The 72,089-nt window shown below is 26.0% G+C and overlaps 2 protein-coding genes across 2 annotated transcripts; both read left to right on the forward strand.

The window, feature by feature from the left end:
• Window positions 1–19,988: 19,988 nt before the first annotated feature.
• LOC135929186 (gastric triacylglycerol lipase-like) lies at window positions 19,989–39,900 on the forward strand. Its single transcript, XM_065465735.1, has 8 exons — window positions 19,989–20,019; window positions 21,852–21,988; window positions 23,392–23,578; window positions 24,998–25,112; window positions 27,336–27,486; window positions 32,525–32,776; window positions 39,268–39,408; window positions 39,664–39,900. Exons 1-8 carry the CDS (start codon window positions 19,989–19,991, stop codon window positions 39,898–39,900), a joined length of 1,251 nt encoding a protein of 416 aa, XP_065321807.1.
• Window positions 39,901–54,085: 14,185 nt separating this feature from the next.
• LOC135922035 (uncharacterized) lies at window positions 54,086–55,166 on the forward strand. Its single transcript, XM_065456442.1, has 3 exons — window positions 54,086–54,486; window positions 54,535–54,889; window positions 54,932–55,166. Exons 1-3 carry the CDS (start codon window positions 54,349–54,351, stop codon window positions 55,051–55,053), a joined length of 615 nt encoding a protein of 204 aa, XP_065312514.1. The 5' UTR covers window positions 54,086–54,348; the 3' UTR covers window positions 55,054–55,166.
• The last annotated feature ends 16,923 nt before the right edge of the window (window positions 55,167–72,089 follow it).

The raw sequence follows: 72,089 nt of genomic DNA on the forward strand, positions 1-72,089 counted from the left end.
GGTTTTTGGGGATAAATCATGTTTATAGAATTCTAAATCTTAAAATAATTATAGAATGTCTAGTAATTTTTACTGATATTTTAATTTAACATATTTACAGTATATATTTTTACCTATTTGCGTCAAAAAATTTCAAACAACTTTAGAAATAACGTTTATGATAATCGTCACTTATCTAAGGTACATCTTCACTGAAATATCCATTTAACATATTTACACTATATATTTTTATTTATTTCCGTCAAAATATTCAAAAAACTTTAAAAATGAAGATTATAATCTATGGTACATCTTCACTGAGTTTTTAATTAAACGTATTTACATCTATATTTTTACCTATGTGCGTCAAAAAATTTCAAAAAACTTTAGAAATAACGATTATGACAATTGTCACTTATCTAGTGTACCTTCACTGAAATTTTAATTTTATTTACATTCTATATTTTTACCTATTTACGTCCAAAAATTCAAAAAAAAACGATTATGATATGACAATTGTCACTTTTCTATGATACATCTTTACTTAAATTTTAATTTAACATATTTGCAATATATAATTTTACCTATTTACTTTAAAATTCAAAAAAGTTTATAAATAACGATTATGACAATTGTCACTTTCTATGGTACATCTTCACTGATATATTAATTTAACATGTTTACAATATATATTTTTACCGATTTACTTTAAAAAAATTCAAAAAAGTTCAAAAATAACGATTATGAGAATTGTCAGTTTTCTATGATATATATATCTTCGCTGAAATTTTAATTTAACATATTTACAATATATATTTTTACCTATTTGCGTCAAAAAAATTCAAAAAACTTTAGAAATAACGATTATGACAATTGTCACTTTTCTATGGTACATCTTCGCTGAAATTTTAATTTAACATGTTTACAATATATTATTTTACCCATTTGCTTTAAAAATATTCAAAAAAGTTCAAAAATAACGATTATGACAATTGTCACTTTTCTATGGTACATCTTTACTAAAAATTTTAATTTAACATATTTACAATATCAAAAATAACGATTATGACAATTGCCACTTTTCCATGGTATATCTTCACTGAAATTTTAATTTAACATGTTTACAATATATATTTTTACCCATTTGCTTTAAAAAAATTCAAAAAACCTTAAGAATAACGATTATGACAATTGTCACATATCTATGGTACATTTTCACTGAATTTTAAATTAAACGTATTAACAGCCTATATTTTTACTTATTTGCGTTAAAAAATTTCAAAAAACTTTAAATATAACGATTATGACAATTGTCACTTATCTAGGGGAAATTTTCACTGAAATTTTAATTTAACATATTTACAATCTATATTTTTACCCATTAGCGTCAAAAATAAACTAATACGTTTTAAAATACAGATTATGATATTTGTCATTTTTACAATGGAACATCATCATTGAATTTATAATTTAACATATTTATAATATAAATTATATTTTTTCCCTTTTGTGCCAAAAATTTCAAAAATGTTAAAAAATAACATGACAATTGTCACATTGAAATATTATAAGACGATCATGTAAAATAACATATAAAAATTTAATATAAATATTTAAAAATAAATTATTTAAACTATAGTACTTTTAATATACTAAAAAAATAAATAATTTTACAAAAATGATAAAAATAAACATATAAAAGATTTCAACTAAAAGATTAATAATTCACAAAAAAATTAATTAAAAAAGAAGAATTTAAATTCTTATCTATTCAAATTTTGCTTAAAATTTTTGCATGAAAACCCCAAATTAATTGTAACAAAAATAATATTATACAAAACCTATTCGAAATATTCGTCCTCTAGTCGACTTAAGTTCGCGACTCAAGTGGAAAACTCATTTTCTCGACTCAAGTCGACTTGAGTTTATGACTTTAGTTGACTGGAGTTCACGATTCGAGTCGACTTGAGTTCACGACTTGAGTCGACTTAAGTTCACGACTTGTGTTCACGACTTGAGTTCTCGACTCGAGTTCACGACTCGAGTTCACGACTTCAGTGAGTCGACTAATTCGACTAACGACTCGAATTAAAATATTTATTAAAAAGTTTTGACGGCCCGGCCCGAACCCAAAATTTTTAAAAAAATTTACCGGCCCCAATTTATTTAAATATAAAAATTACTTTTTATAATTACTCAAAATAAATGATATATGTTATTTGGCGTCTAGTTTCTATAAATAAAATCAAAAATTTTTATTTTACTTTAAAAATTCAACATAAAATTGATAAATTTAGATATATTAAAAATAATCAAATTTTTTTTTAAAAATTTTAATCCCGGCCCAGCCCGAACCCGATTTTTTTTAAAAAAAATAGGCCCGAATCCGCCCCGAACGGGCCAGGTACGGGTCGGGCCTATTTTTATAGATCTCTAATCATAACGAGAGTTGGACAGGTTACTTAAAAGTAAACGGTTACCGTTAGGAAGTATAACGGATAAGTTACCATCGTCACTTTAATAAAAGCTAACGGTTATGATACTTTTATTTAGAACATGTAATAGTTACAAATAAGCTATTCGTTACATGATTAAAAATAACAATAAATGAAAATTTGTAAAATCTAAAATGAAAAGCAGTATAATAAGAAATCCAAGCAAATTTATTAATGTTTTATTGTATGATTTAATAAAAATTAAAGATTACCATTCAATAAAGGAATAATTTTTTAAATAAAACATTATTTTCGTCTTATGTTTAGTCTTTTAATAAAATTCTCAAATCAAAATAAGGGGAATAAGGGATGGTAAATTTGATAAATAAACATTTATATTATTAAATAATTATTCTGTATATCATAGGCGTAGCCAGGAAGGGGAAATTTCTCCCCCCTTCAGAAATTTATCACTTTTTGTGAATATCATTTTAATTTTAAGCTAATAAAAAATATTCCTCTTAGTCTTCCCCCCCCCCACTCCCTGACTCCCAAAAATGTATGCATAATCTCAAACAATAATTTGAAAGAAAGAATGTAAAAGTTGATATTTTTTTATAAAACTATTCATCATAATTTATACATTTTTGGATACAAGCATTTATATATAAAAAAAGTGAACCAAAAATGGTTTTTAAGAAATGGAATATAAGTCAAAGATAAGTCTTAAGACAAAAGTGAAATGTATTATAATGATTAATAAAAGATATATAAAATTACTAAATATAATATATCAAATATAGTTTTTTATAAAGTGAGTAATTGTAATTTATTTATTTTAATAAAAGTAAAATATAATTATAAAACTATTGATAAAATTAAATCAAATAAAAAAATTAAATCACAATAACAGTGGAATATTATATGTCGTAGATTTACATATCTAATTTTATCAATTATCATATCACAATCAAATAATTTTTACCAATATAGGGAATTATATATTTTTTTCAGGAAACTATAAAATATTGATAAGGACATCAGAAAATATCTTTCAAAGACATTGTGGGATGAATAATATGAAGATTCTTTTTAATATTATTATTTAAAATAAATAGATGGCGTTAAATATTAGAATGCAAATTATTACTATATTTATTATCGAGAGCACTGATTAGTAAATTTGTTAAAATACTAACTGTAGTATATTCTCTAACTGTCAAATATGTCTGTAAAAGTGGAATTTTACCTAGTATTTTCTAACCAATTCTATATAATAGAAACTATATTTCTACTTACTTTTTATAAAGAAATTTCTTATACTTGTTTGGAATAAATTATTACCATGCTTTTATATTAATGTATATATAAGTAATTTATTAATTTTATATCTAATAAAAATATATTTCATATTTGTTCCAGGCTTATTTTTTTTATTTAAAAAACCTCCTATAATGTAAAAATATTTTATAACTATATATAGACTAAGGTAACCCGGCCGAAGGCCGGGCAAAAGGGGGCCGAAGGCCCGCCCCAAATGAGATCTGGGGGCGAAGCCCCCTGAAACTTTTTAATTCCCCCTCCCCTTAGGAAAATTCTGGCAACGCCTATGCTGTATATTGATTTCAAATGATGGATCGAGAAATAGGATTCTTTCAATTTCTCTAATAGACTACTATGCAAATTTTTTTAAAAAATCATTTTTATAGGTTTAATTTTGTATAAATTAATTTAATGTATGAAGTTATAATAAAAAAAAGTGATAATCTTTTTAAATAAAACTTTAAATAAGTGTTTTACACAATTATCATACAAAACACGTTTTACCAAGATACTATCATTATATTCCTATACTTTAATTTTTTCAATGAGTGTCATTGTTTAAGAAAATAAAAAAACGTTATATAGCTAAATTCCGCAATGGAAAGATTTAAAAATAAAGAAATCCTCTTTCAGTTCTATTTACCTTTTCTGTTAATCAATACACTCAGACATTCCATTTTAACATTTAATATATCTTTATATTAATAAATAATTTTTGTTTAAAATAATTGAAATATAATGTTTTAAAACTGGCCAGAAATAAACATTATTTTAAGTTCACAAACAAATATAACGGTTACAGAAGCTCTTCGTTATATTTTAAAAATTGGAGATAGAATATGTGTAATAAATTGTATTTATTATTTAAATGTAATATATATATATATTGAATAGAACATTCTAATTAAAAAAATAAAAAAATTGATATGATAATTTTAAAAATAATAAAATGATATATTTTAATCCATAGTAATTTTCTAAATAGCTAATAATTAGTCGTTATTAAAATGGCGACAGGTGAGGGATTTCTTAAATGAGAAAGGAATTCCTTAAATGTAGATTCAGAAAATTTAGCGGATAAAAGAAAATCGGGGATTTATCTACGATTAAATTTGATAATTTCGATGGCGAAAGTTCGATGTATATTTTTCTCAATGGGACACCAGTTTTCGGTTAAAAAACGTAAGCTCTACTGAATATCAATATAAAAATATTTCAACATTTTTTTGGCAATAAGAATATTGAGTTGGTGAACCGTTCTTGTTATCCTGATTCGATTGAAACTTTATTTTTTAAGGACATTAAGTCAATATAAAATTATTTAAACCGACGTCAACAACTTTTTCTTTTAGATTTGATTTCGTTAGACTACGGAGAACACTGAAACCATATTTGCAGATAAAATTAGAACAATTGGCAAGCGTTGTCACTATCTTAATGATATTGACGAGCGTTTACGTGATCAGTTTATGGTTGGCATAGAAATACGATTGGAAAGAGATCGTAGGGCTCTAAATCGTGATGGCCTTGATATAGATAATATTGTATTGACTTTCCTATTCTTGATCTGGCAATCGCTTCTGAGCGAGCAGACAATGGCAAGAAAAATATGCCGGTTTTTAATAAAATAAATGATAATAGCAAAGGAAATGATAATAATAATATACGAATACTTTTGATAAAGGCTATAATAAAGCCAAGTATAATTATACAATTGATAAAGGGAATAATACCCACGATAAAGATAATATTAAACTTAAATATCATAAATGTGGGTTTTGTCCAGCTACAAATGCGGCATGTAACAAATGTAAAAGAATTGGTTATTTTGCAGTTTGTTATAAATCAAAGAATTTAAATTATATAAGAGTATCATCAAGTGATTCTATTCATAATATATGGAAGATTCAACAAAATTGAGAAAATCGAGCAAGAACTAACGAGAGATAAATGGATTAATGTTAAATTTGATTTTAACACGGTGCACAGGCGTCATTAATCGATGTTGATATAAGGAAAAGTATTGGACGACCAAATATTAGGCTAACCAGTCCATTGTCTGCATAAGGTGACCATCCGTTAGACGTTAAGGGCATGGCTTAAGTTAATTTTAAGATTGGATCACGAACAAGACCCTATTCGTGGTAAAAATGAATACAACTGGGGTTCCTCTCTTCGGATTACCATGGATTTTAGCATTAATGCCTAACCAGGTTATTGTTAAAGTTATGAAAAAAAAGAGTTTTTTTTATTGTATTATTTGAATATTAAAATGAGAGATGAATATAAAAGTTATCCTTAACGAACTTGAATGTACGGAGAATATGATTGTTTATTTTAAATTTTGCATATAAAATGTTTTTTTGAATATTAATTTTTGTTATTAACATATAAAAACCCATTATTCTTTAACGAACTTGAATGTACGGAGAATACTATTGTTTATTTTAATTTTGCATATAAAATTTTTTTTTGAATATTAATTTTTTTTATTAACATATATAAACCCGTATTTTGTGAATTATATTGATTCATTTTATTTTGAATTCTTTTTTTTACATAATTTGTATTTGGTAATAATAAAGTTATATCTTTAAAAGTTATATCCTTAAAAGATATTATTATATTTATATTGAATATATTTATCTTACCAATTATACCAAAAACTTCGAAATTCAACACTGACTGTCAAGAAAGCGAGATTTGACATTGGAAATCAAAACCTAAATATAAAAAGAAATATATACTACAATTATAGTTGAATCCTTTATTAAATAATAATAAATATAATTAAATACAAAGTGAAAAAACATAATCAAAATAAAGAAAAATTAAAATTAATATAAAAACAGAAAATTAAAAGTAAATTTAAGTTAAAAATAATAATTTAATCATCCTTCCGCGCATTATAATTTCTCCATTATATATCCTTTTTCTTTAATCAACATTTGTATAGTCTCAATTTGTACCGAGATTTAATTCTTTTTTCTTGAGTAGATTTGAATATCTTTCGGCTTCGTAATTTTGTTTAAAATAATTTGCCTGTCGGGCGTTTTTCTTAATCTAGTAAATTTGCATGTTACCACAATTACAACACCTTTCCACTTAGATTAGTCCCACCATTCTGCGAATGATCTCCTTTCTTCCGATTTTGACTTTACTGATCTTGTTTCTCCACCGAATCTATTTGTCTTAATCTTTAATGTGTTTCTAACGACGGCGGTCTATTGTCTAATATTCTTCACTTCTAAGGACTGTTTGTATCCGATTACAATCTGAAATTCTTGATTCCTTCTGTTTCTTGTCAACCCCTTGTAAACGATTATCTTTTGATCTCTATAGGCCGTCGACGAACTCGATACTTCTGTTATCATGATTCCCGATACATTCTTCTAGCTCTTTTAATTATATTTCGTTTTAATCCCAAATTATCCTAGTCTTTGCTTGTTTCTAACGGTTTCTGGTAACTAATGACGGTAAACGACTGACGATAATTTGTCTGCGAGTAACGATTGTTTCCACGAATTTCTGTCTCTATGATCATCAACTTTCGTATCTTAGACTAAAGTTTCCGTCGACACTTGGCTATATTGGTCAGCGATTAACGATTGCAGCTCGAACGTCTTGACCCTTTGTTCTATCTAGTCGCTCGTCTTTGAAGTTCTAGGCATCTAATTCTTGTAACCGTATAGATCTTACGACAGTTCCTAGATATCGACTTTGTCTTTATTCTCACTTGATCTTGGTCTCACCGTTTCAGATCGCATCTAATCTACTTCGACCTAAAATAATCTATTTAACCCTTTATAACTTCTGAAATAATTTATCCCTTTTTCTTACACATTTATTCTTAAATTTGAACTACCTAGAATATATCTCACTCCTTCTTAAGGTTATCACCTCTAATCTAATTCTTCCTTACATAATCAATTTCTTAACTTCGAAATATTTGCTCACTTTTTGCTCTAAATTAGATCTTAAAATCATAATATAGTCAAAATATGCCAAATAATTATATATTTATATTAAATTCTACAACCCCTTTACCATCAATGAAGTTCAGACCCATATCTTTATTGAGTCATTTGCGGTAGTAGTCCTTTAAATCTAAATTTCTCTTGATAGTCTTGAGTCTAAAAAAAAATTCTAAATATTTTTCCAAAATATAAATATATCTTCTTTTTTTTAAAAACAAAAATTGCAACTTAATTTCCTCCTACTTTATTTGGCGCTCAAGTCTTTTATTTATTTTCTTCTCTATATTGTTTATATCCTTTGATAAAAAACTGCTGAAATATATAATCTCTTTTCGCGCACACGTTGTTGAAAAACTAATGAAGTCTAATCATTATATTTTTCATATATATGTTTCTTGAACAACCACTGAACTCTAACATCATGGTTTTCACACCTACTTTGTTGAACAACCACTGTACTCTATCATTATGGTTTTCACACCCACGTTTTTGAACAATAAATGAAATCTAATCATTAAAGTTTTCAACACATGTTGTTGAAAAACAAGGATATATATTTCTAAAGCATGTTTTTCTTTCTGCTATTATTAGAATAATGTTGCATAATTGATCTCAAATCTTATTTATGATTCAAAAAAATAAAAATCCGATCTCTAATTGAGCTCGATTGCGGCATAAATTTTCTAATGACGAAAGCCGTTTCTCTTTATGAAAATTTTTGGTTAATCTACAACCTAATATACTACATTCACATTAATCCTTGAGGCTGTTTTATCTCTCGCAGCCCTTAAAATAAAAGTTAAACGTAAATCTTCAATAAGAATTTAATTACAACATCAACTATTTCCTAACAATAAATTTATATTCTAATCTTATTCGCCGAATTTTTAAATTATTATATCTTAGCAAACTATTAGTTTAATATTAACTTTCGCAATTTATGTTTCTTTTTCTTTGTCATAGTTATTTCTAGTGATCAATTAATAATAATTCTAAAATCTAAAATATCAGTCTAAGTTTCAAAATTCAAATGGTTTTTAGTTTACCAGTAACTTCTAAATATAAATTCCTAATTATCACCTTTAAATAACTAAACACAACTTCTTTATATCTTATCTACTATGAATGCTACCTTTATAATTCTTTGTTTTTAATTTTAGATTTAATATTCTACATAAACATAATCTTATCAAAATAATTTTTCTTTTTCACTTTTATTTATATATTTTTCTTACGTTCTTCTGGATTTTTTTTTTGTATTAGAATACAGTTTGACACTTGTCCCACCGTATATATTGATTTGCATTAGACTGAAAAGTTCTAATTGCCCTGTCGCCTCCTCTCTCCAACACCACTGTCAAGAAAGCGAGATTTGACATTGGAAATCAAAACCTAAATATAAAAAGAAATATTTACTAAAATTATAGTTGAATCCTTTATTAAATAATAATAAATATAATTAAATACAAAGTGAAAAAACTTAATCAAAATAAAAGAAAAATTAAAATTAATATAAAAAAAGAAAATTAAAAGTAAATTTAAGTTAAAAATAATAATTTAATCATCATTTTTCGCCTCATAATTTCTCCATTATATATCCTTTTTCTTTAATCAACATTTGCATAGTCTCAATTTGTACCGTGATTTAATTCTTTTTTCTTGAGTAGATTTGAATATCTTTCGGCTTCGTAATTTTGTTTAAAAGTAATTTGCCTGTCGGGTGTTTTTCTTAATCTAGTAAATTTGCATGTTACCACAATTACAACAATAATTAAACAAGTGCACAATTCGGTCAACACTATTGACAAAGATGTATAACATTAGATTCTAGATTTCTAGATTTGGTTATTAAATAGCAAGAAATTTTTAATGATAAAATGGGACATATACGTGATTTTGCGGTGCGAATACATTTAAAGGATACCTCTATACCAAGATCATTTTCAGCTCGTAGTATACCATTTCCACTTCGCAAAGTAATTTTAAATGAAATTAGAAGTGGCTGCTGAAATTATCGAAAAGATTGATTCGACTATAACTAGGGTACAGTGGTCAACGTCAACCGTAAATGTACGCAAGAGTAATGGCTATATTCAAATTAGCTCTGATTTCAAAGTTACGCTTAATATGTGTTTATTGTAAGACCCGCATGTTATTCCTACCTTAGACGATTTGTTAGAAAAAATCCAAGGTGGTGATAAATTTACCGTTATTGATATTAAATATAAAATAAGGTATATATATATATGTATTATAAAAAAACAATTTTAAACGAAAAACAAGGTTACAGGCTAACATATTTAATAGGTTATGTTCAAATAATAGCAATTTAAGTTAAACGAATTTAAGATTCATATAAAAAAAATTAATCTCAATTAACATTCCCCTTCTTCTGAAAAGCCTTCCCATAATCCATATGAGCTGTCATAGAAAATTTGTCGTTCAAATGGTTGTTCATTTTAATTGTTCAAGTCATTCATAAGTCATTATAATCGTTGGCTTGATTCTATCACGTTGGTTTGTTAATATCGATTCGAGTACGTAGGCTTGTCGTCAATCTCCGTCGTTATCATTATCAATTTTACAAGATTGTTATTATCACCAGTTGTAAAATTATTATTATTAAATAGGATGTTGGAATGTATGAGTAATTAGAGAATTGATATGTTAAAATAATAAAAGGATGATAAATCAACTAGATTATTATATAATATTTTTAGCGTTTTCATCTTTTTTTTTATTTTTACGTTTTAGTTATTTAATTTATTTTTATTTTTATATTTTGTATTTATTTTTATATTTTAGTTTGTCGTTTGAATATATTTTTTAGTAGAATGTAGTATTTATTAAGTACTTTTCCAAGTGTTTTATGTACTGAGAACTTATACATGTCTCATCTATGGACATGATAAAATCTTTAAACCTCTCGGGTTTTTTGATGCTCGAACCGGTCTTGGCGATATTCGAATAAGACTCGGTGTTGAAGTACTGACAACATCCTTTCCCTTGAAGAAATCCTCCTGAATGTGATCATTAATGGTCGTGTCATATGATATTTTTTTATTTGATTCAGATGCCGTCTTATGATGCGGTTACCTGTGTCCACTTCATATAAAAGTTCGCTATACTTTCGTTTGATAGTACCTTTATCCCATTTGTTTTCGCCAAATACTTTGAACCACACTTTATCCCCTGAGTTAATGATCCTATTCGGAGAAATAATGGTCTTAGTTTTAATATCGTCATTAATAATAGACGTAGGCTTCAATAGATCCCACTTGGTTCTAGTCTCTTAATTGAACATTAATTTGGTGGGTGGAATGTAGTCGTATTAGGTGTGTTTCTGTAATTAAACAAAAACTTTTCTGGCGATATATCAGCATCTGTGTTCTTGTCCTTCGCATTGCGTTTCATATTCAATTTGAATGTCCTAACCATCCTTTCCATCTGTCCATTTGATTATTGGTGGTAAGCTGATGTTAGTACATGCTTAATACCATGATCATAACAAAATTTTTTAAATAATTTGCTAGTAAAATTAGTGCCGTTGTCCGTTGATGGTTTTTTTGGTATCCCAAACAACCTTATAGTTTTCATGAGCTCTTTTAATGTTCTCTCGGTGGTTATAGATTTCATCGAGGTAACGATGGGATATTTACTGTACGCATCCACTATTACTAGCCAATATCTTTGAAAAAATGTACCTGCGTAGTCTATATGTAATCTTTCGAGTGGTTTAAGTGTTGGAGCCCATAAATGTTTTATGGTTTTCGGGTTATCTAACCACATGTTGCATAATTCACAGTTTTTTACCTTTAAATCTATTCAGCATTTATGCCAGGCCACCATAAATAATTATTTGCTAGTGCTTTAGTTTTTCCTGCTCCCAAGGGTCCGGCATGTAGATCATGCAGAATAATTTTTCTCATATTATAAGGAATCACTATTTTTTCCGCCTTGTAGAGACAGTTTTTTAATACTTAGTTCATTTTCTATTTTTATAAGTCATGTTCTTTATTAAATTTAATGAAGCATCAATAATATCAGACATTGTTTTTGTCAATTTATAGAGCATATTTTAAAATAATATCACATAAAGAAAACAAATCTTTGATAGAAAAATGTTTGCCATGTCTACCAAAAAATAAGAAAATTTTAGTTAGTATTACCTCAACTTACAACATTGTAAAACATTTAAGTTTATAGATACTAAATAAATGTTTACAATTGTAATTTTAAATTTTAAGAAAAAACATCAGACACTGTCGATAGTTCTTTGTCATGCATAGTTCTGCATCCAATTGTTTTTATTCAATTCTTCTAGCTCGTGTATTGTTTCCTCAATGTCTTTTAAGGGTAGTCGTGATAGGCAATCAGGTACTATATTGTGTTTATCCACCCTATGTTTTATATCAAAATTGTCCTATCGCTATATTCCATTTCTGCAGTTTATAGACATGGAAGTATCTTCCTTAAGGCCTCTTGAAAAGATGTATATTAGCGGTTTATGATCTGTTATAATTGTAAATCTCGTTCCGATCAAGTATTCTTGAAATTTTTTTATGGCAAAGATAATAGCTAATGCCTCACGTTCGATATTAGTGTAATTAAACTCTGCTTTTAACAATGCTCTGGATGCAAATGCGATGGGTTTCTCTTTTCCATCGGTATCAAAGGGAAATAGAACTGCTCCTAATCCCTTCTTAGAGGCATCGGCAGCTATGCCAATAGGCAATTTAGGATTAAAAAAAGATAATGCCGGAGGTTGAGATATCAATAGTTTTAATTCATCGAAGCTTTTCTTGTGTTCGTCATTCCACGACCACTCCTTTATATTTGTCATCTTCGAAATTGTTTAAGAATTTTCTGTAGTAACTGGCCATGCCTAGAAATGTTACGAGTTCGTCATGTGATTTCGGCTCTGGCATGTTGATTATAGCTTTAATTTTGTCACGCTTAGGGTGTATACCCTCTGCATCGATATTGTGTCCAAGAAACCTAACGTTGGTTTGCATAAATATGCTTTTTGCAAAATTTGGCGTGAGAAAATATTTTGATATTCTTTCAAAAATTTCTATATTTTTTATGTGTACTTTATCGTTCTCACCTGTTATTAAAAGATCATCAATGTAAAATATCACGTCCTTCATATCTCCGAATATATTATCCATCTGCTGAAATATTGCAGATGCGGTTTTGAGACCGAAGGGCAGTCTGGTAAATCTGAAATACCCTTTATGTGTAGATTTGGTTAGTATGTCCCTTGACTTCTTGTCTATCGGCAATTGCAGAAATGCTTGCTTGAAATCATTTATGCTAAACTTCTTCCCTTTTGACAATTTCGCATCAAATCATTTATCCTTTGTATGAGATACTTGAAATCTTCGAGCGCCGGATTGACAGTGTCTTTGAAGTCGACACACAGCCTGAGACTTCCGTCATCCTTAAAGGCTGTGGTTAACGGACTGGCCCAGCGTACATCTACTGCGGGCTCAATTATTTTATTTTGTATCCACCTGTTTAGTTCTTTACCCACTATTTCTATTCTAGAATATGATATTCTCCTTGGCGGTATTATCTTTGGTATGGCATCTTCCTTTAAGCGAAGTCAAATAGTGGTTTTGCAGATGGGTTTAGCCGTTTTAATTTTGCAATCACATGAGTTTGGTAAGTTTATCCTTATAAAAATCGTCGTCTATGTTTTCTACAAATTTTTTTAAAATGCCTTTAAACGCGTTGAGCCAAACCCTGCCAAGCAATGGGCCTTTCGAGCTCTCCTCAACAAAGGCTTCCAAACTTTTTAAATCGCCTTCATAATTAACATCAATGGGTGCGATACCCAGGACTTTTATGCAAGGTTTAACAAAAATATTCAAATTAAAATTTGAAGATTTTTTGCTCCCAAAATTTTAAGAAAAAAATCTTTGAAGATTAATTTTTTACTAAAATTTTTTCGCTAAAATAAATTTGAGCTTGCTCAAAGAAGATTTTTGAGCAAAATAAAAAAAATTTTTTGTAAAAAAATCTTCTATGATTTTGAGAAAAATTTTTTGTAATTTTATAATATACTAAAATCTTTAGTAAGAAAATCTTTATTATAATAAAACATTTTTGATCCTAAAATTTTTTGTACAAATATTTTGTTATTTTTTAAAAATAAAATTTTTGAGATATATGCTTTTATTTTATTTTCTGATCTTAGAAAAATATTATTTCATAAGTTGTAAATGTGAGAATTTAACGATTACATATTTTTTAATATTTGGTGTTTTGTCATAATTAATGTTTTATATTAAATGTAAAGTATAAAAGTGATATACTCTCTCAGAACCTCTAAATATAATTTTAATTAAAATAAACTAGTTGAGCATGTTTCAAGATGGTTTCAGTGATATAAAGGATATAAAGGTGACAATTGTCATAATCGTAATTTTTGAACTTTTTTGAGTTTTTTTTAAGTAAATAAGTAAAAATATGTTTTGTAAATATGTTAAATTAAAATTTCAGTGAAGATGTACCATAGAAAAGTGACAATTGTCATAATCTTTAATTATCAACATTTTAAAATTTTTTTAAAGCAAAAAAATAAAAATATGTTTTGTAAACATGTTAAATTAAAATTTCAGTGAAGATGTACCATAGAAAAGTGACAATTGTCATAATCGATAATTATCAACATTTTAAAATTTTTTTAAAGCAAATAAGTAAAAATATGTTTTGTAAACATGTTAAATTAAAATTTCAGTAAAGATGTACCATAGAAAAGTGACAATTGTCATAATCGTTAATTATTAACATTTTTAAATTTTTTAAAGCAAATAAGTAAAAATATGTTTTGTAAACATGTTAAATTAAAATTTCAGTGAAGATAAACCATAGAATAGTGACAATTGTCATAATCGTTAATTATGAATATTTTTAAATTTTTTAAAAGTAAATAAGTAAAAATATTTTTTATAAACATGTTAAATTAAAATTTCATCAAATATGTATCTTAAAATAGTGACAATTGTCATAACCGTTATTTTTTAATTTTTTTAAAGCTTATAGGTAAAATATATATTTTGAACATTTTTAATTTCAGTGAAGATGTACCATAGAAAAGTGACATTGTTATTATTAAGCTTTTTCTAATTTTTTGTAGCAATGAGCTTAATACCTATAAAGGTGACAATTGTCTTATTACCCATTTTATATATTTATAAATTAAACATACGTAAAAATGTTTTGATATAATTTTAAACTAGACAATTATCTAATTCTCAACTCCCTTTTGAAATTATTTTAGTATATATATTTTTGAAATTATCGTGTTACTCATTTCCATTAATTTAAATTAAATATAATATGTTGTTGGAAAACAAATTTCTGTGCATATAATAATAGTATTATATATGTTAAATTTTTAGATGCTAGAATGGAGTTCAACTAAAGATGCACTAAATAAACATGATATCTTTACGACAAAACATTTGAAAATATTAAATAAATTTTTGATCTTAGAAATTACCATTTGGATAAATATAGTAAATAATGCCCCCTCTGATTATACTATTCATACAAAAAATCTATTTATTTTGTTATCATCTAAATCAGTCCTTTTATATGAATTTTTATTTATTAAAATTTCAATGTAAATTATAACTATGTAATGAAATAGGTTATATAAATAATAATTTAAAATATCACATTATTTAACAATGTACGATTTAGTTTTATTATTAAAATATCATCAAGTGTATCTTTATCTAATCTTGTCCTTAGAGAGCTTACAGTGAGTGCTAATGCACTAAACGCTCTCTCAGCTGAGACCTGAGCGCAAGGAGCAGCGAGAATTACTTAAGACAATTTAAATAAATCTGTATCTTGGTGTTTTCGTGAAAGCCAATATTGTAAAATATCTTGGTTGAATGGCAGTCTTTTGTTGTATAAGAGAGACTTTATTTTAAGTATAATATCACTATTCCCCTCTTCATAATAAACAGGCACTTTTTTGCAATCACGCTCGATATAGAGATCAAGTTTGGTTTTTTTATAATCTTTTGTAGGGGGCAAAATCAAGGTTGGATGTTCTTTATATGGGTCAATAATTTGTAATTGTTTCCAGGTTGCAAATATATGTTCCTAAAATAAAAAAGATATCTAGAGTGGGTTTGGTAACTTTATCCATTATAAATAAATTTTTATATTTTTGAGATTTTATTAATTTTATGATGTCCCGAATTTTGACAAATCCAATTTTAAATATATTTTTATAAAACTATTCACAGCTAATTGTATAGTATGAGCTGAACATCTTATACAGCTTAGACCAAAGCTTTTGCTCATATCGTCTAATATATTGTCTGTATTGTCATAATAATTGTCAATACCCTCTGGTATTTCTTCATCAGAGAAAACTGAAATGTTTTCATCAATACATATATTATCTTGACCGCTCACACTAGTATCAAAAATTTCGCTGTTTGTTTTCATCAACATTTGATAAATCATTTTGATCTTTTGCAATAATATTAACCATTTTAATCATATTCGCGCCGTTATACACTATAATGCTATAAATTTGTTTTAAATCAAGTTGGTATTTTTTTAAAATTGTATGTATCTCTTCTTTTAGGTTAGCACCTGTATGATTTAAGAAGTTCTATCATTCCAAGTGTTCGCACTTCTATATGGCCAACTTTTATATACTGAACATTTATGCCTAATATTGATTTATTATATCTGGTAGCTGTATCAATTTTGAAAGAAATCAGCTTGTTTTTTAATTCGTGTATAATTTGTAATCTAATTTCGGATGCGGTATATTTTATTTTGTCGATCACTGAACGAGTATTTATTTTTATTTGAAGAGAATGACATATGGGGTCTATTAATATACGGAAGCCCTCATAATTGACCATATTAATGGGTAAATTATTAACTGTAGTCAGCAGTACTATAGATTCAAAAACCTAAAAAATAAATATTGATTTTTATTGTGTCATTTAAATATTTTGAAATACTTTTGATTTATCTATTTTAATTTTTTGGAATTTTTCTTTTGCTGTATTTCTAGCATTGAATGACGAATCACTATTAGATTCATCTGCTTTCATTATGGTCGGGTGCTGAGACGTTATGTGCCTTTTAAGATTTGCTAGAAAAATATATTTAAAAATATATTAAATAATTTATCATACATGGTATCGACTTCATTTTTTTGTCACACATGCTGCAAGTCGCTAAATTTTCAGAGGAATCTATTAAAAAATGCTCCTTTAGAATATCTTTAAGAATATTTTTTTTATTTTGGCTTGAAAGCATTATATAAAAATAAAATAAAATTAAAATAAAAATTTTGCTATCTTTAACTTTTATGTTTTCCTTTTAAATTTTCATTTATATTTTCACTTGTTTATTATATTTTGAAAAAAAATCAGGAATTAATGTTATAGAAGAAAAATGAATAAAAAATATTATATTATTGAAGTCAAGTCAGCCTTAGCCAAATATAAAACCCCCCTTTTTATAAATTTGGGATACATTTATTTATTATTTAATGTTTTTTTATTTATATTTTTAAAAAAAATCAAATGTTAAGGTATAAAAAATGTATTTCCCAGATAAGATTCAAAAAATAAAAAGAAGTAAAATTCTTGGTCAGACAACATATTCTTTTCTTTACGCACTAAAAAATGTATTTCCCAGATGGGTGGGATTCAAAAAATAAAATAAAAGTAGAACTCTGGGTCAGACATCAAATTCTTTTCTTTTCGTTTTTTCCATTGCCTCTCCCTTTTATTATTTTTATTTTATTTTTTTTATTGAATTAATTTAAATGTGTTTTTCTTTAAACTTTTTTTTTATATAAATAGTTTTATTTTAATTATTCAATAAGGAGAAAGAAAGAATGTAAAATATAAATAATTTTTACAGGCTTTTCCTCTTGCCCCAGCCAATATAAATAAATTTAAACCATGCTCACCCCTAGTGTTAAAGCTCGTTTTGAGACGATTTTTAAAATGGCTAGCTCAATATTTTAGCCAGATAAATAATACCTAAGCCTCGAGATTTTGCTAATAGATGTCCAAACCTTTTTTCCTTCTACAAATAAATTCTACAGGCTGCATAATAGTATTTTGATTTTTTAATGGGTAAGCGGAAAATAATTCCCCTATAATATTTCTTAGAAAATAACTCACTAAAATTGATTTAATATTTTTAAATTTTTGTCGTAAAAAGATCATTTTTATTTAGTGCATCTTTCTAGTTGAACTCCATTCTTGCATCTAAACATTTAACATATATAATACTATTATCATCAGCACAGAGTGTTTTCCAACAAAATATTATATTAATATAATTTAAAAATAATGGAAATGAGTAATATGATAATTTCAAAAAATATATATGTCGTATGGGGTTTCGGAATCTGTGGGGATTCGGCATTTCTCAATTTTAAATCATTTATTATGGACGATTTTTTGGATTCTAAAAATCTGATTTTACAGGAATTGAATTCCAGCATGTGTAGAGTATTTACCCCATAAATTTCAGCCCATTTCAGAGATAGACATTTTAGTATTTTTTTAATTTATATGAAAAATCCATATAAAAATTAATATAAATTAGAAGTAGTTCTAAAGTTCATGGCAAAATTGTTTGAAATTTACAGTTTGTGTATTCTACTCATGCTAGAATACATTACCGATTAAAATCGAACTTTAAAATTTTTTAAATCGCTCTCGATAAAGGATTTAAAATCAAGAGGTTAGAATCCCATACGACATATATACTAAAATAATTTCAAAAGGGAGTTTAGAATTAGATAATTGTCTAGTTTTAAATTATATCACAACATTTTTACTTATGTTTAATTTAAAAATATATAAAATGAGTAATAAGACAATTTCAAAAATATATATACTAAAATAATTTCAAAAGGGAGTTGAGAATTAGATAATTGTCTAGTTTAAAATTATATCAAAACATTTTTACGTATGTTTAATTTAAAAATATATAAAATGAGTAATATGATAAGACAATTGTCACCTTTATAGGTAGTAAGCTCATTACTACAAAAAATTAGAAAAAGCTTAATAATAGCAATGTCACTTTTCTATGGTACATCTTCATTGAAATTAAAAATGTTCAAAATATATAATTTTACCTATAAGCTTTAAAAAAATTAAAAATAACGGTTATGACAATTGTCACTATTCTAAGATACATATTTGATGAAATTTTATTTTAACATGTTTATAAAAAATATTTTTACCTATTTACTTTTAAAAATTTTAAAAATATTCATAATTAACGATTATGACAATTGTCACTGCTCTATGGTACATCTTCACTGAAATTTTAATTTAACATGTTTACAAAACATATTTTTACTTATTTGCTTTAAAAAAATTTAAAAATGTTGATAATTATCGATTATGACAATTGTCACTTTTCTATGGTATACATCTTCATTGAAATTTTAATTTAACATGTTTACAAAACATATTTTTATTTATTTGCTTTAAAAAAATTTAAAAATGTTGATAATTAAAGATTATGACAATTGTCACTTTTCTATGGTACATCTTCACTGAAATTTTAATTTAACATATTTACAAAACATATATTTACTTATTTACTTAAAAAAAACTCAAAAAAGTTCAAAAATTACGGTTATGACAATTGTCACCTTTATATCCTTTACAATCACTGAAACCATCTTGAAACCATCTCAACTAGCTTATTTTAATTAAAATTATTTTTAAAGGTTCTGAGATGAGTATCTCACTTTTATACTTTACATTAAATATAAAACATTAATTATGATTATGACAAAAAAACATCAAATATTAAAAAACATTTACACAACTTATGAAATAATATTTTTCCAAGATCAAAAAATAAAATAAAAGCATATATCAAAAATTTTATTTTTAAAAAATCACAAAATATTTGTACAAAAAATTTTAGGATCAAAAATGTTTTATTATAATAAAGATTTTCTTACTAAAGATTTTAGTATATTATAAAATTACAAAAATTTTTTCTCAAAATCATAGAAGATTTTTTTACAAAAATTTTTTTTTAATCTTCTTTGAGCAAGCTCAAAATTTTTTTTAGCGAAAAAATCTTCGCATTTTTTGATCTTCAAAAGAGCTACGATCTGTTTGAATTTTGAATAAATGTTAAACCCTGCTTTTATGGTATTCCCGTCATAGCCCGATAATTTGATGTGAGATTTTTTTATGTTTTAATGCCTATTTTGTTACCTATATAATGCGGTATAATGGAGTATCTTGTACCCGAATTGCATCGCCGTAATAAGATATATCTACCTTTTCTTTAATGTACTTAAAAAAGTAACATAAAATAAATTTAAGAAATCATGATTATATTAATTAAATTATTTTCTTCTCAAATCCCACTATTAGTTGGTTCGTTTTTAAAAATTGAGTTATGCTCTTTTAGTTACTATGAGTAGTAGAAAATAATATTATACATTTAAATAAAAATTGCTTGTTTTCAATTCCAAATTATTAAATATAATTGAATGCTGCAACCATATTTTTTTAACCACGACAAAGTTAAGAGATGAATGTATTTTCAATGATCAGTCTATTTATCATCCCTTTTATCTAACTAAGTTCTACAATAAAAATGTAATAAATAAAATAAAAATGAAGAACTTTAGTGGTTGATCTGAATTAAAAACTCGGCTTAAATTATCTATAAATTTTTTAAAATGAAATATATTTCACAAGAAAAATGTATTGGGTTATCATTGCTCAAAAAAAACGGGCTCTTGTTACTTTTCGAAACAAGTAACGATTGGCGTTCCTTTTCCTCAAAAAAGTTATGTTTCATCGACGTTACTTTACAGCACTATAAATAGTCATAAAATAAAATAATATTGAAATTCAATTAATCAATAATCACACTTTTTTTGCTTTATCCCCACCCACTTCCCCTATAGGAATAACATTAACTGCGATGGTGGGAAGATGATTAATGAATATATAGTGTATAGAGGATAGACTAACTTTTTTTAAATATATAATTTAGAACAAAAGTATTTCAAAAATAAAAGAATAATAACATATTTTTTCTAATCTGTGATAATTAGAATTATGAATGAATCTTAGGTTGAATAAACCTAGTTTATAATAGAATTTAGGTTTTTATTTTAAAAATTTAAAAGACCAAGAGAAAACAAAAGAAAAAAAAAATTAATATCGAAAGAATGAAAGGAAAAAAAGACAAAGAGAAAACAGTGAATATGTAGTAAAAAAAGAAAAATAATTAGAATAATTTTATAGAGGCAAGATTATTTTATAAGAACATGGGGGAAAAAAGCAAAATTACATTGTTTTTTTTTCAAAACTATAAAATGAAATAAGTTCTTCCTCTATGCCCACACACATTGTTTATTATACAGTTAAATCTCAAGTCTTTATTTTATATTAGAAAAATTAATATTTTTTCAAATAATATTTTAATCTATAGAATTTTTTTTATAAAATGCTAAAAATGTTCAGAATAAAAGATTTATATCTTGTATTGATTATATTTATTATTCCTTTTATAGTAGATTCCTTAGAAAGGAGCCAAAAGTCTTTGTTTGAATTTGATGATAATTCTGAAATATCGCCAAGCTTTATTCAATTTCAAAATAACAATATTTCAGGTTCAATTTTAATATTAGTAATATTATTTAAGACTTATTTTCAATCAGAACGTTAGCAAATATGCGTATCTAAGAAACATTACTTAAATAATTATAACTAATTTGCATTAATTAACATTGATTCACAAAGTAGGTAAGAAAGTCAGTAATTAATTTTATTGACCTAGAATCAGTGTTACCATCTGATTATAACATATGCATTTAATAATTAAACCCTGTAATCGATGCTCTAAAGCCCCTATCTGATTATTTTAAAACATAGACCTATTTTTGTTGTCATCATAAGGAATTATTTTTAATAATATTAAGAGTCTAACGCTCTTCTTAGTTTCGTTCTTCCTTACACTATTATTTTTCTTACTTAATTTTTTCGCAAAAAAAAGAAGTTCCAACCTTCGAATTCTCACTTTACAAAAGTTTTATATAATAAAAGCATATTTTATTTTTATCCATCATTATAATCAGAAGCAGATGAGTTTTTGAATATCGGACCAACAAGAAATTTCAACGATCATAATCCGGCCCCTGATATATTCCCAAATTATGAGCATGTTCCTACTATGACGAATGTTTCTATAGATCCTCTCATAACTATGAATGTGGTAAATTATAATTTACAACTCAATTTGTATAATGATTTATATATTGTATAACATTATTACTTTGTAAAATATATTAACTTGAACGAAAGGTATCATATCTAACAAGTTTTAAATATTTTCCTGTGAAATGATTCTCTCTTTAATTTATCATAAGTAGGGAAGACGGGATCATGCGAGCCCTAGAAGGCTAATGCAGTTAAACTATATATACTTAATAAATCATATAAAACTTATTTAATCAAAAGATATTTTACTTTTGTCACATTATTTTTTCTGATTTTTTTTAGAGGAAGCAGGAGTTCTACCCGGGAAAATCTAAGCCTAAGCATGAGCGCTGCGGCAAATTTAATTAAACCCTAACCTTTACTATTATTTTAATTAGTCAGTTTTAGCTAGATATTAAAATTTCAACTAGAACAACCCTATTTTAAAATTTGTAAGAACCCAAAATCCATTTAAAATTTTCCAAAATAAAAAAATGTGCTAGTAATTTATATAATGACCATAGATTTATAAGTCTATGATAATACAATAAAACTGGCTAATTTTGACACCGTTAGGACCATAATTTTTGACAAACTTAGACAGTTGCCCGATTTAATATGAGTAATACTAGTTAATAGGAATTTGATTGGGACTCAAAATTTTAATCAAATTATGGAGTTACCCAAATTATCATAAGTCAAAATTAGGCAAGTTTTACTGCATATTGTATTGTTAATTTTATGCTCCAGTGTTTTTGAGTTTGAATAAATTAATATTTCAAGCAAAATGGGGTTTAGATGCTTTTAAGGTAATAAAAATATTTTTAGGCGGTATCCTAGTTTATCATATTTTTTTGATACTTGCTGTTTAGCCTAGGTTACACATTCTTTTCAACTAAGGACACCCTATTTTAATTTGTTTTAAGTGTTTGGTAGCATTGTTTTATATTATTTTTTCCATTTTTAAAAATTTTTCTTTTCTTTTTGTTTTATTATTTTGCTTCTTGGTTTTTTCCCCCGTAACATATGTAGTTGGTTTACTAAATTGATATGTACAATCTTTATTTATAAAATTAAATGAATGACATAATTAAATCTAAATAGCCTTATCGATTATATATTTGAATAATTTCTTGCAAAATAAAATTGAAGTAAGAGTGGAAGGGATTAAATAACAGAAAATTTTACTATTTTATTTTATCACAAGATTAAGAATATTATAAAAATAAACTATCTCCCATTGGTCGGAATATTCTGAAAATAAATTTGAACATTTGATATTTATTCACAATTTAATTATCATAAATAATCTATATTTTCTTATCATCATATTTGAGTAGGCTTGATAAAATTATAATAGGATTAATAAAGTTGATGGGTATTTGACTATAAACAAGTTTTGTTTTATTTAATAAAAAGGAACAACTGATAAAATCACGAGGTTACCCATATGAAGAGCACCAAGTGGCAACTGAAGACGGTTTCCTTTTGATTATGCATAGGATCCCCAATCCGGTATCTGATATAACTAATGTTGTTTATTTACAACATGGTCTACTCTGCTCATCAGCTGATTGGGTTATGACGAACAAGACGCAAAGTTTCGGTATATTTTGGATAAAAAAAATTAATCACTTATGCAAAATTTGATAAGCGGACGAGTGAGACTATTACTTTAAAATGGTCAACGTTGCTTGAAATAGCTATCTTAACAGTTCTCATTGAATACATATTACACTCATTCATCCATCCTATAAAGGATTGGGTTTCGTAAATTTTATAAAAGGTAACTATAAAGGTAATTTATAAAAGATTATACTTTCTAAAATTTATGGTATCAAAAAAAACAAATAAAGTATAATGCAGGAAATCAAATTTGTCCAAAAATGAAATACTTTTCGTATAGGAGTAAAATCATTAGACAGACTTTTGGGATTTAACATATGAATTTTTCCTAATATCGTTATTTCATTATTAGGTGTACAGTGTAATGAGTGTTTTATTTTTACTAATATCTAACTTTACAGTTGGAACCTCATTTATTAGGCTCGATGATGGTTAGAGCAGTTACTAGGGAACTTAAGTGAGAAAAAAATGGTTATAAGTAAATTTACAATGTTTATAATAATTAATAATACTTTATTTTTTTGAAATAACCCGCTTATCATAAGGTTCCCACTTTTAGCATTTTGTTTAAGTTCGAGCCCCAGAAGTCCTATAAATTAAGCTTCAAAACCCTATATTAACTCAATTAATATTAAATTGGAAATATATAGTAAGAGGCATTAGGGGTTCTGAAGAGTCAAATTTCTTCCTCCTTAATTTTTTTAATTTAGCTGGGAATTAATTTGTGATAAATTCATGTCTATTATTATTAATTTATTTTCTATCCATATACAATAACAATATATAAAACACATTTCTGCATTTATATTAAACGCGTTATCTTCGAGCGTTGCGTTATTTAACGCACGGTGTTACAGCTGATATTTAGTAAAGCTAAAATAGAGATAACTATTATATATAATATTTGAGAAAAATCATATATACTTCTTTTGAATTGGCTTTTATTTTTATAATCATATCGTATATTTTTTATAAACGCATAGCAACATATTTTTCCCATATTTTATCATAGTGTTATCATCCTAACAATCCATATTAAATTTATACCTATTTATTAGCTTTTTTTGTAATAACGCTGCAAATATCCCAACGTTTGAACAAAAGGCGTTTAATATAAATGCGGCCTTACCAATAATTTGATATATTCTAATTTCAAAATAAAATATGCTGATATAAGTCATCAAATAAATAAATTGTTGATTCCTTTACTAGCTTTTCTTAGCACGCAGATTCTGACAGAACAGAAGACTATAGTGATCAAGGCGCGTGTGCCTCTATTGTATTAGCATTCCTCGTTGCCTTCTTTCAAAAGCAATCAGAGCAAACACTTTGTTTATTTTATATCGATGAAATAGTAAATCAAAACTTTATAATATTTTATTTGCTATTATATAATAAGCGTTCATATTGCACGATGCGGGTTTCGATGTTTGGCTAGGCAACGTAAGAGGGAACCTTTATTCCAGAGAACACAAAGTCTATACTCCTGATGAATTCGAATTTTGGGATTGGAGGTTTTTTTTTAAAAAAAGAATGTATGTTATCTTATCAGAGAAGAAATATTACTTTTATAAGGACCTTCTGGTCAAATCAATATCCAAGGTTGCCATATTCTAATCTCTTGTTATCGAATAACAAATAACATTCGTCCGTAGACTATCCCTCCTAATCCCTAATTCATCCTACAATACATCTGGACCAGATCGCATTATATAGGCGTAGCCAGGATTTTCATAAAGGGGGGGGTAATTAAAAAATTTCTGGGGCTTCGTCCTCAGACCCCATTTGGGATGCGCCTTCGGCCCGCTTTTACCCGGCCTTCGGCCGGGTTACCTTAGTCTATATATAGTCATAAAATATTTTTACAAGAGAGGAGGTTATTTTTAATAAAAAAAAATAAGCCCGGAACAAATATGAAATATATTTTTATTAGTTTATATAAATATAATAAATTACTTGTATATACATTATAAAAGCATGGTAATAATTTAATCCAAACAAGTATAAGAAATTTATTTATAAAAAGTAAGTAGACATATAGTTGATATTCCTCTATTATATAGAATTAGTTACAAAATACTAGGTAAAATTCCACTTTTACAGACATATTTGACAGTTAGGGAATATATTACAGTTAGTATTTTAACAAAATTTACTAATCAATGCTCTTGATAATAAATATAGTAATAATTTGCATTCTAATATTTAACGCCATCTATTTATTTTAAATAATAATATTAAAAAGAATCTTCATATTATTCATCCCACAATGTCTTTAAAAGATATTTTCTGATGTCCTTATCAATATTTTATAGTTTTCTGTAAAATATATAATTCGCTATATTGGTAAAAATTATTTGATTGTCATATGATATTTGATATCATTAGATATATTGTAAATCTTAACATTCCACTGATTGTATTGTGCTTTAATTTTTTTTATTTAATTTATGATTTATTTTATCAATAGTTTTATAATTATATTTTACTTTTATTTAAATAAATAAATTAAAATTACTCACTTTATAAAAAATTATATTTGATATATTATATTTAATAATTTAATGGATCTATTATTAATAATTATAATACATTTTACTTTTGTTTTAAGACTTATCTTTGGCTTATATTCCATTTCTTAAAAAACATTTTTGGTTCACTTTTTTATATATAAATGCTTTTTCCAAAAATTTATAAATTATGATGAATAGTTTTATAAAAAAATATCAACTTTTACATTTTTTTTTCAAATTATTGTTTAAAATATATGCATACATTTTTGGGGGTCAGGGAGGGGGCGGACTAAAGGGGATATTTTTTATTAACTTAAAATGATATTCACAAAAAGTGATAAATTTTTAAAGAGATTGGGGGGATTTCCCCTTGCCCCCTCCCTTTGGGTACGCATATGTAACATTAATACTATAAAAGCTCTTAATATTCAAAGAAGATCCTTATATATGTCATTTATTTTATTAGAACATCAATAGTGGTAACTTAAACAAGTAGTAACTCTGATGATAAGCTTTGTAAATTTTATCGGTACCCAGATAAAAACCGGTTTAAAGTGGTCGCCATATATTTATAATTTTGATAGATAAACATTTTAAATTCCACTTTTAAATGATATTTTTTGAAAAAAATCAAATGTTTTTCATTCAAGAAATTATTGATTGTGAAAAAGAACACCTAACTAAAAAATCTACTTATTTTTTATGGCGACAAGTATAAAGAGTGAGAAAAGGGCTCATTTCACTTGAGGATAAGGTTGCTACCAATATATGAGTTGATTAAGCGGATCGAATATGTGATCGATTTATTTAAACTATTCACTGCAAGTATTTTTTAGTCAATCACTCTGATTCTATTTTATATCTGTCATTTCTTTAAGCTAAGTGAGAGTAGAAAAGCTATTCACTCTCAAATTTTTTTTCTATATACTGAAGAACAAAAAATAAAATGAAAATGTTTAACTTATTCTTTTATAAATATTTTTCCGAATCATTCCGATCCCAAGGTTCAGATATGTTCCTGGTAGATCTATTTCCGGTTCCTGTTAAAATCCTTAAAATTTTACCTTATAATAATTGAGAATAAAGTCGATCTATTACACACCTAAGTAAAAATAATGCTTCTAGTTTGAATCTAAACTCATAAATAAATAAAATAAAATTTAACTTTTGATAAATATGATCTAATTTCTATCAAAACCAAATTGATATTTCTGATATAATTAGTTGGGAAGAAATGGCCAAATACGACCTCCCAGCAATGGTAGATTACATTTTGTACAACACCAAGAAGGATAATTTGTATTACGTTGGACATTCGCAAGGCACTCTTATTGCCTTTTCCGCATTTTCCGAAAATTTTAACCTGGCTAGCAAGGTATCTTACATATAATAATATACTAATTCTATACTTATTACTATTTGTGTTAACCCTAATCAGTTGTTATATTCTTTTTGATTCCAAATCATATTACTCCCTCCTCTTAAACGAGAAGGATTGAATTTAGTAAGTAACTTAGCTAGTGTTATCGAATCTTGATTTAGCCGATTTTTTTTAAAGGCTACCTAAATCAAGATTTTAAAGAAAAATATAATACTTAAACCTCGAGTCGAGATTTATACCCTTTTTTTTATAGATCAACCAGTGACTTTGACTGTTCGCGCTTTTATTATCCAAAAATATAAATGAGGTATAGTGGTAAAGTAATTATATTGGTAAGATAATATTAAAGAAAAAATATAAATTACAAAATTCAAAAATGAATAACAATAAAAAGCAATATAAAAGCGAGATATCTAAAATAGCCCGGGTGCACCTTCTAGAAATGAATCTATTTTAGAATGAATCTTCATTTTTGAAGCGATGATATTTGAAAAGTCGTTTGATGGCATTTTGTAATTATATTTAAAGTGAATGTTTTTAAGATGTGATTAACCCTTCATTCAATGAAGAAAAATAAGATAAATTTTTTAGTGGGGTTTAATACCCAATTTCCAATTTCAAATGAATACAACTCTATTTCTCTTCATTAATGATTTTATATTTTGACATTATGATAGAACTAACCTTAGAACTTTATAAATGTTTATTTATTTTAGATAAAAAAATGTTGAGGATAATTATGACTTGTGTCAAAATTTCTTTAAAAAAAGGGTTAAAAAAATTAACTCTACATAGATTTTCGTCCACCATCCTTTCTCTATTACTGCTTTTATCTCCTCAAGATTAAGCAGTTCAAGTTTAATACCTTCCTGTCATGATCTCGATCTAAAAAGCGTTATTCACACTTGTGTGAACAATTGTCAACATGCCATTAGCAGACCCACATCTACCCATCAGAAAGCTTGTGATATTCCCCTAGTGCCTCCGTTGATTTACTCTTATCCAGTTATACATTATAACAATGTTCCCAAGCTATTTTGAATTCTAAATCGAGCTACAAATGACTTTGTGTTATTCCAATCAAAAATCTCGACTTTTTTCTCACTATTGAAGAACTTCATATATCTATATTCAGTTTCGTTCCATATATTATTGTTCTTTACCACCTGATTACATAGGACACCATCACATTGCAGATATTCCAAAAGCCGTCGTCAACGGCATACAAACATAAATAATTTTATTTCAAAAGCTCTTAAAAGGGTCAGTATCCCAAATACCCTGCCGAATCATTTATGCTCATGCAACAACATAAAGCTCAATCGTGTGAGCCTAATACCTTGGTCCTCTGGAATTTCAGTTGCTTGGGATTACCAATGTATAAATTTTTGGACACGATCTAATAGAAATGCCTCAGAAATTAATTTGGCAGAAATCTTGAGAATAAATAACTATTCAGACATAGCTAGCGTAGCTTTATTCCACTTGTCACCAACAGAGACTTTCATGGGTCTGGATATTTTGGTCAGGCTCTGCCTAGGCTCGCAGTAAAAAAAATTTATAGGCCCAGGCTTGGCCGGCACATTTTAAAATCCTAAACCTATAAGATTCCGAAGCCCCCGGTAAGGTGCAAAAATTTTGCACCTTACCGGCCCGAACCCATATTCAAAAATTTAATTTTTTGTATTCAATGAAAAACAATATTTCAGTTATTTAGGCAATATTTTGGTTTACTAAAATTTATTAGAAGAAAAAAATTGTAATATTTTTTTAAGCTAGCAACTTATTAAATAATCTAAGTTTAAATTAAAAAATTTGAACCCAAGCCCGACCCAAGCTCATTAAAAAATTATTTCAAAAACCCAGGCCTGCTAGAAAATATAGTATTAGACCTATACTTGGCCCTTGAGCTGGGCATTTTAATTAAGCCATATAAATAGCAATCGTAATGAAGCTTTCTATTTCAAACGCCATTACGATAGCTATAAATCAAACCAATTGCATGTTCCATATAGCAATGCAAACAAACCGGTTTCACTTTTGCTATTAGCTAATTAATTGTTTGTTTTTTTAAAATTTTTTTTTTTTTAAATATAAATGTTAGCGTCAATATGTTTTTTCGGGCAATGTGACATTTCAGTTTTAAACCATTTTTTGAGCGCTTTTTCTTAAAATTTAAAAATCTGATTTTACCGGAAACCTTAAATAAATAATATTGGTATTAAAAAATATGACTATATAATTTCAAATATATATATAATTTATTTATTTTTTATTGCATTTCAATAATAATAACATTAAACTGTCATCTCCTATTCCAGAGCGACGATCAGAAAGAATAAGCTTTGCTGTACTAAATAATTGTTCAACTCTAGCACTTGAGGGCAATGCAGTATTATATTCAATATACATATATTTTATAAGAAAAATCATCAAATAAATTCATTTGAGTAATATTAGATTTAATAAATGCGTCTAGAGGATTTTCAATAATATTATAATTTATTGGAAAAATATTATCTAAAATAGGTAGCGTTTTTGATCGGGCTAGGGTATTCTGGTTTGGTAGAGAGTTATTTAACGTTACAATTGCCCTATCAAGTTGACCTTTGGATTCAATCAAATTCAATTCAACTTGTATCTAGGGTGAAGTAACAGCTATGTTTAACATACAGATAATAAAGATCATAATTTATAAAATATTATCATTAAATAGATGAGTCTGATGTTAAGATGAGATGTTAATATAATTATTTATTGTGATTTTTAATTTATAATATAATTCTTGAATAATGTCCTATGGCCAGTTGAAACATACCATATTTGGATTGTACCATAAAATCAACTTAAACATAAACTCAAAAACTATTATAGATAAAGCTTTGATTCAAATTTTATTTAAATATTAAGGATTGAGCTACAGTTTGATATAATACCTGTAAATGTTTTTTCAAGTAGAAGCTACTAGTCTTGATTGAAGATAAAACCTTCTGGCACATCTTGTAACGAAATTTATACCATGTGTTAATTTTTTTTATCGAGATTAAAATATTTTGCGAATTTAGAAAAAAGAAATTCCATATTATCATTATTTTCTTGGGAAATTACTTTGTCGACATGATCTGTACCAAAATTATCTTTAATATCAATCTCTATTGTCGTCATTTTAAATTTTTAATATTTTGAAAACTAGATTTATAATACATATTTTTAAATATAAATTTCAATTAATTAAATAAAATAAAAAGATCATGATTATAGAATTAATTATAGAATTATAAATATATTATAATAATTTTTATGGGTATTTATTGTATAAAATTGAAAGTAGCGAAGAGTCAAGTAACACGCTACTTTGCTACTTTCTAAATTAGTCTACCACTATCGCTAGCTTTTAAGCAAAGCTACATCTACTGAAAAAAGTAGCGCGCTACTTTACAACACCGGAGAGCATCTTATATTCTTACGTAATTTTTTTGAATTTCTTCAATTTATAGATATTTTTATTTTTTATGACGAAAATCTTATAAATAATGATATATATATGACTTTTTTTCATTTTTTTTTTGAATTTATAAATGTTTTTATTTTTTTATGTACATCTTTGAAGTTAAATAAATAAATTATAATTTAGAGCAGCTCAGTTTCAGAAAAAATATTTTAAAAAAATACACAATTGGATTCTAATTTATGATCTTTGACCCCGAAAGCAAAATTGAAACGACTCAAAGTGGATATCGAAAAAATACTTTAAATTTTTATATAGTGTGTTTGACAAATTTGTAAAATACAGCCTTGCATTTTAATAATATAATCAGAGATCGGGGAGGTATAATGATCATTGATTTTAAATACTTTTTGATATCTATATTGGTCAGAAAAAGTGCTTATATTTTGCAAGTATAATAAAGTTATTTGTATATAGATTTATGTAATTCTAATATTTAATTTTTAAATAAACAATATATTAGTAAATTATAAAAGTTAATTTTAAATTATATTTAAAATATATTTGATTTTGTTACTCATATTCATTTACCCATTTAATATAATTTTCCTATAAGATTCATTTCTACACAAATTCATTCGTACCCAATACTAACATGTTAAAATGACTGCTATTCATTGTAAAATGGATTCATTTAAAAATGTTAAACTAATATATCATTGAAAATCCACAGTGTTTAATATCGTCTGCTCTTATTTTACCACTGGCAACAGAGCTCTGCAAATTCAACCGGCCCGAAATATTTTAAAATTTTTAGGCCTGAGTAAGCTTGATCCCAAATTTTTATTTTTTCAAACCCTAGTCCGGCCCCGCCCCAAATTTTTAATTAAAAAAATATAAATTAAACATATTTATAGAGGTAAATGAAGTAAAAATGACTAATTGTTTGTCCTTGTCAGAGATAAATTCTAATTATCATTATATTTTGATAAAACAAGAAAAAACATTATTTCCTACTTTATTTTTTACGGTTTTTTAAAAATATTTTGCAGGAGCTGGTCGGTCTTGCGTTGTAATTTTCTCATTAAACCCGACCCGAATTTTAATTATAAAATTTTGCAGCCCTCTCCAGACCGAGCGGCGGCCGGATATACAAACTGAGACGGGTTTAAAAATGGTTTATATTAACTTCTCCCTAAAGTAAGAAAATATGAATCAAAATATAAGTATTGAAAGATTTTTTCCTTTTGATCATCAATGCAACTATAATAATTTCCTGAGTAATTAAAGTCATCCATGACCGGTTTAATCAATTCTTAAATTAGAATTTTTTAAAGTGGTAAGGTGCCTTTAGATTGAAATTATAAAATGGTCTCTAATTATTTTAATTACCAAAATTGTTTTGGAGTAAAAATACCGTTTTGGCAACCATGTGACTAGAATCCATTTGGTTTTATACTCAATCTAAATGCAGCTTCCCAGTTAAAAAATCTGATTGTGGAGTATTCTTAACTGGTTGACCTTCACTACGATTAAGCAATAATTATAAAGCTTTTCAGACTCTGACCCTTACTAATATTTTAGATCAAGATGTTTTTCGCTATGGCTCCTGTGGCATTCCTGGGCAATCTAAGATCCCCTATCAAAGCAATGGCAGGTATCAGTACAAATGTAGAATTTCTTTTAGACACTCTCGGTAGAAATGAATTCCTCCCCAGCAACGCTATTCTGCAGATGATGGCTGCCATAGTTTGCGGAGATAAAAGATCCCTAAATATTGTGTGCAGTAACTTACTATTTTTAATAGTAGGCTTTAACCCCGATAATTTGGATAAGGTATCGTAATTTTATTTTTAAAATCTGACGTAAACTTATTTGTTTTCTGTCGAAACATTTACATTCGAAAATATATTTCACAATTAATTTACATTTGGGTAAAGTGACAATAAGAGGTGTGCAATAGACGGTTTCTTACTCGTCTTATGGACTGGCATGGGTCAATAGGAACCTGAAAATTATATTTTTTGAGGTTCAAGTTTGTCCAAGGTATAATGGTAATTTTTTTTTTAGATTTAGACCCAATTTTTACATCCTATGGGGAGTAATTCTCAACTCAAATTCATAATATTTATTTCATTATCTATTTTAATGTTATGTAATAATAAATATTCAGTTATAACTTTGATATTAAATGATGTTCACATATTATTTTATTCAATATATTACAAAATGATTATGTTCCAACTCAAACTGGCGCGTAACAAATGGGGTGGAGAGGGAGGGAATTCAATTTATGAGGGGGGAGGGGTACTACCTAATAATACGCCTACGAATTCAAGGAAATTGTTGTTACAACAGCTAATTTATTTTCAACTTCTATTCGTCTTATACATGACCTTTCAGATTTCACAGATTAATTAAAAAAAGTTATTAAATTTTATTAAAATCTATTTATAATATATCTTTACTCTAACCAATATCTCTCAACCCTTTAATCAGCCCTAACTCATATCTCTCTGGTCCACTTCCTTACTTCGGATGCTTGTTTAATTTAATTTTAAATATATTTCATCCAATTAAAAAAAATTTCTCTAGTTGAACATTTCCTTGAATTTAGCTTACGAAAATGAACAGTAAATAATTATCACCTGGTTTGCTTCAAAACCTTTTGGTATTTTTTAAAATCATTTTATAAAATTATCAATGAGGCAATAAAAGGAAGAATAGGAAGAAAAATAAGCATTAATACTTTTTAGGCCACACGCCAGCCCTATAGTTTATTGATGATGCTACGGATGCCGGCCCTGCAGGACTCTAATGAGTGGCAGTTTAATAAAGTTTAAACATTGTGAGGGCTAAAATTTTTAAAACAACTGGTAGACGGGCAGGTAAATTAGAGATATTTACTGGCGAAATTTGCATATAGAAAGTTAATTTTTTTATTTCGTAAGCATATTTTATGTATTAAATTAAAATAAATAATGAGAAAAAAAAATCTGTCAATTTTAAACATTTGACTGGCAGGAAGGCTAAACAAAATTAAATATGGGAGATCGAATGAAAACCACTCATTGCAGACCTCTAGTTTAAATTATACTGTATAAATTTTTACATAAATTTGAACATGGATCTTGTTCATAAATATAATAATAATAATCCATCCATGATGAAGATGAATAAAGAAACGATTTGGAGTCACTTTATCACGCGACACTTTATCACGCGACACTTTATCATGCGACACTTTATCACGACGACACTTTATCACGACGACACTTTATCACGACGACACTTTATCACGACACTTTATCACGACGACACTTTATCACGACGACACTTTATCACGACGACACCTTATCACGACGACACTTTATCACTCAGTCATTTGATAACGCGACACTTTATCACGCGACATTTTATCATGATATACTTAAAACTTAATTTAATATAATTGAAAAGTTAAATTTTGATAATATCTCATTTTTTGACTTTCATCATAATATACTTAAAACTTAATTTTATATATTTGAAAAAATTAAATTTTGATAATATCTCATTTTTTGACTTTTCCGTCTAAATTCCAATATTTAAAAAATTTAAATTAATTTTTTTTATTGAGAAAAACTCATATTTTAATTTACATAAATATAATTTTTTTTAACTTAATTATCATCTTATAATGGGAAACAGGAGACAAGCAATAATTTTCCATTTATACTTTTTATTAATAAGTAACTATAAATCAATATATCACGAGTAAAAAATATAAATTATTTATAATATATTTAAGTTCACGAAATATGGGCAATAGCTTTTAAAAATATTAAAGAATCCGACAATCCGTAATTTGAAACACAAATCTGAATTCGTCTTTTTATATCTTCATATTTCTTTGATAAGTACGGTGTTGTTCCAATCACGACTTGAAGATATAGAGCTTTATGTTTCTGCATATCTTTTTGTATCCCATCTAAAAATTTCCATAGTGTTGGATGAGAACATTGGTATAAGGATTCAACACAATTTGTTGTTTGGGCGACACCTTCTAACGTGGAATTGTGTTTATTCCATAGTCTTATATTATATAAAGGCGCTGCAAAGTTATTTCGTTGCCCTATAAATATATAAATTTATAATAAAAAAAATATTTTTTTACTGGGATTTCTACGTCCTCGGATATAGGTCTTCTCAAAGTAGGAAATTAGTTCAGATGAGCCATTCAATTCACCAAATATTTTTGCCAAAGTATCAAATGAGTTTCCAACATCATCCTCTTGGACATATGCAAGAGCCGATAAACACCTACTATATAATCGAAAGTCGTCATTCGACTCATACATCTCTTTTAATCCCAAATCGTTTATTTTTCTATTAACGCTCTGTTTTAGATGAAAATAACATCCAAGGATATCTGCGAGTGGATACCCAGCTCTAAACGCATTTATCGGTGCCTGTTCGAAATCCACCAATATTTTCCTCGGATGCGCCCCTGGTAGTAATTGTTTCAGCTCCTATAATAAAATTTAAATTACATCTCTTAAAATATATAATATGATTACTTTTATCATCCTTGCATATGTATGCGCCGTTTTATTTGGTAATAAGCAATATATACCAACAGGATTCGCGCGGTGCAATTTGAAAGTGGATGGTATAAAGTTGGAAGAATATTTCAGGTACAATTTTAAAGGTACCATCACATATCCATATATCCGATCTTGATAATCCTTCGAGTAGTTCGACCGGGCTCAACATTATAAATCTTAAATTATCATCTGGCCCAGAATCGTATTTGAGAATATCCCTGTAACATTCCGGATATAAGAAAGTGAGATCCTTAGGGATAGGAGGCAATATAATGGTAGAGATCAATTTTTTATGCCTTTGTAAGGATCGATAAAGGGCAGACTTATTTGGCATAACCATCAAGGTATTATTATCATAATTTAACAATGTTGTTGCATGGACCAAAGAAGGACTAGAATATTCACTTAATTTGGATTTCATTTCTGATATTGCTTTTCGGGCATAAGAATTTGAAATGTTACCCTCATGAGTATGATCAAGGGGACCTTTTAAGATATCATTCAATTTTGTTGTAATAAAAGAATGGCATTTTAGAGATTTATATTTGGCGCATCTCCAGCATATTGATTCATTTTTATTTGTCCTAAATTTAGTAAATTCGTAATTTTGATATAAAAGGGTAGGTTTATTTTTCGATGTAAATCCTAATTCAAACATTTTAATTAATAAAAAAAATATTCTTTAATATATAATAATATAGAAAATTGAGGTATATATAGAAAAAAAAATATTATTATATTTATGGGTAAATACAAAACCTTAATTTGTAAAAATTATAAATCTTTGTGAAAAAACGATTAGCTTAAAAAATATCAATAGATAAACACATTAATTTAAGTGTGGTGTTTTATTGATTTATAGTTACTTATTAATAAAAAGTATAAATAGAAAATTAGTGCTTATGTCTCCTGTTTTATATAAGATGATAATTAAGTTAAAAAAATTATATTTATGTAAATTAAAATATGAGTTTTTCTCAATAAAAAAAATACAAAAAAAATTAATTTAAATTTTTTAAATATTGAAATTTAGACGGAAAAGTCAAAAAATGAGATATTAACAAAATTTAACTTTTCAATTATAATAAATTAAGTTTTAAGTATATCATGATCAAATGTCGCGTGATAAAGTGTCGCGTTATCAAATGACTGAGTGATAAAGTGTCGTCATGATAAAGTGTCGTCATGATAAAGTGTCGTCGTGATAAAGTGTCGTCGTGATAAAGTGTCGTCGTGATAAAGTGTCGCATGATAAAGTGTCGCATGATAAAGTGTGGTGTGATAAAATGTCGCTAGGCGAAAGAAACAATTAAAAATTTATAAAATCAAGTGAGTTTTATCCGTAACATATAAATTATAAGCGAATAATAGAAATTTGATTATAAAACAAATAAATTTAGCCATGAACGAGTAAACTTATAAATATAAAAGATGATGTTGATGCATATTATAATAAAAAAAATAAGGAACCCAACTATATAATTTTCGCCCTGAATAAGATAGGATACTCTTATAATGAAATTTTATATATTAGTTTTGTTTACCATAAATTAAGAAATATGAGGGGGGATATATAAAAAATTAAACGATGGGGAGTATATTTTTTATTTGCCTGAGCATGAACATCACTATAGACGTCAGCTCACTCTAGAGAAGTTTAAATAACTTGCTATAAATAGCTATTTACCGATAATTTAGACAGAAAAGTAGCGAGCTACCGCTATCGCTATTTGCCAAAAAAAGTAGCTCGCTATTAGCTACTATTTTTTATAAGTAGCTTTAGCTACTTTTTATAAAAAAATTTAGAAACAAATTTGTTTAATTTTTGCTTATAATGTTATTGTATAGTAAATATAAAATCAACATTTATAAATATTAAAATATAGTTAGTTTTTATTATAAAAACGTTTATGTAATAAAATATTTATGGTAATTTGTTGCATTTTATAAGTTTTTACCTAGTGTTATGTGTCCAAATATCTGCTGTGGTATATATATATGATATCTCTGATAACTCTACTATTAGAGCATCTTTCATCACTTTAAAGTTAAGTGCTATTTTATTCATTAGTGTCTGTCGACATTGTCGACATAAAATTGTTGTACGGGGATAGAGTTTTAATCTCATGGTAATGATGGATTATCAACCAGTATTGGCTGAACTGTATCAACTATAAAATCAACAATAATTTTATCAGCCAATTTTTGAGAAATATTGGCATTTGGATAATTAATTAATTTGGTTTGAATTGAATTAGTCTTTTTGGATGTAGAATCGCCTATACCAAAATTATTTAAATGTTTCTCCATTCCCTTATAGCTATTGGTATGAACAGTCTTATAAAATAAATACTATTAGAATGTAAAAATGACAATTTACCTTTTGGTGTTTTTTGAGGTTATAACTGGATTGATTTGAGGAAATATTTTTTTTACATTTTAAATAAATAAATTTAAAGCCAGTTTTGGTTTTTATATTTATTTTAAAAAAATTTTCAAATCTAGGGAGTGGGAAATTCAAAAAAAATAGCGATCTAAAAAATTAAATAATTACAAAAAAAGTAGCCGCTATTAGCTATAGCTACCAAAAAAGATAGCGCGCAGTAGCTCGCTACTTTAACCTCTGAATTTAGTTGATCTTTATTAATATAATTACACATAAAATGTCATATTCAGATCCCGCTTAATCCTTTTCTAACCAGCGTCTAAGCAATTTAACCTAATCCGGTTAGAAATAGGTCAATTAGCGCGTAAAGCCGCTTTAAGTGTAAGCATTACTTCTTTCACAGACATATCTAATTAAATTAATGCTTGGCTAGGAAAAATATGTCAATTGATATGTTATTATTAGATAAGTTATTTTTTTGTAAATCTCTTTTCCATTCAGGAAATAATTTTTATCAATCTTTTATCAAACATGCACTTCTTTTTATTTAAATGTGATGTCAAGTGAATTTTTTTTTTCAAAATTAGAAACTTGTGTGATAGAGGGGAATTGTCCTATAAATAAGTAAAATGGCATTATTTTTTGTGTAAAATCATAAAAGGTTTAATAAAAACTCAAAGAATATTCGTCGATTTATCGTAGGTAATATTTTTGTACTAATGAAAGAGAGAAAATAAAATGGCAAGTTAATAATAATCATATACTAGAACATCAAAGATATGGAGGGTTGGCCAGCGAGTTAATTAATGTCAAAGAAAATATTTATTTAAAATAAAATATCACTTCAAGGCTCTTTTTTTTTACTCTTCAGAATATTAAGAATATCAAATTCTTTAAATAAAAAACGGGAAAAAAAGGAAAAACCTTCATTTAGGGCAAAAAATAATAGAAATTATATCTCTGGTCAAAAAAGTTGCAAAAATTTGTAACTATTATTAAATTAATTGATATATTGACGTCTTGACTCAATCGTCAAGATATCCACAAACTTGTAAGGCTAAGGCAGCTAGATGAATAAAAAAATTAAATTGCAATCAGCCTTGTTTCTAGAATGATTTTAATTCAAATATAGTAAAGCGGAAAAGTTTTTAAATTATTTAAGTTCCTTTTTTTAAAAATAAAGATCAAAGTTATGGCTATTTATTTTCAAGTTTTAACTTCTTAAATAAATACACAATAAAGGAAAGATTATTAAAAAGTAACTAATTTTACTTTTTTAAAAAAAAATATATATTGGAATTGATTTTCAAGTTATAAGAGTACATATATATTCGTTAATGTTCTATCTGCTTTAGGCTTTGGTTCCAGTGCTGGCCTCGCATGTTCCATCTGGGACATCTTCGAAAAATTTCGTCCATTTTGCTCAACTCATCACTTCAAAGAAATTCCAGAAGTTCGACTTCGGGCTTTTAAAAAACTTGGCCATTTATAGATCAGTTTCATATTTGTTTTCTAATTTTTAAAATTTTATTCTTTCTCTTTCATTCTTTTCCTTTTTTTCCCCTCTATTTATTTATTTCTATTCATTTATTTTTCTTTTTCGAAATTTTTTTAAAATCATTTTTCCTAATCTAGGACGAGATTAAATTAATTTAATATAAAATTCTTTAAATATATGATAAAATTGGAGGGTATGTGGCTCGACGTTGACTGACATTCTTTCTTTCATTATATTTTATATTCGCATATAGAGTACTCCCCCAGATTATGACTTATCTAAATATGATGTACCAACGGTAATACTTTGGGGGGACCAAGACTTGATGGCGGGTCCGATCGATGTATCTTATTTGATTTCCAAACTGAAAACCGTTAAAGCCTCTTTTAGATACGAAAAGTACAACCATATCGATTTCTTGTGGGGTCTAGACGCTCCACAATTATACTCTAAAATTATGCTTTACATGAAACCTAAGGCAAATTTTTGAGTCCATTCTGTATTTTTAATAGACTTTTATTACAACTGCAGGTAATTATTCCTTTTTTTAGTTTATAAAAAAAGTAATTCGCCATTTCATGACTATATTTTATTGCAAAATGATATTTTGGACTATTTTAAATTTATTATTTATCATAAAATTACAAGCTACATCCTTCATATCCTCTCTTATTTTATTACATATGATTTATAATACTTCGCTTTCGATTACATATTGATATTTCAGTAATCCATATCTTTTTAATTCCATTTAAATTCTTATATTTTTTTTACCAGCAAATAAAAGTGTTGCGAAATCATATTTTACTATCGGAAATTGTTGTTTCCATTATTGTATAATTTATTAAACTTAATGTATGCTGTAAAGAATTTGCTTATTTAAAAAAAAAAAAATTTATTTCTTCTTTTAATAATTATTTTATAATAATATAACAATAAATTAGTTTTTTTAAAAAAATTCGTTTAAACAAATAAGACACTGGATAATTTTCAATTCTGACAAAAATCTCATTTTTATAAATCTTTTATATAATTGTTTAATTCCTGATTCAATAAATTTTATACATTTAACTAACTCCGAGCATTGCACGCAATAACAAAAAAAAAGTAAAGTGATCAAACTATCATGCTATCCTACTCGTTTTAGACTTAACTAAAGAACATACACTAAAAAAAATTTATCTTTAAAATTATTACAATGATAGAAAAAATATTTTACAGAATAATTAAGATATTAACCACTTCAAAATATAGCCTAAAATATTTTATCAATAAATTTAAGTTTTTATTGGTATGTTAGCTGTAAAATTTATATTGTGCAAAATGGGTATCCCGTCTTTGCAGAGAATCTTTTATAGAGAATGCAAATATAGAGAAACTTTTATAGAGAAAACAAGTGTAGAGAATGTCGTTTATAATGAATATCGTTTATAGAAAAATGATTTTATAGAGAATTTATTTTATAGAGAAACTTTTAAAGAGAAAACAATTATAGAGAATGTCGTTTATAGAGAATCTCATTTATAGAGAATCTCATTTATAGAGAATGATTTTGTAGAGAATCTCGTTTATAGAGAATGATTTTATAGAGAATTTATTTTATAGAGAAACTTTTAAAGAGAAAACAATTATAGAGAATGTCGTTTATAGAGAATCTCATTTATAGAGAATGATTTTGTAGAGAATCTCGTTTATAGAGAATGATTTTATAGAGAATTTATTTTATAGAGAAACTTTTAAAGAAAAAACAATTATAGAGAATGTCGTTTATAGAGAATCTCATATATAGAGAATGATTTTGTAGAGAATCTCGTTTATAGAGAATGATTTTATAGAGAATTTATTTTATAGAGAAACTTTTAAAGAAAAAACAATTATAGAGAATGTCGTTTATAGAGAATGATTTTGTAGAGAATCTCGTTTATAGAGAATGATTTTATAGAGAATTTATTTTATAGAGTAACTTTTAAAGAAAAAACAATTATAGAGAATGTCGTTTATAGAGAATCTCATTTATAGAGAATGATTTTGTAGAGACTCTCATTTATAGAGAATGATTTTATAGAGAATTTATTTTATACTTTTAAAGAGAAAACAATTATAAAGAATGTCGTTTATAGAGAATCTCATTTAGAGAGAATGATTTTATATAGAATGTCGTTTCTAGAGAATAATTTTATAGAGAATATTTTACAGAGAATTGTTTTAGAGAGAATTATTTTGTAGAGAAGGATTTTATAGAGAATAAATATTGAAGAATTTTATAGAGAATGATTTTATAGAAAATGAATTTATTATTTTAGAAATAAATTTTCTCAAAAAAAAACAAGCCAGATGCCGTCATATAAATTATCGGAACCCTTGAATAAAAAAAGGGAAAAAATAATCTTAAAAAAATTCGCGTTCCTGATTTGTATTGCTTATGAATAATTATGATAATATTTTTGAGTTTCCTGTGGTTATTTTTTTTAAAATACGCTGAACAATTAGAAGTAGTAATACTAAAATTATGAAAATGTTTCCTTCTTTATCAGTTTCTATTAGTGCTTTGCTTTAACTAGTAGAGTAGCCATTTAAAAAAAATTATTAGCAACAAAGCCAGCCTTACGCCAATTGTTTTAGAAAATTTTGTCAATATTTAGTTGCTTTGTGCATTATAATCTGCTTGGCCCAGCCCCGATTTAAAAAAAATATATTATCTATTTTTAATTTGCTTAGATAATAATGGTGATTTAAAATATTTGGTTTTAAAATATATGGCCCAGCTCGAGTTTTTTAAAAAAAGCTTTTTTTGACCCGGCTTGTGTATTTAAAAAAATTAAAATACGGCCCGGGTTTAAGGTCGGGCCTGTAGGTCTCTGATTTATAGTGCGCTTTTATAATTTCCCTAATAAATCTGATTTTACCAATTCCGAAGAGAATCTACCCTGGGAATTTCATACGATTGCGCCAAAATTTTTTTGTATTTAATAATTTTATTTTGTTGTATTTTTTCATTTTAAATCATAAATTGAGCGCGTTTTATTAAATTTTAAATCTGATTTTGCCGAAAATGCATTAGAATATGTGTAGAATACCCACCCTATAAATTTCAGAAGATCTTATATTGAACCTCTGAAGAAATTTTAATTTACATTAATCTGAAATTTATAAGTAGTGTTGTCTAAAAATCAGCTAAACATAATTTGGCTTAACCGAAAAATCGCCTAAAACTAATTATACAAAATGTAGGGACTGGGAGCTAGGCTAATCGCCCGTCAGCGTTACGCAACACTAAGCCTAGCCTTTATTAAAATTATTTTATATATTTATTATGTAACTATATATGACGGTAACCGAGCTCCTTAGCCGATGCCTAATTTTTGAATAATAAGTTTTCGCCTATTTTTATGCTAAGCCTAATTATGCTTAGCAGATTTTTTAACCTAAAAACTTGGCTAACCGTTTTGGAATTGCCTAAAATTAACCGATTGCGCAACATTAAGGGTGGGTATTCTACACTTCAGGTGCATTTCTGGCAAAATCAGATTTTTAAATTTAAAAAACGTACTCAATTAATGATTTTAAATGCAAATAACAACAAAAAATAATACCCATCAAACTATCGCCTTACCAAAATTAAGTTTAGTTAAAAGATAACTAGAGTACTGTCTAATATTCACAGGGTAGACAGGGAAGATTAGGGGCTGGTTTGATCAATTTCTCGAAATAATCATAGGTCCGAAAATAATTGTATCTGAATTTACAAAATACAAAATGATAGTTCAAACCCTTACCTAAAATTTATACATTAACAAAATTTAAAATAATACACTTTTAAATTGATTTTAGTAAAATGAAAATTTCTTATTATAAGCCTAAATTCCTTAGCAGTGTAGAGAAAGATGAATTAAAAAGTTTAAAACGTTTTTTTATAGGTTTTTTGCACTTGTTAAACATTCCGAAGATCAGACTTTTAATATTTATAAGAAATTTTTTATTTACATATAGGGATTATATTTATTGATACCAATTTTTTTAAATATGGTTGGTTCACAGACAAACTTGTATTTCATCATATGATTATAATAAGAAGCTTTGTATCATGATATACACTGATTTCCATAGCATTTTAATGTCTTTTTTAGAAAATATCGAAGCTTGATATTTGCAGCAGATTGCACAATATTTTACTAACTCTTTTACACTTAGAAGTTATTTCAAATACCTAATTATCAAAAGATTTTTCATCATATATTATAATACTACCCCCTTCTTCCCCCACTCCCCTCATTTTCTATACCACATAAAAATTAGAACAACAGAATTCCAAATACAAACTACCCATTTTAATTTAATGCCAATCTTGAGTTATAACCCCTTCCCCTGTGGTAAAAGGTTCTGTTTAACATTGTTTGAATGATTAAGCGTCTTTTTATTATTGGTAGTCGGTCTATAGATCTGGTTATAAGCAAGTATAATTATCATTTATATAATTCTTCGTATTACTGGGGCTAATTATTTATTCAAACTTTTTTGGAAGGGGGGGGGGTGTTTCTTAATAAAAAAAATTTCATGATTAAAGCAATATTTTTATTTTCCAGCATAACATATGGATTTTCATTATCTACGCTTCCTGCGACAGATATCTTACTTTTCTTATATATTTTTTATAGAACCTTGCTTTCTACTGTTAAAAGTGGAATCATAAATGATAAGTTCGCTTCAGCTTGTTTAATTAAATTAATATCCGTCAATGCTTGCTTTTAAAACTTTTTATAAATCTTTCTAAACCTCTTTTAGTCTTGAAGAATACACATTTAAAAAAATATGAAGGCATAGATGATGCAAAAAAGAGATATTTTCCACCTTTCGATTTTTTAGGGTTGTATCTACTCCTTGAAGTACAACTCACAAAGTAAATATTTTATTCCATTAAATTTTCTCATCTTCAGCGATGATAGTAACGTCCAATCACTATTATCGCCACTCTAATAAAATTTATGACATTCATCAGATTAATAAAATATAGCAACTGAACTGAAATGGAATATACTATAATTTGTGTTAAAAATAGCTAAGTTATTTTTAATAATATATGAGGCATGTTCAATTCATTCAATTTTAGCTCTATATATTTCTATATCCATTTTTATACAATTTTGTCTTTGATCACATAATTAGAAAAAAGACTCGTCAGGAAGCAAGAACTTAGCAAGAATCAATTAAGGAAATCAATAATCTATTTTTTCCCCAATTCCTGAATTACAATAGTGGCAATTTCATCATCAGAGATTACACGAATTAAGTACTGAGATGGATAGCAATTCAATTCGACAATCTACCTATGATGCCGAATATTGTTTCATGTCTTGTTGTGATAAGCTTTGCCCTTGTCTTTTTGATTAAACAATAAGAGAACTTTATACAAATTTATTATCAAAAAATGCTTATCAAGTCCATACTAAACCCCTCACTAATTAAAGCATGCTTTGTCAAAGATTAATATAAATCCGAGGTCTAATTATCTGTTTGGCTCAATGTTTTAAATAAAAAAATTTTTCTTAGTGCCTTGCAAATTTTATTTATTTCGGCCAAAGCTCCATCCAAAATCTTTATTTTTAGGAGCCTAGCCATAATTTAAAATTTTAGGCCTGAGCCTGTCCTGTCCCAAATTTAATTGAAAAATATAACTAAACGCATATTTAAACAATCAATTAATATAAAAATTTAATTCCTATACCCTAATCTTTAGAGAAATCTATTTTATTGCTTAGAATCTTTTTTATATTTTTTGAGTTAAAAAAATCAAAAGCCTTAACCCTATTTTTAAAAAAAATAGACCCAAGCCCGACTTTAACTTAATTTCCAGGTTCAACTAAGTCTGTGGTCGATAAATATAAAATTGTAGTTTTCATCAAACTCCATTCCCGATATCGCAATTGATGTAATTCATTTAAGATAATGCATTCGCGACATGAATTCGCGACATTGAATTCGCCATAATACATTTGCGATAATGCATTTGCTATAATATTTTCGCTGTATTGTACTCGGTATAATGCATTCGCGGTAATGCGTTCGCTATAATATACTCGCGATAATGCATTCGCTATAATATCTTATATAGAAACCTTCAATTGACGGTTTTGATTTTTTAGGTAAGACAAAATTATGGTGCTTCTATTAAATCAAAAATATTGGTTGTGGAACCCCAAATAGAGATCGGCACTTTTCGACACTCAATATATTAAAGCCATCGCATACATCTAAATGTGTATTATTAGTTAATGAATTCTTAGTTATCTATATTAAAAAGATTTATGAATAAAATTTGTATAATAAAATAGAAAGAAAATTATATTTAGAAACGTGTTCTTAAAACCCAGAGCCCAAACAACTGGTTAAAACCGTTTCTTAATTAAAATTAGAATCAAGATTCTCGTCCGTCATATTATATCCATATGGGTAAAGTTAAGAACCCTTCTATAGGCTAATTTAGGTAGCTGGCATATAAATGCAATTAAAAATTTTAAAAATGGTTGGTTCAGTTTAGATTCTCTTTAATAACAGTTAATACATATTTAACAAATCGTTTCAGGTTTTGTTTAGCTGAGTTAATAATCAAGCTAAACCTTGATATGAACTAAAAAATTTTTAAAAAAATCATTGTTGAAACAAATAATCGAAAAAATACAACAAATAAACTGAATTGTTTTATTAAAATGTTAATTTTGATATATTTTTCAAATCCCGCATAAATATTTTGAACTCTATAATTGTCCCATATATAATATTCTCTATAAAATCAAGATCTAGAAAATAATTTTCTATAAAATAATTCTCTACAATGTAATTCTCTACAAAATAATTCTCTACAATGTAATTCTCTAAAAAATAATTCTCTATAAAAGTAATTCTCTTTAAAATCATTCTCTATAAACAACATTCTCTATAAAATCATTCTCTTTGAAGTCATTCTCTATTAAGGACCTTCTCTATAAAATAATTCTCTTTGAAATCATTCTATATAATCGATATTCTCTATAAAACCATTCTCTATAAACGGCATTCTCTATAAAATCATTCTCTATAAATTAATTCTCTATAAAAATTATTCTTTATATAAAACATTCTCTATAAAACATTCTCTATAAACTACATTCTCTATAAAACAATTCTCTATAAATGCATTCTCTATAATTGTTTTTTTCTATAAATGTTTCTCTATAAAATACATTCTCTATAATGGTTTCTCTATAAAGACGTGGAACCTGCAAAATGCAGGGTTTTAAAATGTTATAATTTTAAAACGTTTTACAAGCATGTCAACATCAAGTTTAAAATTTCTGTTTTCCTTGAAAAGCATTTAAGAGGGTTTAGTTTATCTTTCTTTCCACATTTAAATTTTTTTAACCAAGTCCACCCGACCTAATAGAAGGATAAAATAATCCCATCCTAAAGGTGATTAGTATATATAAATCCTAGTTTTCCTTGCTTATATAGATATAAAACATTCCGATTTATTCAGGTATATTATAGTAATTATCAGAGACCTGCAGGCCCGGCCCTAAACCCGGCCCCGGGCCGTATTTTAAATTTTTTAAATATACCCGGGCCGGGCCTAAAAAATTTTTTTTTAAACATATCCGGGCCGGGCCTAAAAAATTTTTTTTTAAATATATCCGGGCCGGGCCTAAGATTGTTAAACCAGGGCCGGGCCGGGCCGGACCTTAATATTTTTTATAAAAATTTTTACATTATGTACGAGTTAATTGTTATAAAATTATATTATATTATAGTTATGATTAATATAATATTGGGTGATGGTTAACACTACCTAACACCCACAGATCGATCTAATTATTAATTTCCTGCAAATTTATTCAAAGTATTAATATATTTTTTTATAATTCATATCTAAATTTTTACAACATATTTTACCAAAACAATCAAATAAAATATCTTAAATAAGCCCCAATATTTAAGTATTATTAATATATTTTTTTATAATTCATATCTAAATTTTTAGAATATACTTTACCAAAACAATCAAATAAAGGAATATCACTTCTTGAAGTTTGTAATACCTTTCAAAGCGAAAAAGGAGAAATAAAATTGATTTTACTTAATATAAAGCATTTTTTAATTGAAAAATTTGTTTTACACAATTATCATTTTATTTCTCTTTTTCTCTGTCCCAAATTCAAGCAATTACGTATGTTGTCAGGGACAGATCGCAAGATGACGGAAAACTATATAAAAGATTATATTAAATTACAAGAGGCTCAATGAAATACCAAAGACCTGTCAAATTACGACTGTTGTTAAACAAACTGAATCGTTTTATGACAAATGGGGCGATGGTAATTCTGGTAATATGTCAATACTCGATGATGAATATTATAATTAAATAAATAAAAAAATAGATGAAACATTGGATAATTTGTTAGAGTGGTGGGCGGCTCATCAAAGCGAATTTCCAATTTTAGCAAAATTGGCAATTTCTGCTTCAAGTGCAAGCTGTGAGCGGAATTTTTCCACTACTGGGAGAAATCTTGAAGAAAGAAGAAGTAATCTTCAACCTGAAAAGGTAGATATGCATCTCTTTCTTCATGATAATTTGTGAATTTTTAATATCTTTCTTGAGTATAGGGTTTCGTCAATCATGCTGATTTTTTACTTTGCAAACTGTCAAATATTTATTGCATTTATTATATTTACCTTGAGTCATGAAAGTTTTTAATCCAACATTTTTCATTATTTTTTTTTACAATATTATATAATACAATTAGCTTCTTTTGTTAAAAATTTATATTATAAAATAAATTATATTAATATTGTCCAATTAGATTATATTTTCAAAATACTATTTATTATACATGCATTTTTTTAAATAGAGATTTATTTTTATTTTATAAATTAAATACAATATATTATATTCTCAAAATATTTTCCATTTTTATAAATTAAATATTAGTTTTATTTTTTTTAAATGCAATATAAAATATAGTATATGCTCAAAATATCCATTTTTATAAATAACAGTTTAATAATTTTTATAAATTCAATATAATATTCTCAAAATATTAGCTTTTTACATGTATTTTTTAAATAATAAGCGATAATACTCGCTGAAAAATATGGTAAAATACCTCATAGGTGAATTTTTGTATATACCAGGTCGAATATAATTTTAAAAATTCCGAGCCGGGCCTGAAATTTTTAAATCCGGGCCGGGCCGTGCAAATGGTACCTCTGCAGGTCTCTGGTAATTATATTATATATGTGTGTAAATGCAATAAAAAATAAAACTTTCAGTGTTGAGCATGTGCACTGGCTTTATAATTATGTTGGATTAAAAAAATACCTTTTATTTTAGATACTTAAAAGGTTTTGCATAGTGTTTGCAACAATCCGGTCCCGTCCGGTCCCTTTTTCTAGAATAAGACCGAACCGATGGACCGTTCAAATGAGACCGGATCGTGGGACCATTGGTCCGATCCAGTCCGGTCGGTGCGGTCCTATCTAATTTTTTTTATTAAGCTACAAAAGTTTATTTAGCATTAAATTTATTTCAATATTTTTAATTATATCAAAATCATTTTTATTATATTATACAATACATGCCTTATATAAAGAATATTAAAATACAAATTTATTTCTGTTGAAAGTGAGTCTTTTGGGACCTAAAAATAAAAATAGAAAACAAATATATATATAAAAAAAGAAATTAATAATAATTAGGAATCACGAAATCATGAAATCAATTTAATTCTTTATTCAAAATTATAACATTATCAAATTAACAAAATTAGAAAAGTAAAAATAATAAAAAAGATTAATAAAAATAAAATACAAAAAAGTTAATAATTATAAAAGATGCTCGCGAATGGTAAAAATTGGAGTTTTTATACTCTTTTCCATCTTCTTTATAACTAATATTCATAACTTAAATTATTTTCAGTTCTCACTATTTAAATATAATATTTTTATCACGGGTTATAATAATAAATCCAAAAGAACTCTTTATGCAAATTAAATATAAAGTACAAATTTAACGAATCCAAAATTTATTTACATATTACAACAATTTCAATTTGATTTACATAATTAATTAGTTATACATATGTCGTATTGGGATATGGAATCTCCTGGGATTCGGAATCCCAAATTGGGGATTCGAGATCTTGAATCCCCACGTTTTTTTTGGAATATTTTTATTATATTTTTTATTAAATATTTTAGCTTTATATAAAAATTTTAATATTTGGAGAATTTCTTAAGAATTTGATAAAATCTTTCTTTTCTTTCTTTCTTATTACTTTAAGTGATCTTTCTTTCATTACTTTCCTAAAATTTTTTATTTTAATATTTGGAGAATTTCTTATGAATTTAATAATCATCTGTATACATTTTAATACAATATTTCAATTTAATGAATAAAATTGACTCGTTTATTACTATATTTCGATATTTTTATTTTGTATAAATTTCAATAATATATTTCAATTTATTTCGAATTAACCCTTCCCAACAAAGGTTAAAAAAATCACTTAAACTTTAAAGATGGGGTCTATTTTACACCTAATAAATACAAAATTTAAGATTTTATGCTAATTTTCCTAAAATTGCTTAGATTTTAAGACTATATTTCAATTTAATGAATAAAATTGACTCATTTAATACTATATTTCGATATAATAAAAATATGCTTCTTTATTTTAAAAAATTATCACCAAATAATACTATATTAATTTAAAATAACATAAAAAAAAACATTAAAAAAAAACATAAAAAAAATAACATAAAAAAATAACAAAAAAAATAATATACCCAATGACATTAATAATATAGACTGCCGATTAATGTATTTGAAGTGGCAAAAATTGAATTGAGTAGCGGCCATATTGTGTTTGGATCTTTTATGTAAGAAACATGATAATTTCATAAATTTCAGGTTTATTTTTATTATATATTATATATAAAATCTTATTTTTTTACTAGATGAATAAAAAATATTTTATAAACATTAGCAGTTTATTACTTAATGAATATCTTTAATATTTTATATAGACTAATCAATATAAAATAAAATCTGCATAGTAATAAGAATATAGTTTAAAATTTTGTCATTTCTAGAGAAGTAAGGATCTTATTGTTTTCTTTAATACCTCATGAATATCTTTAAGATTTTTCAAATATATATCTTATCAAGTTAGAATGAATATTTTTTATAAGAATTAATTTAATATTTTATATTTATAAATTCAATAACAAAAATCAAAGTGAGGAAAGATATATTATGATTTAAAATTTATTATAAAATTTAATATATTTTTTATATTTTAAGAAAATGATAAGATATTGTAGTGCATATGGCTGTAACCAAAAATATTGTTCAGGAAGCTAAATTTCCTTTCATAAGTATGATATCTCAAATTAAATATTCAGAATTAAATCTAAAGATGCAGCTTATATTAATAACGTATTTTTTCTTGTAAAAATTATTATGCCAGATTTGCTATGAAAATATTTAACATGTGATTTGGAATTTTAGAAATTACTCCAAAAACAGAATATATATGATTTTATTAATAAATATTTTGAATTATATAAAAAACAAATTTGATATAATTTCTTTTGTATTATTTTTTTTAGCAAATAAAAAGAGGTTATAATTTATAAGGCTTTTTATATATTTATTTAAATTTAATTCACTAAAGTACAAAAATCAATAATGAATATGTATATTGTGAAAAATAAAATAATCTTATAAATTTTTACAATAATAAATACAAATAATATATATATGTTATATTTACTTCTAATAAAATAAATGTATTATTATAACTAAAAGTATATGGTATAAAGTGTAGTTTTTTTCTTACAAATAATCACCATAATTTTTCCTTGACCTATAAATATTTAAGTTAAATAACATATTTTTATAATACTTGATTTATGCCCTTGAAAAAGTACAGATCTGTTAAATTTTTGCCTAAAATCTAATTTTTGATTACATTAGGCAATAATCCAAACAGTATAACCATAAATGCTCTAAAAATGTTTTTTATTCATCTAGTAAAAAAAATAAGATTATAAATATAATATATAATAAAAATAAACCTAAAATTTATGAAATTATCATATGTTTTTTACGTATAAGCTCCAAACACAAAATGGCTGCTACTCAATTCAATTTTTGCCACTCTAAATTTGATTTTAGCATTACGATCGGCAGTCTATAGTATTAATGTCATTGAATATACCCGACTTAAGCAATAACCCATATTTTAATTTTTCTTTCTTTCTTATTACTTTCCTAAAATTTTTGAAAAAAAATATTCAAAAAAACAACAAAAAAAAATTGAAAAAACGAAAAAAAACAACACCAATTTTTTTTAAAATCTAGCTATTTTTTTTATATAATATAAATAAACTTAAACTCTATTCATTTTTTTTCATCGTTTTTAAAAATTATTAAATTATATTTTTTTAAATATTCCGGATCTCCCTAATGGGCTAAGCAAATCTAATTAAAAATAAACTTAGTACTCTATTCATAAACTAAATAATATAATTTTCAAAAAGGATATAATTAAAAGGCTAAATAAGGGATTCAAATTAAAGCAAGATTGACATTTTTGTTTTTGTAAGTTTATATAAAATCAATCACTTGATAAACCCTGATATTTTTTAAAATTCTATATTTTGAAAAATTTGCTAAGTCTATTTTTATAACACTTATTTTTTATGGATATACAATCTAAGTTTTATATGATCAGATTAGCTTCTGCTTACAGTTATTCCACACATAGCCCTTACAAAAACAAATTTCCAAACTTTTTAAATCGTCTAAAATTAATTAAAAACAGATAGGATGTACACCATAAACTAGGTTTTGAAGATGATTTTTGAATACTTTTTATCAGGGTTGGCAATTCGGTCAATTGACCGGAGGAGTATTCCAAAGTATTTTAAGTGATAAAATTTTCAAAAGTATAAACGGCATGTTTAATAGTTATTTATGTGGAAAGCAGTAATTTCTATAAGAAACAATCAATTCCCACCTAAAGTTAGTGGAATAAACTTTGCCCACCATGCCCATTAAGACTAATAATTACTAGTTATACTTTTTCTTTAGAAAGAAATATGTCGATTTGGGATATTCTTAGGAAAACAGAAATCGATTGAAGATTTCGACATCGGGAAAGATGGAGAGGATTTAATACCTTTGTCTAGATATTTTTTTGGAAAAATGTTTACCCCCACCCTCTCATGATTCAAACCACCAGAAGACATAGATTATAGTTAAAATTGAAGGAAAATGAAAGAAAAATGTTAACAACTCTACGTTGATTATTTTCGCTTTAAAATGTTAACTCTAAAGTTTGACTAAAAAATGGTCGTTTAAATCTGTACTTTCTCACTCTTAAACATTTTTAAAAGATTAATTATAAAATTGAAAAGATATAATAGAAAAGGAAAGAATTTTAAAATCCCCCCCCCCTTTTTTTATAAAAAAAAATACATATTCATAGTTAGCTAAAAATTATCGCCTAGCGACATTTTATCACACGAAACTTTATCATGACGACACTTTATCACGATGACACTTTATCACTCAGTCATTTGATAACGCGACACTTTATCACGCGACATTTTATCATGATATACTTAAAACTTAATTTATTATAATTGAAAAGTTAAATTTTGATAATATCTCATTTTTTGACTTTCATCATGATATACTTAAAACTTAATTTTATATATTTGTAAAGTTAAATTTTGATAATATCTCATTTTTTGACTTTCATCATGATATACTTAAAACTTAATTTTATATATTTGAAAAGTTAAATTTTGATAATATCTTATTTTTTGACTTTTCCGTCTAAATTCCAATATTTAAAAAATTTAAATTAATTTTTTATGTTAACGCGACACTTTATCATGATATACTAAAAACTTAATTTAATATATTTGAAAAAATAAAATTTTGATAATATCTCATTTTTTGACTTTTCCGTCTAAATTTCAATATTTAAAAAATTTAAATTATTTTTTTTTGTATTTTTTTTATTGAGAAAAGCTCATATTTTAATTTACATAAATATAATTTTTTTAAACTTAATTATCATCTTATATAGGGAAACAGGAGACATAAGCAATAATTTTCTATTTATACTTTTTATTAATAAGTAACTATAAATCAATAAAACACCACACTTAAATTAATGCTTTTATCTATTGATATTTTTTAAGCTAGTCGTTTTTTCACAAAGATTTATAATTTTTACAAATTAAGGTTTTGTATTTACACATAAATATAATAATATTTTTTTTTCTATATATACCTCAATTTTCTATATTATTATATATTAAAGAATATTTTTTTTATTAATTATAATGTTTGAATTAGGATTTACATCGAAAAATAAACCTACCCTTTTATATCAAAATTACGAATATACTAAATTTAGGACAAATAAAAATGAAACAATATGCTGGAGATGCGCCAAATATAAATCTCTAAAATGCCATTCTTTTATTACAACAAAATTGAATGATATCTTAAAAGGTCCCCTTGATCATACTCATGAGGGTAACATTTCAAATTCTTATGCCCGAAAAGCAATATCAGAAATGAAATCCAAATTAAGTGAATATTCTAGTCCTTCTTTGGTCCATGCAACAACATTGTTAAATTATGATAATAATACCTTGATGGTTATGCCAAATAAGTCTGCCCTTTATCGATCCTTACAAAGGCATAAAAAATCGATCTCTACCATTATATTGCCTCCTATCCCTAAGGATCTCACTTTCTTATATCCGGAATGTTACAGGGATATTCTCAAATACGATTCTGGGCCAGATGGTAATTTAAGATTTATAATGTTGAGCCCGGTCGAACTACTCGAAGGATTATCAAGATCGGATATATGGATATGTGATGGTACCTTTAAAATTGTACCTGAAATATTCTTCCAACTTTATACCATCCACTTTCAAATTGCACCGCGCGAATCCTGTTGGTATATATTGCTTATTACCAAATAAAACGGCGCATACATATGCAAGGATGATAAAAGTAATCATATTATATATTTTAAGAGATGTAATTTAAATTTTATTATAGGAGCTGAAACAATTACTACCAGGGGCGCATCCGAGGAAAATATTGGTGGATTTCGAACAGGCACCGATAAATGCGTTTAGAGCTGGGTATCCACTCGCAGATATCCTTGGATGTTATTTTCATCTAAAACAGAGCGTTAATAGAAAAATAAACGATTTGGGATTAAAAGAGATGTATGAGTCGAATGACGACTTTCGATTATATAGTAGGTGTTTATCGGCTCTTGCATATGTCCCAGAGGATGATGTTGGAAACTCATTTGATACTTTGGCAGAAATATTTGGTGAATTGAATGGCTCATCTGAGCTAATTTCCTACTTTGAGAAGACCTATATCCGAGGACGTAGAAATCCCAGTAAAAATATATTTTTTTTATTATAAATTTATATTTTTATAGGGCAACGAAATAACTTTGCAGCGCCTTTATATAATGTAAGACTATGGAATAAACACAATTCCACGTTAGAAGGTGTCGCCCGAACACAACACCGTACTTATCAAAGAAATATGAAGATATAAAAAGACGAATTCAGATTTGTGTTTCAAATTACGGATTGTCGGATTCTTTAATATTTTTAAAAGCTATTGCCCATATTTCGTGCAATTAAATATATTATAAATAATTTATATTTTTTACTCGTGATATATTGATTTATAGTTACTTATTAATAAAAAGTATAAATAGAAAATTATTGTTTGTCTCCTGTTTCCCTATATAAGATGATAATTAAGTTAAAAAAAATTATATTTATGTAAATTAAAATATGAGTTTTTCTCAATAAAAAAAATTAATTTAAATTTTTTAAATATTGAAATTTAGACGGAAAAGTCAAAAAATGAGATATTATCAAAATTTTATTTTTCAAATATATTAAATTAAGTTTTAAGTATATCATAATAAAGTGTCGCATTAACATAAAAAATTAATTTAAATTTTTTAAATATTGGAATTTAGACGGAAAAGTCAAAAAATGAGATATTATCAAAATTTAATTTTTTCAAATATATTAAATTAAGTTTTAAGTATATCATGATAAAGTGTGGCGTTAACAAAATAAAATTAATTTAAATTTTTTAAATATTGAAATTTAGAAGGAAAAGTCAAAAAATGAGATATTATCAAAATTTTATTTTTTCAAATATATTAAATTAAGTTTTAAGTATATCATGCATGATAAAGTGTCGCGTTAACATAAAAAATTAATTAAAATTTTTTAAATATTGGAATTTAGACGGAAAAGTCAAAAAATGAGATATTATCAAAATTTAATTTTTTCAAATATATAAAATTAAGTTTTAAGTATATCATGATGAAAGTCAAAAAATGAGATATTATTAAAATTTAACTTTTCAATTATATTAAATTAAGTTTTAAGTATATCATGATAAAATGTCGTGTGATAAAGTGTCGCATTATCAAATGACTGAGTGATAAAGTGTCGTCGTGATAAAGTGTCGTCGTGATAAAGTGTCGTCGTGATAAAGTGTCGTCGTGATAAAGTATCGTCATGATAAAGTGTCGTCGTGATAAAGTGTCGTCGTGATAAAGTGTCGTCGTGATAAAGTGTCGTCGTGATAAAGTGTCGTCGTGATAAAGTGTCGTCGTGATAAAGTGTCGCGTGATAAAGTGTCGCGTGATAAAGTGACTCCAAATCAAAATTATATATTTTATGTCTTTTTTTTTTATTTATTATTTTCATGAAATTGTATAAATATAAATTTTGGCCTTAACAAGTTAATACTAAAGAAAAATTTCCAAAATTTTTAAAAATTTGATTGATTTATAATTAAATAACTTTTATTTTATATATTTCAGATATTTTATTCTTTTATTTTTTACATTTTCAAATTTATTTTCATTTTTCTAAAAATAAAATAATTATATATAATTTTAGTTTAAAATTTTTTTTAATGCCTAAAATTTTTTTTACCTAAAACTGATAATGATTATAATATTTTTAAAACGATATTAAAAACTCCAAAATATAAATCTATTCTAAATATACCGGCAAAATTAAAATTTAAAGTTTTTTCTTATTTTTATTTAGAAAATGAGTCTTTATTTTGTAAAAAAATAAAAAAACCCATTATTATCATATCCAATATTCAAATATTAAAGGTCCACCATAATGACAATAATCATCCCGGTGTCAACACAACAATTAAAAATATAGAATCCGTATTTGCTTCAATTCCTCAAAAATTCTTTATAAAATATATCCAAAATTGTCCAATCTGCTCTATAAAAAAAATCTTCCAAAGGCGCCAGTTGGAAAACCTTTAGTAAGCCATTCCGTCTGGGGGCGGGTGGAAATAGATTTAATTGATATGTCATCTACACCAGATGGTATCTATAAATATATATTCCACCTTAAAGATCATTTGAGCAAGTTTACACGCGCTAGTGCTCTGCCGTCAAAAAAAGCGGAAGGAATTGTTAATATTTTAAGAAACTTATTTTATCAATTTGGGCCTCCAAAAATTTTGCAGAGTGACAATGATAGAGAATTTAAGAGTAATTTATTATTTATAAATATCTAATTAATTATTATTCTTAGATAACTTATTTGCAGAGATGATAAATACGGAGTTTCCATCCATAATGATTATTCATTCCAGGCCTAGGCACCCTGAGACAAACAGGCTCATCGAAAGAGAAAATTCTACCTTGGAAACGCGCATATCTGCGTATATGCTGGAAACTAAAAAAACTGACTGGGCCCACCAGCTTCACAAAATTGTTTCTAAAATAAATAACAATTATAGTAGAATCATTAAAAGCACACCTTACGAGGTATTTTACGCTTGTAACGATAACCAAGAAATAATCTCTACTTCAAATGAAATGGATTTAACATCATGTTCTGATAATGGTATTGTTTTTTATATTGATTACTTATTTTTTATCTCTTTCATATTTTAAAGATGAAGGATTCTCTAACACAAGGGCGGCCAATAGTAAAAAATAATGTTAGTTATTTTTAATTTCTTTTTAAAATTTAGTTTTTTTCGATTCTAACGAACCCTCGACATCAAATAATGGTATTAAAGATAAATTTTAATGCATAAATTGAATAATTTTTAAAAATATAAGATATGTGGATGATTGATACACCTTATCAGTTGCCAGACCATACATCTTCCGAATCCGATAGTACTTCTTCGATAATTGAAATTGGTGATATAAACATTATGTTTCCACTAATTATTTGTCTAAATTTTAGATGCTATAAAAGAGAAATATGCTCATAAGATTGATGTGGAGGACTCGATCGATAGCAATGGAAAAAATTACTCAAATATTTGTTAATAAAATTAATTAGATTTAACTATTATTGATCACATTCCTGGCAATTCTCTGCTCTTTGCCGAACCTACAGAATTAGGTAAGCTATAATTATAATTTCATTAAATTTATTCTACATGAAATGTTAGATATTAGACAATATAAAAATCTAAATACATATATTAAAGAAGAAGATTCAAAATAGCAGCGGTAAATTTACCAAAGTTTATATTTCTTAAATAAAATTGTTTAGATTTAGCATATATTGAACATGTTAGTGCAACTCGTCCAATCAAAGAGTATAACGTCTGGGTAAGATATAAAATAACAACATTTCCATTAATTATTTGTCCAAATTTTAGATACTATTGGCAGCAAAAGTTTATTTACCTGTGTATCAGAAGAGTCGGATTTAGATTTAACCATTATTGAGCCTTTTCATGCTCTTTTGCCTCAAGTTGAAGAAGATAAAATAATAGGTAAGATAGAAAAATGACATTTATCATATATTTATTAGATGTTAAAAATATTGTATTCTAATACATTTCCTTTTAATTTATTCACAAAAATCCAAAGTAGGACTGGGGTTAGTCGAACCGATTTTTACAAAATTGGCTATAGCTCCTAGTTTTTTATAGATAATATAAAAAATAATATATGATTAGATACCTAAAACTATATATAAAGGTGCTTTGTAAAAAAATTTAAGAATATAATATTTTTTTTTAAATTTTATTTTTTGTAAAAGTGAAAAAAGCCCCAATAGCGGGGTGAGGCGAACCACTTCAAGGGGCTTCCTAAACCATTGATTTTTTAAGGCCATAATAAATTGAAATGCATTTTTATTTATTAATAATGATGCGTATAGAATAATTTTATTGTTCAAAATAACATAATACTTATAAATTGAAGCTAATTATATATAAATATTTAAACATAATTTTGGTTAATAATAAATATTTTGGACATAAAAAAATAAGGATCTTAAAATAAAATTTTTAATAATTAAATATTTCAAAAGATTTTTTGTCTATAGATGTAAACTAATAAAAACTATATTAAGATAAAATTCCAACCTTCTGGTGTATTTAATTTTAAAATGAGATTAAGTGGTTTGCCAAACCACGGGGTTTACCTAACCCCAGTCTCCCCTATGCCATAAAATAATAAAAATTAACAAATTTCCATTTTAAAAGTAAGGTTTTCTAAAAATTAGGCTGAGTCGAGGGCGATCTTTTTTAATTTAAATAATCATTAATAGCTAAATTATTTTAATAATTAAATATTGATAGCGTATTAAGGAAATGGGTATCCCGTCATTACAGAGAAACCATTACAGAGAAAACTAGGGATGTGAACCCGACAAAATTTTTGCCCGGGTTCGGTTCGAGGTAAAAAAAAAAGGTGGGTTAGGTTCGGGTTCGGTTCAGGGAAATATTTTTGAACCCGGGTTTTGTTCCGGGTTCAGCTCGGGTTTAAGAATTTTTGAATTGATAAAAAAAAAATTTATATTTAAATCATAATTAAAAAGCTTGACATAAATTTGATATAAAAAATAAATTTTTTATTTTATTTATAGGCAAAATATAGTTAAAAAATGCAAAAGTTTACAAAAACTGTCCTACATCTTTTTTTTAACAATTTTTAAGTTAGATTTGGAGAATTCTTTAAATTATCATTATCCAATATAATAATTTATACTTTGACTTGTACACTTTCATTTTCCTCTAATTAATTTTGAGAATAATTAAAAATAGGCGTAAATGAATTTAATCGTTTAAAATTTATTAACCCTCCAATAGGAATATCTGAGAAAAAAATTAAAAATGGCGTAAATGAATTAAATTATTTAAAATATATTAACACTTCACTTTATTGGAAATTTGAAAATTAAATTATTATAATTTGTATTTACAATTATACAAATATCTTAAAAAATACACTGAACCCGGTTGAACTTGGGTTCATATAAAATTCCCGGGTTTGGTTCGGGGTTTTTAAAATTTTATAAACGGGGTTCAGGTTCGGGTTCAGATTTTTTTTCAAAAACCCGGGTTTTCTTCTCCAGGTTCGGGTTTGGTTCGAATCCCTTGAGATAACAATTATAGAGAAACTTTTACGGAGAAAACAATTATAGAGAATGTCGTTTATAGAGAATTTTTTTAAAGAGAATAATTTTATAGAGAATGATTTTACAGAGAATGATTTCACAGAGAATGTTTTTACAGAGAATGATTTTATAGAGAAAGATTTTATAGAGAATTTTTTATAAAAAATTTTATTTAAAGAATATGATTATTTTATAAAAAGTAAATCTATATAATATATAACATTTTTGTGTAAATTTGTGAAATCATTATTTAGGCTCTGCATACATAGGGGAAAAAAAATTACAGTTTTTATTATAATATTAAATATTATAATTACCTTATATAAGAGAATAATTGCTTATTTTTTATTGTAAGAAAATTATTACAATCGGCACAGAAAATTGTTTATCTTTATACAAAGTTTTTCAATTATTAGAAGCTAACTTAACTAGTTACAGTTACATTGCCAAAGTAACTATTAACAAAAAGATCTATTTTATTTCGTATTCTTATCTTTAAAAGTAAATTTAGCGAATTCCTCACAAATCATGTCAAAATTTTGTTCTACCATTAGGGGAAATGTGCCATAAATGACCATGTTTGAAGACTAGCCACCACCCTTTAACATTTTATCTATTAAACCGATTTCTCTCAAAATTGGTCAAAATGTGTATATTTATGATATGTACCTTATCTAAGTTCATTTTTTTAATAGAGCAATCCAATAAAAAAATATTTTAAATAAACTATTTTTAGTACCTCTTTCTAGAAAAATCACTTTACACATTTTTTTTGTTTGGTGAAAAAATTACTAATTTAGATTACTGATATTTTATATAAATATTATCCATAGGCATTTAGCATTATTCACACAAAAAATTAGATCTTAAGTTTTATTTAATAGATATATAAAGGCGATGAATAATAATAGACAGATGAGTATTGTCTGGCCATGTATTGACTGGTCACAATTCACACATTATATAGATTAACAATTTTTTATTAATCATATTCTTTAAATAAAATTTTTTATAAAAAATTCTCTATAAAATCCTTCTCTGTAAAAACATTCTCTGTAAAAACATTATCTGTAAAATCATTCTCTATAAAAAAATTCTCTAACGACGTTCTCTATAATTGATTTCTCTGTAAAAGTTTCTCTGTAAAAGTTTCTTTGTAAAATACATTCTCTATAAATAAATTCTCTATTTTTGTTTTCTCTATAAAGGTTACTCTGTAAAATACATTCTATGTAATGGTTTCTCTGTAATGACGTGGAACCAAGGAAATGTATATTATATTTTTATTTAACGATTAAAGAAAGAGGGGATATTAAATAATTTTTTTTATTTATTTCACAGATAAGCCGTCACTTTTTTTATTGTTTGCCGATGAGCAAAATTATGTGAACGCTGAATATATTGCTACTAAAATAGCAAAGGTTTCAAACAAAGATTCGTGTTTTCAAATTGTCCATAATATTGTTGCCAACAAAATTATATGGAAAAATAGTTGTGCTACCAATAATATTGAGAATAGTATTTCTAATATTTTAAAAAGGGCCCCTTCTTTTATTTCATATTTAAATGATCGAGGGCGTCAAAACATAATTTACTCTCAAATAATTGGAGAAAATAACCTAATCTTAGGTGATCACGTATTATTACCTATCCATAGGACAGATAGAACTAATATCTGTCCTAAAAATTTAGTAGGGAAAATATTAAAAATTGAAAAAAATAAAATATGGGTAGGTACATGTGCTGGAAGAATTTCAACACCGTTTATTGCCTCTAGTCTGTATAAAACGATAAAATTAAATGATTTTGAAGTTCCCAACAAAGATATATCAATCATAGGTAATTTAAGCTTTTTTTATTATAGTAACATACTCCTCAAATTAATTCATCTATATAAAATATATTAATTATTTATTTAAACTGCTAACAATATTTAGGAGCCTCCCGGAGTGTTACAAACTATGGGAAAACGTCGTTATGTAATTGCAAAATGGGTTGCATGAACAAAAGATGCGAATGTTACAAGAACAATCTTAAATGTTCAACTAAATGTCATGTATTATTAAATAATTGTTATAATAAATAATTTATTTTTTAATTCCGATTTTTTTAAAATATATATTCATGCGAAAATATTTATGATTTTTATCCTTTTTGAAAATTTTTTAATTAGTTTATTATATAACAAATAAAGAAAATAAAAACTAGACGGCTAAAATTGACAAAAAAGTATATTATTTTATTTTAGAAATAAAAACAAATTTAATAGAAAAATATATATTTCGAATAAGGGTTTGACTTAAAAAAACAGGAGAAAGAAAATTAAGATTAAATTAAAAAAATTTTTTAATAAATAAAAATATATTTATACACCATATTAAAGTAGAATTAGGCGTATTTGATATATAAAATTAGTCTTGACCCCCCCCCCCCCCCAATAATAGCTTCTCCATCGAGAGGTATCGCTTGGCTTGTTGCCTATTCAATATGTCTTAATTATCGATTGATAACTAATAACCATATATTTATATCTATAATAAGTTCAATAAGAAATTACTTAAAATATATGGGTCTGAACCTAGAATCTGTGCTCAGGGTTCGTGCTCATAGCAGATTTAGTCGATTTTTAAAGCCAAGCGCCAGGTCTGGGTATTACACTACCAACCAATTAACAACACTAATATAAGTAATTTAGTTTCATAAAATTTAAGTTAACTTGTTAAGTTCACGACTCAAGTTCAAAACTCGAGTCGCGACTTGAGTTCACGACTCAAGTTAAGCATAGCTTTGAAGCAGCTAAGAATTATTATCCAAAACTTTTAAATTAAAATTTAACTTAATAAAATTATTTTCACGACTCAAGTTCATAACTCGAAGCGACTGGAGTTCACGACTCAAGTTCAGAACTTGAGTTGTAAAAATGAGTCGACTAATCGACCCAAAACTCGACTCAAGTTTTGAGACGATTATTGCGACTTCGACTCGGAGTCGAAGTCAGGAGAACTCGACTATTTAACAGCACTAATTAATCTTTTAAAAATGTTTAAGAGTAAGAAAGTACAGATTTAAACGGCCTTTTTTTAGTCAAACTTTAGAGTTAATATTTTAAAGCGAAAATAATCAATAATACGTAGAGTTGTTAACATTTTTCTTTCATTTTCCTTCAATTTTAACTATAATCTATGTCTTCTGGTGGTTTGAATCATGAGAGGGTGGGGGTAAACATTTTTCCAAAAAAATATCTAGACAAAGGTATTAAATCCTCTCCATCTTTCCCGATGTCGAAATCTTCAATCGATTTCTGTTTTCCTAAGAATATCCCAAATCGACATATTTCTTTCTAAAGAAAAAGTATAACTAGTAATTATTAGTCTTAATGGGCATGGTGGGCAAAGTTTATTCCACTAACTTTAGGTGGGAATTGATTGTTTTTTATAGAAATTACTGCTTTCCACATAAATAACTATTAAACATGCCGTTTATACTTTTGAAATTAATTTTATCACTTAAAATATTTTGGAATACTCCTCCGGTCAATTGACCGAATTGCCAACCCTGATAAAAAGTATTCAAAAATCATCTTCAAAACCTAGTTAATTAATTTTAGACGATTTAAAAAGTTTGGAAATTTATTTAACCCGCCTACCCAGCCCTCCCATGGTTTTCAAAAAAATATATACCCGCCAGACCCGCCCATTTGTCTAAAATTCCTTACCCACCCGCCCACCCATTAGTCTATAATTTTTTTTAACCCGCCCGCCCGTCTGCTCATTCTCAAATATTTTAAATTTTTTTTTAATTTATATAAATTATTTTTTATTTTTTTAGATATATTTTCTTTATTCATAATAAAATTTTAAAATAAAAATAAAATTAAAATATATTTTTTTATTAAAAATTTTGTTATAAAAAATAAAATTTATATATTATATAATAAAATAAAATAAAATAAAATAAAAATGAAATGGGCAATTATAAAGATAAACAATTATTATTAAATAAAATAATACAATGCAGATTGCAAACCCAAAAAAAGGAAATTTTAAGAGAAAAGTTTTATTACATTCCCATAAATGGAAATTTTTAATAAACATAAATGTTTATTTATTCTAAGAAAAAAGTTTTATTGTTGTGTTTATTACATAATATAGTTAGGTAAATGTTCTTCACTTACAAAAATCGATTGGTACAATAAAAAAAGAAATATTGTTATAGATCATTTAAACAATTATTTTTTTTAGTTTGTTTTTGAACAAAAATTTTAAATTTCCTTAATCCGCCCGCCCATTGTTTAAATTACTTAACCCGCCCGCCCAGCCCGCCCATAGTTTTAAATTTTTTACCCGCCCATCCGCCCGCCCATTTAGATGGCAGACCTCTAATATATATTGCGATAGAATTTGATTATTAACATGTTTGCCCAGCTTTATCTTTTTTGAAAAATTTATAAAGATCTTTCACATCCTGTTAAGAATTTGATGAATTTTTTTCCAAGATGAGTGTTGTGGTTCATCAATGGTTATTGTTTCATCCATTTATAAGTAAAATACTAACTAAATATTGAAACGGAAAAATATAAAAAGTAAAAGGTGAATGAGATATTATAAAGTGTTAGACATTAAATAATCATGTTTTATTTGTTCATGTACTTGGCAATGGCACATTAACTAAAAAACAATTCATAGTATAGTAAGTAAACTTTTATCTTCTTTAATCGGTCTTCGGACCGGACCGGACCTCCCATGGGAACTAAGAGCATGATGGGACCGACTTTGACCGAACTGGACCATTGCAAACACTAATTTTGCATATAAAATTCTTGAAAAAATAAACGAATAAAATAACGATATAATAAAAATATGAAATTGTAACAAAAGAAAATAAAAGACAAGATAGAGAAAAGCAAGGGATAATAAGGATAATAGAAAAGTTCATTTTTTTATCATAAATACCAGTTATATAACATAAATTAAGTAATTAGAATTACTAAGTCAATTTATATGGTTTAAAATGCTTTGTTGAGATTTTGAAGCAGAACAACTACTCTAATACTGGTATAAAGATAACTTAAACGCTTAAATTATGTAAATAGCACTTCATCTTTTTTTTGAAGTTTAATTTTGTATTTCAGACACAAACCAAAACATGACTATTTTCAATTGAAAATGATGAAATTTAATTAATTTCTGCTACTTTCTTCAAATATAATAAAATAATGAAAAATAAATCAACAATTGTATCTTAATATAAAGTAGTATAAAATAAAAAATTTAGCATGTTTCCTGTTTCTATTTTAAAATAATTTATTAACGACACTGGAAAAAAATAATTATCATAAACGAAATTATGACATTTTAAAGCAATCTTTTAAGAAGATACGACAGAAAGCAGGCAGATAACTAGGACTGAAAGAACCATATGAATCCACTTGGAAGTAATGGTTATTGCAGATATCCCTCCTCCAGTTGTATGTGGGCCCCATTTTTTCTGATTAAAATAAGAATATATATTTTTTATAAATTCAAAAATAATTAATAATCCGTTAATAAAAGAAAAATAAATTAATAAGTGCTCTAATTAGAAACGTTTGGGAGGGTTCAAGTCAAACGGAATTAAATCGGGATAATTTTTTTAGTCTTTTTTGACAAGACAAGTAAAGATATTAAGTTATTGTATTTCTCATTTAAAAAAAAGGTTTACATTTTTAATTAAAATATTTCCAATTTGAGACTGTTTAGCTAGTCTACCTCTGTGAGGTGTTCAAATTAGAAAAGCTATTTGCTTATTTCACACAACACATTCATATTGCAACAAAATAAAATAAAAATTATTGAGATTATTATAAATATTTTATGAGCATTTTGATTTGAATTAGGTACCATTATTTATTACGCGTAATATTATAAAATCGATAATGAATAATTAACAAAATAATTAAAAAAATTCTTATGTACTTCTATTTTTATATAATATTATATATTTTTTATTGAGGCTTTGAAGGGAAGAAAATGGCGAAACTTTAATTCATTTCCCTTCTCTTAAAATTTAATTTTAAAAATTACCCTTAGAACACAATAAGGAGGAAGGACATGCTTGTCGGGTAAAAAGATGAAGCAAAATTTGGTTATGCAATACAATAAAAACCAATTGAAGTCGGACCAGGTCTGATTATCTGGGAGGGTCAATTCGATTGTTTGGATACTGAGGTACCGGTTTCAGGCTACAATATTTTATTCAAAAATAAGGCTAAAAATTATCTTTAAGAGATTAGATATAGAAGTTTGTATTCGGATCTGAATTGAAACTAGACATATTTTGCGGTTAAATATCAAAAATAATTTAAATTCATTAATAAAACTGTTAAATATGGTATTTTATTTTAATTTAATATGCTCATCCTTTAGCCTTACTTAAATAAACTAATTAAAAATATTTATTTTTTTACCCTTATTTTGTTTTGTCTTCAATACATAAAAATTAAATAAAGTTTTCCTTTTTTTACCCTTCTTTTGTTTTGCCCTAAATACATAAAAATTAAATAGTGTTTTTCTTTTGTTTTAAGTTAAGTACATTTAAAGTAAAAGGTATCCCGTCTCTACAGAGAATCTTTTATAGAGAATGCAAATATAGATAAACTTTTATAGAGAAAACAATTGTAGAGAATGTCGTTTATAAAGAATATCGTTTATAGAGAATGATTTTATAGAGAATTTATTTTATAGAGAAACTTTTAAAGAGAAAACAATTATAAAGAATGTCGTTTATAGAGAATCTCATTTATAGAGAATGATTTTATAGAGAATCTCGTTTATATAGAATGATTTTATAGAGAATTTATTTTATAGAGAAACTTTGAAATAGAAAACAATTATAAAGAATGTCGTTTATAGAGAATGATTTTATAGAGAATTTATTTTATCGAGAAACTTTTGTATAGAGAAACTTTTATGTATGGAAAACAAATATATTTGAATGTCGTTTATAGAGAATCTAGTTTATAGAGAATGATTTTATAAAGAATATTTTACAGAGAATTGTTTTACAGAGAATTATTTTATAGAGAATTGTTTTAGTGCGAATTATTGTATAGAGAAGGATTTTATAGAGAATAATTTTATATTGAAGAATTTTATAGAGAATGATTTTATAGAAAATGAATTAAGTATCATTTTAGAAATAAATTTTCTCAAATATGACCATTTACCATTTAATTCTTTTTTTTTGGCACTTATTAAACCAGATTTAATCTAATATAATTTATTAAAAATATATTTAAGGATATTTAATTGGAAAATCTACTCAATAAGAGGCTAAGGATATTTAATCTGGAAAATCTACTCAATAACAGGCTTTGAGATTTTTTTTAATTACAATGTAGAATATTTTATCATTATATATATTTGATGCGAAATATCATATAAATTTAGAAAAGGAAAATATCAAAGTAGGCTTAAGAAAAATTTCCAAAAAAGCAATGTCCTACACCATCACTTAGAAAGCAAAAAGATAAGTTGAAAAAATTAAGGTATTCACAAAAATAAATACTTACTAAGTTAGTAATAATCTTAGTAACTTAACATTTTATATTGCATAAATTCTTTATTCAAATTTTCAAATTTTTTCGATCAAATAAAATTAATTCAAAATAGTTCCATAATCCAAAATATATAATTTTTATTTTTATTTATAACAAATGCATATATACATTGTATATAAATATAAATTTAATTCTATAATTTAAAAATATAATTTAAACATTTAAATTAATATTGCGGGATAACGCCCTTAGGTAATCTAACATGGGTTTTGAATTCGACTATTCTATACACCCGTTGAGCTCTTTCACGATATTGTTTCTTTGAGAGTGGAGCCAATAGTCCCAAAGAATATTGCTCCAATTTATAGCAATTAAGGCTATCTTCATCTTTGAGAGCTAAAAATTAAATAAGATTTTTAAAATTTTTTAATATAATATATATTTCATACTTTTGATAAATTTCCAAATGGTTGGATGATGGGAACTTATAAGGGAAGAAAAACTCCGGTGCCAACCTTCTACTGCATTGTTGGTATTTGGAGCTCGCATCAGAGTGGAATCATACCAATTCCATAATGAAATACTAAACAATGGGGATCTCCTCTCCATTGCTATCATTTTGCCTATCCATATCTCCTCGAAGTATTCTATCAAAGGTTGGAGAATATCCCGCCTTTCTTGATAGTATTCGGAACCAACCAGTACCTCGAATCCATGGATTATGTCGTCCACTGACACATATGCCAGTGATAATAACATCTTAACTTGTAAAGCAAAATTAGGCTCTGTCATATATGACATACAAATTATTGCATTTTTTTGAACGGCGCGCCATATTCATTGAGACATGTGGAAGAAACATCCACGGTTAGCCAACGGAAAAGATTGGTTGAAAGCTGATATGGCTGCCAATTCAAAGTCTGTCATTATAGACTTAGGATCAAGATGAATTTCGAAATTTTTAATCTTTTCGAAAATATTTAAATAATTTTGATGGCGATGCGACGCCATAAGGATATAAACGGCAGGAATAATCGTGTCGTATTTCATCCCATGGATGGTATAGATTTGTTGAAAGAATGGAGGGAATGTCTTGAAGGTACCATTTGCGTACCATTTGTCGCACGTTGATAGGAACTGTATATTTTTTATTGTTGAAAATATTAGGCATCGATGATTATGGTGACCGCAATCATATAATAAAAAATTTTGCCCGTTATTATTTATTTGATATTCAATAGGGATTATTAGGTCAATTAAATTAACAGGAACAGTAGGCGCCCTTCCTACTAGGCGTCGTTTTCTTTGAATTGTTCTTTTGATTATGGAACAGCTTGGCATTCTCCCCATAGCTGCCGTAGATATATTGGTTTTTATATCCGCTATTATATTATTGGGTAGAGATTTATTTCTTTTCTTGCTTCAATTTCGGCAATGTCTGGAACATGATTATGCATTTGATTATGAAATATAACTCCAGATTGTCCTTGCCCTTCCATTGCACTCTTCCAAGTGGAATTTAACACAACGCCAATAACTTGTATAGTTAATAAGCTTCTCTAGTGGAAATATAAATGATTCAAAAATTAGTAATTGATTGTTTTGACTGCTTAAGATAAATTCAGCCATTAAAATTTATAAGTTCTTTAAAAAAAATTTAGATTTCAAAATTAATGAAAATTTTTCTTAAATCCTATTATATATAAAATAAAACTTAAATAATTGTAAGTTTAAATTTTTATTATAATTGTTATTTATTTGTATTTTCATAGAGCAAAACTCAATCAAATATAAAAATTTTTATTTCCATTTTATTTTTAGATTTTTTTTTCTCAACAAGAATTATATCGGTATAACTAAATACTGCTTTGTTGCTAAAGTGTCTTGCTAAAAAGCAATTAATCATAATCAATCATAATTTGCTTATATAATATGTTTTAAAAATTTTTTTTCAAAAACATTTTTTTTATTTTATAAATCAACTTTTAATTAAGTAAAAAATTGATATTAAATATCAAATAATTTAAAATTATATTTTTTCTTAATATTACTGGAAAAAAAATATATTTACTAGCTTATTACAACTTAAATTTAATTTTTCAATTACAAAATTTAACAAGTTTATATCCATAAGAGGGCGTTAAATGCATAAATATGAAAATATATTCTTAGGCAGGGGTTCGAACCGAACCGAACCGCAAAACCGGAATGAACCGTTATGATTTTCTGAACCGTAACCTTAACCGAACCGTTATAAAGAAAATATTAAAAGAGCGAACCGAACCGTTATAAATATTTTAAACCGGTTTAAACCGGTTCAAAACGGTTTTAAAAATAATTAATTTTAAATTATTAACCTAAATTTAAAATTTTAATTTTCCTTGGGGGCATTTTTTGAATTGGTGATTTCTTTTCAAATTAAATATTTCTATATTATCAACATTATATATCAAATTAAATATTTTTATATTATCAACATTATATATCAAATAATACCAGGTTTGTTGTTTTTTCTTTAAATACTTAATTTATAAGAGATTAGACAATTTATCTGTTAATTAGATAAGATATCTTAAAATCAGACATAATTATTCTTGGCTAAATTAACAAATTTATATATAAGATATTAATAAGCTTTTAGAATAATACCTGCTAATAATTAGGAAAAAATTATATAATTCTATTATTAATAAATGACATCTAATAGAAATCAAGTACCTTTTACATTCATTTTTATATTATATGGTTTATTTTTTTATCTCATTATAAAAACTTAGATCATAGAATTTAAATGACAATAAATAAAATAATCAGCAATATTTTAATGATATAATAATTTTTTATTTATAATCATTGTTTTTTTAATTCAGAATTCTAATATTATAAATTATTTATTATTATAATATGTTAGTTAGCATTTACCATTATCATATATGCAAAATAAAAAAATATGATTAAAGAATGGCATTTGTAATGAATATTTTTCTAAATCTGTATTTTTAAATAATAAAAATCTTACTATAAATCTTCTGTTTAAATAAGTTAATTAACATTTCATTAAATTATTTTTATACTTTTATTTATTTATTAATGTGTTTTATATTTAATTAAACTTACAGTGAATTAAAAATAGAAATTACATTTCTATGTTAAACTAAATATAAATACTATAATTTAACTTAAATTACCTATTCTGTCATATTATATTAACATCTAATAGAAATAAAGTACTGACCAATTTTTTAATATAGTTTTACAATAATTTCTTATTAATTGATATATTCAAAAAAGACCATGCTGCAAATCTTGAACGACATATACAAAGATTCCACAATAGGGAATTCAAATAATTAAGAAAAAAGAAAGAAAATTTGACTATTAAAAAAAATTCAAATAACGAAAACTGCAAGCCAGTATAATACAATCCAAGATGCTTTTAAGTCCAACATTACTACAATACAAATCAATATAAATAAAGAAACTTTAATCCGCTCCTGCACCGAGCTAATAACAGTTCACGGTAGGCCAATAAAATCAATTGACGACAAAGCATTTCGAAATATTATAGATCCAATAATTATAGGATTGGGTGGAAATTTAACTATCAATTCGGAAAATATACGCAATAATATTAAAAAAATGGCGTTAGATTTTTCGGAAAATATAAAAAAGGAAGTATATCAAAAACCTATTTCGTTGAAATTAAATATAGCAACTAGATATGATAGGTCCATATTGGGGATCAATATTCAATTTATTAATAACGGAAAAATAAAATTAAGGACTCTATGCATGAAAGTGATTAAAGAACGACACACATCAGAATATCTTAAAAAAATTATTCTAGATGTTCTAAAAAATATGAAATAAAAATTGAGCAGATTTACACAATAACCACCGATAATGCAGCAAATATTATTAAGTTAATTAAGCTATTAATACTACACGATGAAGAAGATGATGAAGATGATGACCTTAACGATTATTTAATTAATGATGATTTAAATAATAATGATATAGATAATGATGATTTAAATAATAATGATATAATTCATGATGAAAATAAAGAACCTTTTAATATTGAAAATATTAATCTTGCATCAAGTGCCAGATCCATATTAATAGGTATTAGATGTACTTCACGTTCATTTCAATTAGCAATTAATGATTGCATTAAAAATTCAAATGAAATTGTCATTATAAATAAAGCAAGAAACATCTGCAAAAAAATAAGAAATCAGACAACAATGGCTATTCTCTCAAAATTAAATTAGAAAAAACCACTAATAGATTGTTGCACAAGATGGAACTCTATCTATTTAATGTTGGAGAGATTACTAGAGTTAAAAAGCTTTTGCCAAGAAATATCGCTCCAAAACGATCACGAAAAATGTTTATCAGAGAAAATGGAAAATAATTAGTGACATATTAAAAGCTTTATATCCAGCTTATGTTTTGACAAAATATTTACAAAGTGAACAATTGACAATGGGCGATTTTTATGCTGCGTGGATCAAATGTCTCATGCAAACGAGTAAAGTAGACACTCCATTTGCCAGACTTTTAGTTTCTACGATGAAAGCACGAGAAATAAATTTCAAAAATGAAGTCTTTTGCTCTGC

This window comes from Gordionus sp. m RMFG-2023, chromosome 1 (genome assembly GCF_954871325.1).
Source record: "Gordionus sp. m RMFG-2023 chromosome 1, tfGorSpeb1-WG-v2, whole genome shotgun sequence".
In the NCBI taxonomy this organism is placed as follows: domain Eukaryota; kingdom Metazoa; phylum Nematomorpha; class Gordioida; order Chordodea; family Parachordodidae; genus Gordionus; species Gordionus sp. m RMFG-2023.

Excerpts from the sequence above, each read along its gene's own strand:
- LOC135929186 (XM_065465735.1), top strand. The coding sequence starts at position 19,989 with ATGGAGTATCTTGTACCCGAATTGCATCGCC. Across the intron at positions 25,113-27,335 it reads TTCGAATTTTGGGATTGGAG|TTGGGAAGAAATGGCCAAAT; the intron begins GTTTTTTTTTAA and ends TGATATAATTAG. Across the intron at positions 39,409-39,663 it reads ACTTGGCCATTTATAGATCA|AGTACTCCCCCAGATTATGA; the intron begins GTTTCATATTTG and ends ATTCGCATATAG.
- LOC135922035 (XM_065456442.1), top strand. The coding sequence starts at position 54,349 with ATGGTACCTTTAAAATTGTACCTGAAATATTCTTCCAACTTTATACCA. Across the intron at positions 54,487-54,534 it reads CATATGCAAGGATGATAAAA|GAGCTGAAACAATTACTACC; the intron begins GTAATCATATTA and ends ATTTTATTATAG. Across the intron at positions 54,890-54,931 it reads CCGAGGACGTAGAAATCCCA|GGCAACGAAATAACTTTGCA; the intron begins GTAAAAATATAT and ends ATATTTTTATAG.